This window comes from Ctenopharyngodon idella, chromosome 16 (genome assembly GCF_019924925.1).
Source record: "Ctenopharyngodon idella isolate HZGC_01 chromosome 16, HZGC01, whole genome shotgun sequence".
Lineage (NCBI taxonomy): Eukaryota > Metazoa > Chordata > Actinopteri > Cypriniformes > Xenocyprididae > Ctenopharyngodon > Ctenopharyngodon idella.
In genome coordinates this window covers 6,170,580-6,242,668 of record NC_067235.1, presented here as the reverse complement: position 1 = coordinate 6,242,668, position 72,089 = coordinate 6,170,580, and positions in this window count along the sequence as shown.

Below are 72,089 nucleotides of genomic sequence, written 5' to 3'. Positions count from 1 at the left end.
CTTTGGGATCTGCGGGACGGCACTGCTGTGTTTTCACAGCTCTCTCTCAGAGCTCTAACGGCTTTATTGGATCTTAACTGATGGAGGATCGTTGGGAAGTCGCTTGATGAGTGTCAGGATGTCAGCGAGACTGATTTACTGCTCTTCACTTGTGCGTCCCTGCCACTATCTCCCCTTCAGTGCTGTGTGTACACTGAGAAAAGGAGCGTCTGGTGCTGTGTTGGCCCTACTGTGCTTTCTCCAAGAGTGTTGGGTCTCTCTGAGAGCAGAGCTCTTGTGCAGCTCCATTTGACGGATCATTTTAACATTATATAAATGAAGCATCAGCGCTCAGGGACATCACCCAATTTTACGCTCAGTGTTGTGGAGTAACTGCCTAGCTAACAGGGAACGTTCCTTTAACTTTTTGCCATTGAGATGACTGAATTGACCCTATAAACATATTTTAATGCATTAATTATGCTTTGTAATGCACCTTATAATGCATTGTATGGTCTCATGAATAATTATAACCACTGTTAAAATTATAATCTATTCATTGAACACCCCATTAAGAACTTCATTAAAACACATGTAACAAGGAGTCTGCAAATATTATAATGCATTTTAACTTTGGTTACAATTATTTATGAAGAGATATAATGCATAATAATGTACATTGTGAATGCCTTTATAATGCATTATACAGTGTTTAAAACATTTAAAAAAAAACTGGATGTTTTGAATGTTCAGACAACAGTCTGAACCAGTCTGAAATAAAAATATTTGCCAATTCAGTTCGTCCCAGCAAAGCAATCAGTACTAAATATTGCAACAGAGTACACTACTGATTCATGATGTTTTCAACTGAGTGTTTGTCTAGTTGTATTTTGTCTAATGCTGTAACTCATATTGACATTGTCATTGTTTTTTGTGCCAGATTAATTTCTGTAGTTGTAGAATAAATGTGATGGATACATTCAGTATTCAGCTTCTTTAAAAGCGGGATGTTTGACTGTACTACTTTGCTTAGCTGATTAAAATGATTTTGTAGCTTGGCAAGTTATAGTTTCAAGTAAGCTGCCAAGTACGAGTTTAAACATGAAACGCAAGCAACCCCCTGAATTAGTTAACACAAATTATGTTTAGATCCCATGTTTAAGCGCAAGCAGCCATTCACACCTAGCGAAACAAAATTTCCATCAGGCCTGTAAAATGACACCCAAGCCGTAGCTCCCGAAATGCTGCCTAACCCTTGCAGCAGATTGCGTAATGTGGGACTAATTCTCTCCTTGAGCTTTCGTTACTTCGGTACTTTCAGTTCGAAGGATTCTCCACGGTAATCAGACTTTAATTGCTAACAGGGGAGACTGGAGCAGGCAGGCCTGGATGGATTGGAGGAAAAGTGAGCGGGAAATATAGCGCATGTCGCAGTGGAACCCAGAACAGCTCAATTATCCCCCCTGCCAGTCTCCCAGCCAACGTTTTGTGCTCATCCATTGATTGGACCGACTTTCAGCAACCCAGCGATGCATTTGCGGGCATGCTGCCGAAACCAACACAAAGGGGGCGGGTGTCAGCTTTTAATTGTAACTGTCTTGCAGAATGGTGTTGTTTTAATATCCTGTATAGATTTTTATGTAATACACTTACTTGCAGGGCAGCCCCGAGCAAGAATCAATTCGGCACAGGAATCTCCTTTTGTTAAAAGCCAATCTTGTTTTAATGATGCATGAAGAAATATTCAAGCATTGACATTTTCCTGTCAGATTCCTTTAGAAAAATCAATTAAGATGATTCTGCTTTGACCCAGTTATCCAGTTAATGCTTATTAGGAATGTAATATGATTTACTGTCAGCATAATATGTATTTTTTTGGATCTCATCTCATTAGCTTATGCATGTTTCAAAGAGCAGCGTTGCATCAGATCCTGTTTACAAGTGTCTGTATATGTAAAATGGAGAGGGGTGGAGTGTTTCTGTTGAATGGAGGTATGAGACAGGTCACATACACGGCCCTGGGGCATTCATCTGTCATCCCTTTCTTCCTTTCTTTCTTTCTTTCTTTCTTTCTTTCTTTCGAGATACCAAGTACTGATAAAACATGCTTTTTGCATGGTTAAACATGCTTTAAACATGCTTTTTGCATCTTAACGACTAGTTCATGACATGTTCCTGACATACTGCAAAATACCACTAATTAGTTTTACTAATAGTTTTTAACTAATTCTCACTTTTCTCACAAACATTTGGAAACATTCCACACTGTCATAATCAACTTTGCTTGTCAACACTGTTTTTGTTATAATTATTGTTATTACAATTAGGGATATATCGCCCACCCCTAATTGTAATAACAATAATTGTCATTGTGCTGAAACTAAACAAAGAAAACCCTTGCATTAAAACATTTAATATTTATCTATAAGGCGGTTTCATTGCAATGCTTATAAATGCTTATTATTATTATCAAATGTGATAGGTCTGCTACTACTTTGAAAACTGTTACAAACCATTGTCTTTTCAATAATTTCAATCATATTTCCATTAAAATGTGCATACCTTGATGTATGACCAAAATTAGGGCTGGACGATTATGGTCTAAAATCAAAACCTCGATTAATGACATATCATCTCACTATCAGCAGTTATTTTATCTATGGTTTGTAACATTTCTTACAGATTTCTGCTCGTTGTAAATCAGATACAGATAAATTAGCACAGTACCAGTACGTAATGAGAGCGATTGCCTGTGTCATAACATCTCTCTATTAATTGTGAAGCTGTGGGTTGTAAATAGTTCCTTCAAAAGTAGAAAAATATATGCTATAATAAGTTTTGAGTTTCTAAGCTACTTAAGTGATAAATCACAGGACAGCGCTGACAACTAGTTTCTGCGTTCCTCTCTGCGCGCAATCTTCACGTTTTGCGCAGCTACTGTTTGTATGAGTGTTTGTGCCACAATGCAGCTGCGCGAGCACGGTAGCTCGATATAATAATACACATCCGATCGTCTAAAATCGCTTGAATGTCCAAACTGGCAAACCTTAAAACAAATACAACTGACAAAGTTTAGTGAAGACGCAAGGCTAACCACTCGCGCGCCATCACTATGTGTTGAACCGGCGTTCACCTCCGTGTTGCTTTTATGCCACTGACTGGACGGGGCGGAGTCAGGTGGCTACACACACGGTAGTATGTTTTTAAGGGGGAAGTATTAACAGGATTAAAAAATTGAAATAACTGACATGGGAAAATTACGTCGGTTAAAGGTTCTGAATTTAAGTTTCGATTACTTTTTCGATTATTCGTCCAGCTCTAACCAAAATGTAAAACATGTTGTGAAATTTTTGCTTTTATCGCCCAAAAATTATGCTATACTGTACATTATTCATATTAGGTTCATACTGTTGTAGTATTGTTATAAGGATTCTTTAGTAATAATTATTGTATCATAAAAGGCAGTAAATAACACAATAGTTAAAAATATGTACTGAACAAAACCATGTCATTTTATGTATCCACCTGTGGTTTGGTTTAACCAGGTGCTAAACATGCCATGCCCTGAGTATTCAGCACAAACATGCCTTCTTTCTGTGTTAATGAGGCTTATTCTAGATAGGTTTGGGTATCATTTGAATTTTAGCAATTCTGATTCAAATTCTGCTTATCCAACTTGTTCTCACTCTTAACTCGTCACATACTGACGCTTGGTGTCACTTTTTAACGCACAGGCGTCATTTTTCGACGTACAGGGTACTCCTTTGCTTTCAATGAGAAACCTTTGGTGTCATACACAGACGAGATGGGCATATCGTCATGGTGAAATTATATATTGGGCTATAAGTTTGCCATTGTGACACATATGTCGGGGTGTGATTTATTTATTATTATTTTTTTTCAGTTGAATCAGCCAGCATCATTTTGTTTACATTTATTTTATTTACACTATTTATGTTTGAGGATGTAACCCAACCCCACCCCTAAACCTACACATTTGTATTTTATATAATATAAAGCCAAGGATGTAACAGGTAGATACAACTACAAACACTATTTATTCAAAAAGTACAAATATTCAAAGTGTTCCGAGGCCAAACGATTGATTTGTGTGAAGAACAGACCCAAAAGTGATCACTGTCTCCATCCACTGTAAAGCTCATATCCTGTGCACACATTCAAAAATTGCTGCCAGAAGAAGCTTTATGTCAGCTTTAATTGTGAAATGGCATTGGCTCTCGTGTGTCTCGTGACTGATTTTTACAAATGTGAAATAACACTGCATAGTTTTATTTTTATAAATAAAATATAGATTATTCCTCATTAAAGTTAAAAAAGTTATTCAGTCAAGATCAATGAAAGATTTTCTTTTTCTTCTGTTGTTTAATTAATATAAATGACAGACAGCAGCAGGTTTATTAAGCTGCTATCACTTTAAGAATTGCAGAATACAATATACTGTTACACATGCATTTTCTTTCTTAACTGTTTACGTTCACTTAAGACAAAGGCAACTGTCTACAAAGATATTTTGACATTTTTGTGTGTATTTGTCCTTTCAAGAGCAAGAAGATGCGAAAGAAAAGTTCACTTTCAACCTTTTAAAAATAAGATTCAGGCATCTGTATGTCATAAAAAGTACAACGCTGGTCAATCACTAAATATTCTATTTAAATTACTTTTTGTTGTTGTTGTTTTTGTTGAAAAGAAATTATCTATAATAATTTTAATGCTTACGAGTTCTTCAATGTTAACTTAGGGGCGAACTTAAGGACGAAATTGATAGAATTCCTAGAAGGGAAGTTATGAGAAAGAGACGTCACCATTAGATGTCATCCAACGATAAGAATCCCGATTGCCAACGAAGCAGAAACAGGCATTGAGGAATCAGTAGATGCAGCCTGTTGAAATTCTCTGACACGAAGAAAAGAAAAAGAAAGAGAGAGGGGAAAAAATGACAAAATTAGTCATCCCAAAGCATCACTCGAACAAAGTCCTCTGTCCCAGGGGCTTGAGGATCACTGGTGTCTTTATAATGGGAAATGTTAAACCTGTTTTACGCTGTTTAATGCCTTTTCTTTCTTAAGTCCTATGACAGTCTTTGTTTTACTCCTAATTATCTCGTCTGAATGTGAACAGTCAGCTAAGATGATATAAAGCTCTCTCTCTCTCTGTCTCTCGCTCTCTTTCTGCTGGCACAGCCTGAACCCATAGACATTCACTGGTATTTGATGCTGACAGTATTGTCCTTACAGATTGGGTGACTCAGACACCCAGAACGAAAAATATCGTGGAAATGGGAGACATAAAGACTGAGTTCTCAGTTTTCCTCGACTACACTTCCTTCTCCTAACACATGCACATAAATTTGCCAAATTCTATCAAAATAGTATCATATCTCAGCGTTTTTATCCTAAATCAGCGTAGGGCATTTTTAACTTTGATCGGTGAAGGTGTTTATGAAACCGATCTCCTCTCTTTGACACACAATCCAAGCTTTGCGTCATCTGCACAAAAGGAAATAGTGTCTCCATCATGGCAGAAGTCTATAATTTGGTCTTGCTTTGAAATCAGTGACGGAAAGCCACTCCACCCGAGGGTCAGGACATCCACCGAAAGAAGGATGTTCCACCTGGGGGGCAATATGCCCAGAGATTCTCCAGATCAGCTTTCAGGGAGGTCAAAGGTCAAATGCTACGGAACCTGACACCACTTTAGCCCTCTGAAATGTTGAGTAACATATTGAGTGAGATGATAGCTCATCTGGGAGCCATAGAGGTCATCCACAATAAGAAGAATATTATTTATGAAATGTGACTGCTGTCTAGCAATATGCAAAAGACAGACAGAATAAAAAAAAAATAAAAAATAATAATAATAGAGTAGGCATTTTCTTAACACAAAGCATCTCCCAAAAGGAAATACCCAAATTCTTGTATCCTTCGCAGAGGGTAATGCAACAAGCTATGTCTGCTAAATGGTTTAATGGAAATGGAAGTGGAAATCCAATCGATAAATTCACAATACTTGGAGTTACAGTTAATTTGAAACGCTCCTAATCACTTCCAAATTAGACACTTTTGAGGTTTGGTTTTGGTGTAGAAAGCAAGGCTAGTGTATACTACAGGGAAAGGATATCCAAAAACATGAGTTGCTCTGTTTCAATATAAAATATTTATGCCTAAGCATTGATTCAGTGTGTTTATGCTGATCCTTGCAAAAGATGAATGAAATTCAAAATATATTAATGAGATTCTAATATATTAATGAGGCGTAAACACACAAACAAGGAGAAAGGAAGAATTGAATTGATTAAAATAGCATCTACGTCTACACAAATAGATTGGCCAGTTGTTTCTGTCTCTGTCTATCTGTCTAGCTATCTAAGCAGCAGTTATTTTAGATTGTAAATCTCGGAGGGCTCATCGTGTGACCAGGGCCCATCTGTTCTACAGCAGGAGTTAGGCAGCTAAGCGGCATACTTTGATCCCAATGTAGATTTCTCCAAACCCACCAGGATTTGCCGTCCTCTCCAGCTATTGTATAGCTACCCTTGAGTAGCTTCATTATAAGTGTGGGCGGTAAAGCTTGTATTCCCTTAAGTGCATGTGTGTGCATCATATTGATATTTGGTAGCTTAAAAGCACTAGCATTGCGATATTGTCGTGAGCAAACAGATGAAATGGTAGGTCACAAATGTGTTGCTTTTTTAATAGATGTATATGCATTTTTAGGTTCAAAAACTAAACCCCCTGGACTCAAGTATAATTTCTTTGAAAAAACAGGCTTGTTTGATGATCGTCTGCACATGCACAAGCAATATATAATAGATTTGACTTAAATGTGAAGTCCTTTTTGCCACTGTGGAGTTTTAATTAATAAGCCAAATGAAGAATTAAGAAATATACTTTTACTACACGGTTTACTCATTATCCCGAAACGTACAGCGTCATGCTCAAGCGGCATCATCCCCGGTTCCTGACGCCATTCGTCTTTGTCAGTTGGCTGCGGTGGGCCGAGGGGGACTGACAGGCAAGAATTAATTCTCTAACACATAATTATGGAGCAAAATGTTGACTGGCTTGCAGAAAGTGTGCGCTGACACTTCTGCAGTTTCTGCGAGACATGGCAGCAACATTAGCATTGGTCATTAGCGGCAGACATTTCCGCGTCTGTGTCGGATACGGGCTCGTGTGCAGACCTATTTGGTTACCTGCATGACAGCCTTGTTCAGGACACAAGAAACAGCTGTCTTGGCCTGTGTGAGTCGAAATAATTAGGCCTGTCATCTTCTTGCTCTGATTTTCCCCTCAGCCCGCTCCACAAAATGCAAATATTTTGCTTTCATTGTCACATTCACCTTGACACGGATATTGCTCGGGTGCCTAACTGGATGAGATGACTTCTAAATTTGCATTGTTCGTTCTAATAAATTTGCTTCCCTCTATAGCCGCTGGCAGGGACCCATCAGATAAACTCTCTCCCAGCGTCATCAATCACAGGCGCTCTGACAGACGGCTTTCGCCTTCATTTGTTACATACGCGAACACGCTTAATTATTTGTACTGTAATTAGTTGGGAAAATGTCAGGAAATGTCAGCTCTCTGTTCGCCGTGGAAGGGCCCCTGCTTGAAAGCTGCGGTGACTGAAGTGTCATTAATGCCAGCGAACAAGATGAGGATCAGCTGGGGAGGAGAGCCGGGGCCTTTACGCTGTAATCATGGAGACTTAGAGGGGGAGCGCTGCAAATCAGCCCGCCGAGCATGATGGGCATCTTATTAGCGAGCAGCAGCATTTCTGCTACATGTCTTGTATTTTTTGTCTTTCTTTTCCTCGCCCTCTTCACTTTTCCTCCCATCGCTGAGAAATAAAGGCAGTGAGCAGCAAAAATAAAGTCGGGTAAACAATTGCTGCTCTCCACTCAGAGAGCTGCTGTCAAACTGGGCGCATTTTACCGGGCTGCGCGGCCTGTCACAAACAGACATTATGCTAAAAGCCAAGCGGAATGGGGAAGCTCTGTGTCAAAACTGTTCAAGTTTGCCTTTTTTAAATAGACTGCATTAAATCTGCAGCTCGAACGGGGCTGAAAAACAACGAGCGATCGCATCTACGTCGGAGCGGCATTGGCGAGAGCGCCGTCCTTCGTTGCTGGGCAGCGGTCACGAGCCCGACGGCTCTCGGGAGGTTTTGCTCGCTGCTCCTCTTCCAGAGAGCCGCTCTTACCCGGTGACGCCACTGATGGTCATCCAAGAGTGCCTTAATTAGCCTGCAATCTGGCAACGGTGCATGTAGCTGGGCTGTGGCAGGCCTGTTTGAATAGCACGCCAGATGCAAGACCACCTTCAGTGTGTCATTTCATTGTGTAGGCAGCAGGGACGAGGCATCAGCCGGCCGTCCGCCGCTCGGCCCGCCGCGCTCTTCTCTGGCACAACAGCTGAGAAAGAGGACAGCAGAGGTGACCCTGACCAACCTCGACCTTCAGTCGGCAGACTAATGGCTTGGCGGGGGACGTTAACCTCTTCCGTGCCGTGCAGAATAGATGTGCCTATTGTTTCAAGAGTTATTATCTATCGTATCATCATTGATCTGTTACGTCGGTGCAAGTCGGTGTTTGTCACTCACGTCGGAATTGTTCTCCCAGTGTTTTCATCCATAGACAGTTTGTCTAAGCGTCAGTGTGTTGTAGTCTTCCACCCGTCTGTTAGGATTTTCAGTTCATTAACGGAGAAGATGTCCGCGCTCTTGGCAGCTCGGCGCCGGAGAGCTTTGCTTGGCTACGTGAAGACGCTCACATTTTGCTAGAGAAAAATTCTCACTGCAAATAATGTCATTTTGAGGTTTTCATGCATCCAAGATTAAACTAAAGCCTAAACGCAATGACCACAGATTCCCAATCGAGTATCCATGTAAAATTAAATTCATGGAACCAGTTCGGGGCATACTCAAAAGACATATCATTCAACATTAAGCTAATCTGTGGTTCGATTTGCAGTCTTAAGCTACACAAGCATAAAAGCCTGTGTAAGCATTCTCAAATCTGCCCTGCGAAGCTTATAATAGTCTTATTTTTTGCTGTGTAGCTGTGGCCTGAGTGCAAAGAGTTTTCCAATGATGAGAACTCAGCTTAACGTTATTATACATTTTTTTTTTTTTTTTTGCAAGGGCTGAGGATTGTTGGTCCTCAAAAAATAGCAGAACAGCATTTACAGATGGTCAATTTCACCTCAACAAATACTTTTCTTGATTTATAATACTGAAAATCCTCATTTTTTTTTTTTTTTGTTTGTTTGTTTTCCCAGTGTTATTATAAATCAAAACTATTTAAAGGATTAGTTCACTTCAAGAATGAAAATGCCCTGATAATTCACTCTCCCCCATGACACCCAAGATGTTTGTCTTTCTTTCTTCAGTCAAAAAGTAATTAAGGTTTTTGAGGAAAACATTCCAGGATTTTTCTCCATATAGTGGACTTCAACAGCTACCAACGGGTTGAAGATCCAAATTGCAGTTTCAGTGCAGCTTCAAAGGGCTCTACACGATCCCAGCTGAGGAATAAGGGTCTTATCTAGCAAAACGATTGGCCATTTTCTAAAAAAAAAAAAAAAAAAAAAATGTTATATACTTTTTAACCACAAATGCTCGTCTTGCACTGCTCTACGATGTGCCACCCATTACGTAATCACATTGGAAAGCTCACGCGTGACGTAGGCGAAAGTACCGATCAAGTGTCTACAAAGCAAACGTGCAAAGACTAAGCTATTCGGCCATCGTAAAACAACTATGTCAGACGATTTTGAAGTTGGAGGAGAAAATGAGATGGAGTTTTTTGTCCTACTGCGGTACTTCGGCCTACGTGACCTTACATGCGTGACCTTTCCAACGTGATTACGTAATGCGTGGCGGATCGCAGAGCAGTGCAAGACAGGCATTTGTGGTTATAAAGTACATACATTTTTATTTATTTTTTTTTAAGAAAATAACTGATCGTTTCACTAGATAAGACCCTTATTCCTCGTCTGGGATCGTGTAGAGCCATTTGAAGCTGCACTGAAACTGCAATTTGGACCTTCAACCCGTTGTACCCTGGTGAAGTCCATTATATGGAGAAAAATCCTGGAATGTTTTCCTCAAAAACCTTAATTTCTTTTCGACTGGAGAAAGAAAAACATAAACATCTTTGATGACATGGGGTGAGTAAATTATCAGGAAATTTTAATTCTGAAGTGAACTAATCCTTTAAGAAGTTGTCTTATCGTTCATTAGCGGATAATATTGTATCTGCTGTTACTAAACATTTGTGGTTGTTTAGAGCAGAGGTCTTTATCCCTGCTTTTGGAGACCCACTGTCTTGCAAATTTAGTTCCTACCTGCTTTAGCACACTTGCCTGTGAATTTTCAAGTGATCCTGAAGACTTGATTAGCTGGTTCAGGTTTGTTATTAGGGTTGGAGCTAAACTCTAGAGGAGAGTGGCTTGAAAACCTCTGGTTTAGAGCTCTACAGTAGCACTCCAACTTAACCTGGATTCATGGACCATTTTATTTTATCATTAAAGGACATGTACTTAAAAAAAAGAAAAAAAAAAAAAAGGCGAATAACCTTTAGTTAGGCATTTGTGAACATGAATGCTACATGTTTTTTTTAGTCAGAAAAGGCATTCGAGGGAAGGACTTTGGACAAAATGAGCGAGTGCAAGATGAGTCATTTATTTTCCCATAATAGAGTCTGTACATTTCTAGTACATATACATATACTACTAGTTTATTTTGCCAACTGTTAGGAATACACTTAGCATATAGCGAACAAATCGCAAAACTACCTTCTGAATTAACCAGTGCAGTAAACATGAAGTAATGAACAAAGCCCAGTTTGTGGCTTTGAAGTAACGATAGTGTTTCTGCAATGAGGACGTTTTCATTCGGCCCTTTTGAGCACACATTTCAAGAATCCGCTATCAAACTCGTGCATAAAAGTCTCCCATGTATCTGCAAGAATCCGAGAGGGTTGAAAATCTAATGAAATAAAGGAACAGACACGGGATACAAAAGACAGAGGACTAATCGATTAGCACATTAAGGAGCTCTCAGAAATACCCAGCGACAAACGGCTGGAAACTCCACAGGCTCTCAGAACGTTGTGCATCATTATTCACAACAAAATTATCACGCACATTTCATTGTGAAGATGACTAAAACAGAATGGCGCGTGTCGTTTGTGTCATACGTCTTTATAATTACACCTTAAAGCCATAACTGGATTTCTCTTCTGTCGCCCCCCTCGCCCCCCTTCCCCCCCTCCCTGTACTACATATTCATGAAAAACAGAGTTGTAATTTGATAAAGGGACGCTTGTGTTCTGGTCTTCGGCGAGGCGTCAGCGTGGTGGAGGGGGTATTAGAGTGGGCATCTGTGTTCTCACAGCATTAATCTCCTAAAGCAGATTTCTGCCGCTATGATGTGCGGCAAGGAGATAAGTCTTAAACAGTCTAAAGCTAAGCAAACCCGACAACTCTATTATTGCCTTCATAATTGCTTAATTAAACTTTTGTCACTAATCATTATGGGGGCAATAGAGCTGTTATACAGGCCTCTGTTGAGCAAAAAAATCAATAAACCGGTGGAGTTAATTTCAGCATGTTTTTTCCCCCCCTGTTTTCTCTTTTCTCCCTTTAGTTTTTTTGTTTTTTTTGTTCTGCAAATGAAATTCATTGCTGGTGGTTAGTGATGTGTGGGGCTGCACTGAGGCTGATATGAGCTGCCATCACCATTTGAATTGAGGGTATTCAGTAGCACATGAATATGAACAAATGGCAAACATAAATCTCCTGCATGAAGTACACCTTCCATCCTTTTATTACAGAACAATTGACCCATCTAAAATGAATTCTAATGCCAGGAAAGCATTTAGATTTAAATTACACCGTGCTCTCCCAGACCTGAAAGATGACGGCATAAAAAAGATTAATATGCTAATTATTTTCCCCCCTTATTCCTCTTTTCGACATTTGCGGCGGGTTATTGTGGAGCGTGTAAATAAGATGACTGTTTTGTCAACGAATGACTGCAAGGCCCACGGCCCGTGCCTCAGATCAGCGAAATGCATCTACCCGGGACATTATCTTTATTATTTTTATTAGTGGCTTTTCAAAAGGCACTTCATAAAAGGGACATTTATATGCGTATAATTCTTCTTTCGCCTCTGTGACCCAGGAAGCACATCAGATGGAAGCGGAGGGAGGGAGGCAGAACGTTTTCCCCAGATGAAATAGACCGAGCACTGTGGACCACAGCAGGCCGTTCGGAGGAGCGAGCGGTTCAGCCACTTACTCAAAGAACAAATTAATCTGTTTAATGCTGTTTAATTAGCCAGGCTTTGAGATTAACGCTCCACTTTTGAGATATTACCAAACGTAGCCAACTGGCAAGCGCGCAAAGGCGGCGATAGAAGCGTTTTAGATTTTAAATGCACTTTATGCTTGGCTACGAATCAATATTAACTGAAAAATATCCAACATGCCAGGCCGACATGGCTTTCCCACATCAGATCTCTGTCAGGTTCGGCCATTTTTAACTAGAGATTTTTTGATGTTTCTGGTGTAACATGCATTTACTCAAGACAGGGTTATTGTATCAACAAAGCTGGAAGCATTGGGATCACCACTCATTTTCTTGCAGGGATTCCTCTAGTGATGATACGTATCGATACTGAAATATCTGAAACGATTCCAGTACTCCTTTTCTGCAGTATGGATACACCAATACCAGCTGTGCGTTCTCGCTCTCTCTTCTCTCCAATGGCAGGGCGCAGGGTTGTGGGTATTGCGCATAATTTTATCTATATAAGCTACGCGCACATAAAGCCACTTCTCTAATAGCTTGCGAGTACCAAATTGAGTTATTTTTTTGTGGCTTATTGCGCTTAAATGGTCAAATACACACAAAATTGTCAAAATGCCCATCTTGGCGAGTATTCAGGTGTAAACAATCAGTTTTGGAACGTAAATTGTTGAGAAAGTAAATAGTTGTGTAACAGTATATTGGATTTGTGCATTCACTTAAAGTGACAGCAGCATAATATACCTGCTGCTGTCTGTCATGTTAATAAAAGAAAAGACAAAGAAATTCACTACTCAACTGAATAACTTTTGTAACTTTAATTGTAAGCATTAATGTTTTTTTGTTTTTTTTATGATGAAGTCTGTCCAGTGTTTTACAGTTGATTACTATTAATTTCTGTATTATTGCTTTCCTGAATATACTGTTAGACCCACCTGAAAAACTTAAAGCCATGTTTATTTCTCTTTATTCTATTGGATTTATTTGTGCTATCTTTTGCAATTTGTTTATTTGTTCTTATTTTATTACGGACTGTTTACTTCTTCTTCTTTTTTTCTTTTTTGTAAATTTATTTCAGTGTTTCAAATAGCCTCCCTGTGCTGTGTAAGCTATTGCATTAAAATTACCCAAATAAAAAATAAATAAATAAAAATGAGATAATAAAAATATTAATATGGCAGTTTTGCAGTATATGACAGAGAAAATGGTGTCGAATATTGATATTTTTCAAGATACCGCATTGAAGTTATAGAAATTTCAGTATTGTGACAACACTAGATTCATCAATACACAGAGTTGAAAACCAATGAATGCCCCAGATCCCATTCAAGAGCTGGTCGATGCACTTCGTCGCACCTTCACCAGCACCTCCACGGCAACGACACCAGCGAACACTTCCGCATCCACCGCCGCAGCTCCTTCACCTCCCGTGGTCGCCAGTCCCATGGCCAAACCGGCGCCCTTCTCTGGTCTGGCGGAGGATTGCAACGGTTTCCTCCTGCAATGTTCGCTGGTCCTGGAGATGCAACCGCACTTATATCCAGACGATCGATCAAAGGTGGCTTTCATAATCTCTCAGCTTCACGGAAAAGCACTGCGATGGGCTGAACCTCTCTGGAACCTAAACAACCCCGTTGTATCGTCCTTGTCAAGTTTTACAACCCACTTCAAGGAAGTTTTTGGTAAACCCGCCTGGGACTCGTCGATTGGTGAGAGATTATGCAATTTAAAGCAAGGTGCACTAACTGTGTCTGATTATGCCCTCCAGTTTCGTACCCTCGCTGCTGCAAGTGGCTGGAATGAGCAGGCTTTGATCACTACATATCGTCAAGGCCTCGATCCACGTGTGCGGTTGCATCTCGCTGCATACGAGGATTCCATCGGGCTTGAGAAATTCATTCAGCTATCCATCAGATTCGCCACTCGTATGCAGCTGTGCTTAGAAGAGCACCAGGGCCAGCCGCTATTCCCCTCCATTCTCCGCCAGCCAGAGTCCGTCAGCTCCCCAGAACCAGCAAACGACAACATGCAAATTGAGCACTCACGCCTTTCAGCAGCTGAGCGACAGAGGAGGCTGACCCAGAATCTCTGTCTGTATTGTGGTGGTGCCGGGCATTATATCGCTGAATGCCCCCTGCGTCCTGCCCGGCCTTTGGTGAGTGCCATCCTGCCCACTTTGAATAAAATGAAACCACTCACAATTGTAGTAAAACTTACTGCCGCTGAACTTTGTCTTTCAGCCAGTGCGCTCCTCGATTCTGGGTCAGCTGGAAACTTCATCTCCGGAGCCCTCTGTCGCCAGCTGCATCTCAAGACCACCCCAACGCCGAAGATCTACCAGATCCACGCGATAACAGGAAAACCATTACGGAAAGTACGTTACAGCGTGGGACCCCTCCGTCTCCAAGTGGGAGTGCTCCACACCGAGGGGATCCAGCTGCTGGTTCTGGAGGAGTCTACATCTGACGTGATCCTAGGGCACCCATGGCTTGAGCAGCACAACCCCACCATCTCCTGGAGGACAGGAGAAATCCTGAAGTGGGGTAACCAATGTTTCCATGACTGTTTCCCCGAACTCCCCGCGTCCAGTTCTCCAAGTTCCCAAGAAATCCAAGTCGGGGCTACTACAGTGGAAAGCCCTCTCGAGAAGCGTTCCATGGACATCCCAGCCTGTTACTCCCACTTCAGAGATGTCTTCTGTCCTAAGCAAGCCTCCAAGCTGCCTCCCCACCGGCCATGGGACTGTGCCATTGACCTCATCCCAGGTGAGCCAGTGCCCAGAGGGAAGATATATTCCCTATCCGTTCCGGAGGAGAAAGCCATGGAGGAGTACATCGACGAGGCTCTCAAGCAAGGTTACATCTGACCGTCCACTTCCCCTGCTGCTTCTAGCTTTTTCTTCGTGGCTAAGAAGGACGGAGGCTTGCGGCCCTGCATTGATTACCGAGCACTCAACCAAATCACCGTGAAGTTCCGTTACCCCCTTCCTCTCGTCCCAGCAGCCCTGGAACATCTACGCGGCGCCACTGTGTTCACCAAGCTGGACCTCCGCAGCGCGTACAACCTCATCAGAATACGTGAGGGGGACGAGTGGAAAACGGCTTTCGTGACCCCTACTGGCCATTATGAGTACCTCGTCATGCCGTATGGACTGGTCAACGCCCCCTCCGTATTCCAAGACTTTATGCATGAGGTGCTCCGGGAGTTCCTGCACCGGTCTGTCCTGGTCTACATTGACGACATTTTGATCTACTCCCGGAGCCTGGCCGAACATCGCCGACACGTTGCGGAGGTCCTCCAACGCCGATTACCACCTCTTCCTGAAAGCCGAGAAGTGCACCTTCCATCAGCCTTCCGTGCAATTCCTTGGCTACAACATCGACCACAGTGGCGTCCGCATGGACGAGAGGAAGGTCACAGCAGTGAAAGAATGGCCCATTCCCTCCACTATCAAAGAGTTACAAAGGTTCCTAGGATTTGCCAACTACTACCGCCGTTTCATCCAGCACTATAGTTCCATCACCGGTCCACTCACCAACCTCCTCCGTGGTAAGCCCAAGTCTCTGTCCTGGACCCCAGCCGCCACCCAAGCCTTTGAGGCCCTCAAAACCGCCTTCACGACCGCTCCCCTCCTGGCTCACCCTGACCCAGAGCTCCCCTTCATCGTCGAGGTTGACGCCTCAACCACCGGAGTGGGAGCGGTATTATCCCAGCAGCAGGGGAATCCCAGCAGACTCCATCCATGCGCTTTCTTCTCCAGGAAACTCAACCCGGCGGAAGTTAATTATGACATCGGCAACCGCGAACTCCTCGCCATCAAGCTTGCCCTGGAAGAATGGAGGCATTGGCTTGAGGGAGCAAAACACCCTTTCGTCGTCTTAACAGACCACAAGAACCTGGGATACTTACGAGATGCCAAGAGACTAAACCCCCGCCAGGCCAGATGGGCTCTGTTCTTCACGAGATTTAATTTCACCATCTCCTACCGCCCCGGATCGAAGAATGTGAAAGCCGATGCCCTATCTCGTATCCACAGCCTCGATGAAAGCAACGAGGATCCAGAGCCCATCATCCCCGAAAGACTCGTAGTGAGTCCCATCTCCTGGTCGGAAGAGACGCTCCCCGAGTCCAATGCCTCCACCAGCATTCCGCCGGGTTGTCCCCCCGGATTGAAGTATGTACCCCGGTCACGAAGCACACCCCTCATCCACTCAACTCATACTTCACTGGGCACTGGCCACCCCGGGGTCAACGAAACCCTCTCGCTGTTAAAACAGCGCTTCTGGTGGCCCAACATGACATCCAACGTCAGGAGGTACGTACAAGGGTGCAGGGAATGTGCCGTCTCCAAGAGTCCACGCCATCTTCCCTCCGGAAAACTCCAGCCTCTGCCCGTTCCCACTCGTCCCTGGTCACACCTAGGAGTGGATTTCATTACCGACCTTCCCGTCTCCGATGGATGCACATGTGTGCTGGTAATCGTCGACCGCTTTTCCAAGTCCTGTCGTTTAATTCCCCTGCCTGGACTCCCCACTGCCATGGAAACGGCAGAGCTATTATTCAACCATGTAATTCGCTACTTTGGATTACCTGAAGACATTGTATCAGACCGTGGTTCCCAATTCACCTCCCGAGTCTGGAAGGCCTTCTTCAAACTCCTAGGTGTGACCATAAGTCTCTCCTCCGGATACCATCCACAGACGAACGGGCAGACGGAGAGGAAGATACAGGAGATCGGCCGTTTCCTACGTACCTTCTGTCACGGCCACCAGGACTCCTGGAACCAGTTCCTGGGCTGGGGCGAGTATGCCCAGAATTCGCTCCGTCAACCCACTACAGGCCTTACACCTTTCCAATGCGTGCTCGGCTACCAGCCCCCACTCTTCCCCTGGGATGGGGAATCATCAGACTAAGAACACACAGACAAGTATCAGTTCCAGTTCATCGGCTCATCGACCTTATCATCTGCCATCACTCACCTGCACTCTTCTCACGCTCTGCTTTACCTGAAATAAACCTGTTAACCCTTACCTGTGTCTCCGCTCCCTTCTGTATGTTACATAACCATTATTTTCTGTGTTATGGTGCTTTTCCACTGCATAGTACGGCTCGATATGTCTCACTTAAATAGTACCACCTTGGTTGAGGTTCCAAGCTAGTCGTACCGTTACTAAAATGTGACGTCTAAACACTGCAGATCACTGATTGGTCAGAGAGAATAATCACTACCAGCATCATTGGCAGTAGAGGTGGTGCAACTATAACGAACAGTCTATAATCCCACCCACTTTGAAGTGGTACTAACTGCAGTGGAAAAGAAAACCGAACCAAAGCGAGCTTAGCTGTGCCGAGTCATACCACGCAGTGGAAAAGCGCCATTAGCTGTCATTGCAGGTTCTAGAACTAATATTTATGAATTATTCTAATAGTTGATCAAAGATGTCTTCAGGAATTTGTCACTCTTTATAGGGTGCTAGTTAGTGACCTCCTTTGGGAGATTATTGAAAAAGAGTCCTGAACAATTCATCATTTTGCTGATTTCTGAAGAGAGACATTTTAACTTCAGTTCAATTATAGACCAAAGAGAATTCAAACATTCCCATTTCCAAACTTTCCCCTCCCAACTCTTCACCGCTATAGTGTGGTTGAGATGTGCTTTTGGTTTTGAAGCTCGGTCAGTTTTCTGACAAATTCTGTGAAATTAGGTTTCCTTGAGCTTCATTAAAAATAAAAACAAAAATGATCTGAGGCCTAGTAAACTTTTTGAAGAACACAGAGGCCCTGGGTTTGATTTTTTTAAAAAATGTTTATATATATATATATATATATATATATATATATTTTTTTTTTTTTTTTTTTTTTTTTTAAAGGCATAAGTACGAGATGCATCACATCATGAATATTCCAAGGTTTGTTTACTTCATCACTTTATATGACAACAAAATCAATCAGCACATTCTCAAGTTGGTCTAAAATTTGTAGAGAAATTTTGAAGACCCTCTAAAACCCTCTAGAAAGAATAAGTTCTGATAGAAATGAACCCTATAAAGCCTATACTGTATTATATTTGATGAGTAAATTATTGAGGCATCTAAATTATCAACACTATCAAAACTTTGCTGAAAACCTGTTGTACACCATCTACTACATGCCTTCTGATGTCTGATTGATAGTTTAGCTTGAGCTACCTTTTCGGCAAGTAAAAGGCCTCTTAGTATAATTGTAAAAGTGCCGACCTTCACGGTGTGGTTCACTTGTCTTTTTGCTGTGAAATCTTTACTGATTTTATAAAGTAAATGTAAGACTAACTTTTATATTGCTAGTAATATTTCAAGGTGAACTTACTGGACTGAAACAGCTTAGGTTTATTTGATTATCCATATATATATATATGTACATATTAGAAAAAGGATTTTGAGGAACATTTATTTAATCTCAGTCATCATTGTATTGCATTGCATTATATGTTTTGAAACTACAGAGCTTTAATCATAAAACTAAGGATTTAAATATTGTCGAAGACACACTATTGGGAGATAAAGTGACAAAATTTATACTATTTTATGCAAAACACAAAATCAGCATCTGCACCAAATTGTATATTTTTGCTCAGTTTGGGCCTCTGAATAAAATTTTAGTTTTTCTCCATATTCTCACCATATCATATTATATGATAACATAACATAACATAACATAACATAACATAACATAGCCATAAAGGCCTAAACATGATACTCAACAATAACCACATATGCAAACTTTTAATATTATATATATATATATATATATATATATTAGTCTAAAGAATCATTAAACTGTTACATAAAAATATGAAATAATAGTCTGATTATCAATAATAATAATAACAATATGATTATTATTATTAGTAATATTATGTCAGGCTTTACATGGGTAAGGTGAATTAAATGATTATAAATAATCATAAATAATATACTGTAATTTAAAAATATTGAAAGTGTGGAGAAATATTGTTGAAGGTACAAATAGAAGATATGTTTCATTTTTAGTATATTTGCTAATTATTGCTTTCATTAAAAACTTGGATTAATTTCCAAACAGTTTTATCCTCAATAATGCAGTCAATTTGTAGTGTGCTGGGTGACATTCATTAGGAATAGAAAAGCAGCAGTCAGTACTTCTTGAGACATCAGATAGTAGCAGAAGAGTGTTCATTTAAAACTATTGTTTCTAATGACTCTCAATAGTGAAGCAATTAAAGATCTTGCATTAGCAAGAGACTAATGAGAAAGCATAATTACACTGTAATTCGTAACAAAGTTCTTCAGGTTCCCTAAAAAAAAGTTGAGCTCTTTAATACACAAACTTCTTCAGTAATTACTGATCTGTTTTAACACATTTAGCAGGAGTGTGTTGAGTTAATGAATTGCTTGGAAAGCATCTGAAGACAGACTTAATTGCAAAGCTGACAGTTCTCGCAGCATCATTATGCCGCAGTCCCAGTTGAATAGCATTCTGCAGCTAGATAAACAATTTTCATGGCAGCTTCTATGCTGCTACTTTCTGGCCAGCCATTGATACCACTGTTTATTCTTTCAGATACATGGAGCGTGGCAAGCATGAAAATGCGACATTACGAGAGGAATTCTTTATTTTCATCTCATTAATAAAACCTGAGTGGAATGCAAAATAGCAATTTAGGACTGTATAATGCGCAACTCTAATCCCAAACCTGAGGTCCAAATATTACAAGAACAAACACAGAAATATTCAATAATCACATATTCAGGAGCTTGTAGATTAAGATTGTCACTTAAAGATGAAGTGTGTAATTTTGTTTTGAAAATACTTTTTTTTCCATCTTAGCTAAATATGGAGTGACATATAGTGAGATAGATGAAGGTTAATTACTGAAAAGTGTAACACTGTGACTCTGTGGTGCTTTCAGAACATTGATCTGCTTTTGTGAGCATCACGACACACTGATTCAACCAGTGGAGGGAGTTTGGGGCAGGACTATCTGTTTGTATTGCAAATGGTAGAAGGGAGTATTTGAGAAACCTGTTTAAAAACAGTCATTATTTTGCAGTTGCCTTTTGGTGGTACTTGTGGTGCAGAAATGACACTATTTAGCCTCAGAGGAAGAGTTCACCCCAAAATGAAAATTGTCATTTACCCTAATGCTATTCCAGTATTCTACAAAAATTATTTGAAATACGGCAACATGTCAGTAGCATCTAACCTCACTTGTTATTGCATGTGATTGCATCATGATGTTGATGGGTCACACAAGAAGCAGTGAAGTTTGATGCTATTGACCTGCTCTATATACAAACTGATTTGAGAGTGAATAACCACTCATTTCAATCTGTCCATCATACAAAGTGATATCGCTTCAGAAAACTTTTAAATTGCTTTTATGTCCTATTTACAGCTTTAAAATGACGGACCCCCTTGACTTACATTCCATGTGTAACCCCTCCGGTTCTACTTGCACCCCTACTAGCCGGGTTTGAACCGCCGTTTCCAGCATGGGAGGCTGGTGCACTATAACAAGGACGCTAAAGACACCAGCCTCTAGCGTACCTCTTGAGGCTAGGGGAGTGAGGTTTTACCTGCACAGCTCTCACTAGCTGGCCTCCGATACACTCACCCCCTTAAAACCTCACTCCCATCCGGGTCACAGCACCAACGTAACCTCTCCGTTTCTACTTGCACCGCTCCAAGTGGAATTTGAACCGGCATGGGAGGCGGGTGTGCAAACAAGGACGCTAAAGACTGCAGCCTCTAGCGTACCTCTTGAGGCTAGAGGAGTAAGGTTTTACCTGCACAGCTCTCACTAGCTGTCCTCCGTTACACTCACCTCCCTAAAACCCACTCCCATCCGGGTCACGGCACCAACATAACCCCTCCGTTTGTACTTGCGCCATTCTGAGTTGAATTCGAACTGGCATTTCCGGCATGGGAGGCAGTTGTGCTAACAAGGACGCTAAAGACTGCAGCCTCTAGCGTACCTCTAATTATTGCTTTCATTAAAAACTTGGATTAATTTCCAAACAGTTTTATGCTCAATAATGCAGTCAATTTGTAGTGTGCTGGGTGACATTCATTAGGAATAGAAAAGCAGCAGTCAGTACTTCTTGAGACATCAGATAGTAGCAGAAGAGTGTTCATTTAAAACTATTGTTTCTAATGACTCTCAATAGTGAAGCAATTAAAGATCTTGCATTAGCAAGAGACTAATGAGAAAGCATAATTACACTGTAATTCGTAACAAAGTTCTTCAGGTTCCCTAAAAAAAAGTTGAGCTCTTTAATACGCAAACTTCTTCAGTAATTACTGATCTGTTTTAACACATTTAGCAGGAGTGTGTTGAGTTAATGAATTGCTTGGAAAGCATCTGAAGACAGACTTAATTGCAAAGCTGACAGTTCTTGCAGCATCATAAGCAGTGAAGTTTGATGCTATTGACCTGCTCTATATACAAACTGATTTGAGAGTGAATAACCACTCATTTCAATCTGTCCATCATACAAAGTGATATCGCTTCAGAAAACTTTTACATTGCTTTTATGTCCTATTTACAGCTTTAAAATGACGGACCCCCTTGACTTACATTCCATGTGTAACCCCTCCGGTTCTACTTGCACCCCTACTAGCCGGATTTGAACCGCCGTTTCCAGCATGGGAGGCTGGTACACTATAACAAGGACGCTAAAGACACCAGCCTCTAGCGTACCTCTTGAGGCTAGGGGAGTGAGGTTTTACCTGCACAGCTCTCACTAGCTGTCCTCCGTTACACTCACCTCCCTAAAACCCACTCCCATCCGGGTCACGGCACCAACATAACCCCTCCGTTTGTACTTGCGCCATTCTGAGTTGAATTCGAACTGGCATTTCCGGCATGGGAGGCAGTTGTGCTAACAAGGACGCTAAAGACTGCAGCCTCTAGCGTACCTCTTGAGGCTAGAGGAGTTAGGTTTTACCTGCACAACTCTCACTAGCTGGCCTCCGTTACACTCACCCCCTAAACCTCACTACCATCCAGGTCATGGCACCAATGTAATCCCTCCATTTCTACATGCACTGCTCTGAGTGGAATTCGAACCGGTGTTCCCAGCATGGGAGGCAGTGGGTGTGCTAACAAGGACTCTAAAAACTGCAGCCTCTAGCATCAGACACTAGAGCGCCTCTTGAGGCCAGGGGAGTGAGGTTTACTTGCACAGCATTTCCGGCATTGGAGGGGGGGTGTGCTAACAAGGACGCTAAGGACTGCAGCCTCTAGCGTACCTCTTGAGGCTAAGGGAGTGAGGTTTTACCTGTACAGCTCTCACTAGCTGGCCTCCGTTACATTCACCCCCTAAACCTCACTACCATCCGGGTCACAGCACCAACATAACCCCTTGTTTCTACTTGCACCTCTCCAAGTGGAATTCGAACCGGTGTTCCCAGCATGGGAGGCAGTGGGTGTGCTAACAAGGACAGCCGCCTCTAGCATCAGACACTAAAGCGCCTCTTGAGGCCAGGGAAGTGAGGTTTACTTGCACAGCTCTTACTTGCTGGCCTCCGTTACATTTGGACAAAAACAGCTAAAAGATTCTTCAAATATTTTATTTTGTTTTTTGCAGAAGAAAGGACATTTTTGAACAGGAGGGTAAACAATGACAATTTTCATTTTTGGGTATCCCTTTAACTTTTTTGTAATCATAATAAAGTAAAGCATTATAGACAAAACATTGTTTATCCATTTTCCATAGAGAATATATGATTTATAGTATCTGCTTCAGCTGTAGACTGCAGTAAGTTACTGGACAGCAACGAAACAAGAAGCACTTACAGTATAGTGTGCATATGTATATGTGTGTCTCCATGTGTGTTTCTGTGAACTGGAATCAAGAGAGCAAAAGGCAAAGAGAGAACACCTGGCCCACAGTGCCCTTCACTGAGCAGTACTGAGCACTTCCTGTACAGGTTGCCCCCATTATGTGTCTGGTATGCATGTTTAGCAAGCTGCCAACATTTCCTTCCTCAGCTAAAGATACACTCTGAACCCTGACCGATACAAGGTCAAGAGGTCACGCTTTGCCCCCTCAACACCATGCGACCTCAGAGCAACACACATAAAATTTCAGAAAGCATTGACTTCACACTGCCATGAGATTGATATTTCATTTTATAACAAACTGATCAAGAAATAAAATATCTTCTAAATCTAAATATTTAGAATATTAAATTTAAAATATTTTCCAGTTTGTCTGGAAAAGTTGAACTCCACTCTGCAAGTTAAAGCCCTTCAACTATTTCTTTAAAAGCCATTGAAACCAAGGTATTATACATCATTATTCCTGTCATTGCTTTACTAATAAATAATTGTAGCTGCATATATTGTAGCCATCAGAATGCTCATGTCAGTGTGCCCTCATGTTATTTGACAGCTGGATATGCTAGCAGCGAAAGACTGAAGTCAGATGAAAGCTAGAAGCTGTTGTGTTCTTGTCTCATGACTGACCTCCTCACCAAACTGGCTCAATGTGAATATGCGTTCAGTGTCTGGTGACCCGCCTCCCTGCGTCCAATAATTCCTCTCCGGGCCACATCACATTCCATGACAGTGGCCCACAACGCGGCTCTTCCAGCCTCAGCCAGCAAGCAAATAGTTGGAGAGATAAAGCGGGACAGTTGCGGGTCAGCGGATCAACCGTATTGCTAAGATGATTGTTCTGCCAGCCTTCTGTTGGAGCTGATGTGGCTGGAGCATAAGGGCTGGGCGAAAGCCGCTTTGCTAGAGGCGGCTCTGGCTCCAAAAACCTCTATTGTCTCTGGGCTCGTCCCCCACTAGCCCTGCGCCTGCCTGGGTAGAGGGAAGCCTGATGGCTGATGGAGGAGCCAGCCAAACCGACAACCTGCCCACGTCTACGATTGTTCAGGCCTGGTCTTTGGCACAGACGCCTCCACTGCAACATTTTTACACAACAGTGAGGAAGTCTCCATGTTAAAGAGGACGTGTTTTCAGGGCATCTCTCCTGGCTCATTCTGATACGCTTGTCAAGGGGATTCATGGTTGTAGGCGCCAAACTGTTTCTGTTGATGTTCGGTGTGCTAATAAACACTTTTATGTATTTTCCTTATAGTGGATGAATATGATTTTTTTTTTTTTTTTGTACATTTAAGCATTTGGCAGATGCTTGTTTCCAGAGTGACTTACAGTGCATGAGGTCTATGTTTTATCTGTAAATGCATCTTGGCATTTCTATAACTGTCCTCTACCACAGGGGTTTACAAACTTAGGCACAGGGTAATCATTACCATGCAAACAATAAGAGTGAGAGAAATTAAAATTATATGCATTATATCATATAATTGTCCCTGCAACTCCATGCAGTAATCTTTCCTCGTAGTCTTTCAGCCTTGGTTTGTTGCACAGTGCACATGACAGTGTAGGTTGTTCTGCTTATATAAATGAGAAGATTTTACCATGAACAATATTTATAAATGAGGCATATATATATATACTACTTTTTAAAATAACTATTTTTTAAATGCAATTGAAACCAAGGTATTACACATCATTATTCCTGTCATTGCTTTACTAATAAATAATTGTAGCTGTATATATTGTAGCCATCAGAACACTCATGTCAGTGTGCCCTCGTGTTATTTGACAGCTGGATGTGCTAGCAGTGAAAGACTGCAGTCAGATGAAAGCTAGAAGCTGTTGTGATCTTGTCTCATGACTGACCTCCTCACCAAACTGGCTCAATGTGAATATGCATTCAGTCTCTGGGGGGCAAAATGGTACCTTTATGGATAGAACAGCTTTCACTGGGCAGAACCCTTAAAGGGACAACTTGTTACCTTATATACCCCTAAAAGGTGCATATTGGTACCTTAGAGTAGTAATATGTAACCTTTTAGGGGTAAAATGGCACACAATTGTCCCTTTAAGGCTTTACTGCCCTAGTTACAAGCTGCTGTACCCCTAAAATGTACATTTTGGACATTTTATCTGAGAGTGTTTTGTAATCATTACACTCACATCATGTTCAGTGTCTGCTAAACTAAATATTTGATGTTTACTAACCACAAAAGTTATCCACATATTATATTATAACTGTGTGTTACTGCCATAGACATACTTTGACACAGTCATCTGTGGCTGATAACAGAAGACTTCCTAATTGTAACATTGAAACATGCATATTCTGTAAAGCTGCTTTTGTGAACAATGCTATACAAATAAACTTGAATGTAACTAAACTTTTTTATTTATTTATTTATTTTTTGTAGTAGATCAGCTAGCTACGAATGTTTCCTTGACAAAACAGTTCTAAGCGAAGACCTCTGGCTGTGCGTTAAATATCCTGGAAGCGCAGGTTTCATCGTGACCCGGCGTGCTCTATTGTTCCGTCAGCGTTATTCCACAGACCCCGTGCTTAGATAAATCCATCCCTCCCCCTTTGTCAGGAAACGATATGATTCCCAGCCCAGGGTGGTTAACCCTTTCAAACAGCCCGAGTCTGAACACACCCCCGTCACCTCCCCCTCGTTCCGGCGCTCGTGGCAGCACAAAGGGGTTTTGATTGGCCAAATATTAGCTCGGAGAAGCCTCATTTAGGGCTCTCTTCCTCATCTGCTCCTGCTCTCCCCGGTAATTAGCCCAGTCGTGGCAGTCACCTCATGCAGCTCCAGCCTGAGAGAGACACTTGACACGGCAGACATCAGAGGGATTTGGAGGAGCCTCTCACAGCGGCCCAACAGTTCTTAATTAACCACTTAGGTATCCGTGCGCTCGCTGCCTTCCAAACGGTCGGTCGAGGGAGGGGGTTCTTCACCGCCGATCTAAACACCAGGGGAAGCGCACTATCAAAAGATCTTGTAAATGAAGGCTTGTGTAAATTATTTTTAATGATTCCCTCCTGGCACGTCATTATGTGTGTAGACGCGCGCAGGAGCTTCAGAGACGGCTCATCCTTGGCGAGGTCAGCCGCACAACCACTGTAACTAGCTGCTGCCTGTAAATGGCTTATTAATTAGTACTGTGGTTTTACATAGCTGTGAGCTCTGATGTATGGAGATGGAATTGTAATTGTGTGGGATCGGAAATGATAACCCATCTCAGGGCTACTTATGCAAATTGCCATATTAGAAAATCATTACCTATCCAAACACCGCAGCACAATGTGCATTACAATGATGGATTTTATGATAATTGCGGTTTAATTTCTTCTGTCTGGATTTTGGAAAATAATTTGGCCGTTTTGAGTGCGATTAATTCTGTATTAGTCGGAGCTCAGCATAGGGTCTGTAATTAATTCGTGCTGAACTCAGACCGTGGAGGTTATGATCATTTTAGGAAACGGGAGATGGACTTGTTGCGCTCGGCCGTAGAGTCCTATTCAGAATGGACAATGAGGCGTACGATCGTTTTCCTCCAGCGTGAGCCTTGCGCAGGTTCTGCTGATTGTGTGAAATAGCCTGCGGTGAAATGATCAGGAGCAGCTATGAGTTATGATAGCACATGCAGCACTGTGGTCAAATACAGCTGCTTTAAAATTCATTTGTGCTTAAAAATTATTCATGCAATGGTTTTGGGGACACAAGGTCAATACAGATGAGGATGCATAAGATTCACTTTTTCCTTTCCAATTTGTGAACCTACTTGAACCTGGCTTATGCGTAAAGAAACAAAACTCTACCTACATGTCACATCATTTTAATGTAGAGAAGACAGAAAAAAAAAAACAAAAAAACAAAGATAAGATGAAAAAGTGCCCTGTCAATCAATCAATCAATCAATCAATCAAAAATATTTCTGTTAACTAGATCAGGGTTTCCCAAATTGGGGTTTGTGAACTGGGGGTTCTTGAAGGAACTGTGTGGGGTTTGTAAAAAGATAATAATTAATTAAATCATAAAATGCATAAAGCTGAAACAAATCATTTTAAAATAAACAATCAAAATAAAACACTTACAAAAAAATATTAAGTATTTTATTTACCTGCATGCCATTAACTGACATCTGAACCGTGAACATAAGGATGTGTTCTTAAATTACTGAAATATTAACTTTAATAATTATTTTCAGGTAAAGGACAAGGGAGTTTGACTGAAAAATAATAATAATAATTGGGAATCCCTGAACTAAACTAGTGGATAATACAGTATTTATCAAAAAAAAAAAAAAAAAAAAAGTACTCACCTGCTTGTTATTGTATGTGTGTTGTTTTACGTTCTTTGTGGAACAAAATAAAATATTTGTGAATGTCCATTTAGTATGAGAAGATGGCATAGCTGTTAGAACTAAATAAATAATAAATGTAATAATAATAATAATCATAAAACACAATAAAGAAGTCACAAAAGTAAGGCACAAGGTATTTGCAGCGATTATAGCAATAAATACTTGGTGCATAGAGTGGCAGATACTATTTGCACATCAATGTATTGTAGTATGGCCTACTATAAAACAGTATGCTATATGTAATATTAACAACAAATTCAGTGTATATGGTTATATTTATTAAAATCATAAATGAACGCTGTCTTATTGGGACATTACTTGTCCCTGTCCCTAAAGCCCTCCCGTACACTGTACCCCAAACCTACCCAATAAACACTTTATTCCCACTATTAAATACCCATTAGGCACTTTATTTCCAATTTTTGATTATTTTCGTAATTTTTATTTAAAACAAACAATGGGAAACGACAGAACAATGAGTTTGGAAAAAGGCGGCTTTGAACTGTCAAAAGCTGACGCCACCCTCCTTACTCTATCTGCCAACAAGGCGGGCTATTTGCCCTTGGTGTATATAGAGACTCCATAAAAGTAGTACATACAACGCAAGCCTTTTCAAGTAATAATGCAAATAATTTTTAGATAATTCATGTAAATCATTATGCAACTCTTAAGTCACAGGTTTGTAACCAAACGCAGTAGTTGACATCCAACCTGTGCCATATTTGATTTGAGAACTGCATAATGAGTTCAAAATTTGATTTGGGGGTTAATTATTAACATAAATTCTTGTGAAAATTATATAGTGTACAGGTTGTATGGATAATTATTTAATTATAATGTTTTTGTCCTTTTTGAAACTTTACTGTTGCAATTTAGGTGCTAGATCAGTCCTTCCCTAAATATTGACAAACTACATCAATTCGTTTTTATATTGTGAGATGTATTCTTGATTTTAAATATCTGTTGATTTGTTACAAAGAGTAGATCACATCAAACCATTTCACAGATCAAGCCTTTCACTGTTAATTGCTATCAAAATGTGTCATTAACTTGGAAAAGTTTGTACTCTGTCTCAGCAACATTAATACAAATTTGTGTGAATGTAATTAGCTTCCAGCCCAGCGCTCAGACAAGTGCTTTGTAGTGCAAGTCTTCCGAGAATCATTACCAACTTTATATTCATGTGGAGAACAAATGGAACAGCTACCCGGCGTAGCCTTGATGAATTTCACCCGAGGCTAGAAGAGGATCATGAAAAAACTGTTGCACTCGACAGGTTGAAAGACAAGACGTTCGGTCCGACACTTTTGAAATAGTGGCATCCAAGATCAAAAGGGATGCATCTCTTGTACAAACTGCAGACAGTCTAACCATGCCACTTCATGGTGGGCATCCTCAAAAGAATGAAAATGAACGCTTGATACGCTAAAACAGAAGGAAGGCAGAACAGGGCTGTGTTTTTGTATATGCCAATGGTAATGTGTCCAGTCAGTGTTCACCTGCTCCTAGGCACATTTACTAAACAATTGCACAACTTTTGTGTGTGGGATTTCAGAACAAACCTGCATCTTATTCAGTAACTTCAGTTAAATACAAGATTGTTTATATAACACTTTTCACAATACATATATAGTTTCAAAGTAGCTTTACAGAATATTTATATTTCAGTCTTACAATTAAGGATGTATCAGTCAGAGATGTGTGTGTCAAAATAATGTTCATATGGCAGTAATATACAGTTATAATATAATACATGTCATGTGGATAGTTAACGCCATGCATTCAGTTAAGCAGACTCAATCAACATTTTAGGCAGTGATTACAACTTGGGCCTTGTAATGATTACCATATTAGGATAATATTACAATCTAGGGATAATATTTGACAGTTTTATATGTTGATCCAAAGTTACCATCTTCTGGATTTCTTTGCAACCAGTAACACAATCCAATTTTAGCTGTAATAGCACTATTTACACTAAGTAATATGCAAACACTCTCATTTCTGTGTAAATTAGGATCATTATAAATTTAATCAGTGCTGTTTGCCTGACATAATTAATATTGCACTTTTGCTGTCTGTTAAAAGCAGGAGCCGAATGAGTTTAAAGTGCCCCATAATGCTTTTTCAATATTAGCTGTTTGTGAATGTAAAAGGTATGCAAAGTTTTAAAGATCAAAGTGCACAACAAATAAAGTTATTGTCTCTAAAAGAAAGAATCGATTCTGAACTGCCGAAATGAGTCGTCAGCAATTCCAGTCTCACTTCCTGTTACAATGTAACAAATTTGAATAATGCCAGCCTATTGGCTGCCCGCAAACAACGTCTACTTTGACCCGCCCTCAAACACCGTATTTGTAGCTGAGGCCTGGAAGAGTTTGTTTGGTGTCGTCAACATGTCAAGGAGACTCTGCTTTTAGCACTGCAAATCTACTTTGCTTGCACTCCCAAATGGTGAGGATTCGTGCTTAAATTGATACAGAAAAACCGACACCACCCTTCGTATGACTGTGTATACTAGTGCTTTCAGCCTCCGGAGCTGAAATTCGGATACGATAATGCGATAATAAGATAAAGTTTAGTTTCGGAGCTGCACTGCTCTCTCGCAAAAAGCTCAACCCATGGGTTGTTACATCTGACCCAGGATCTGGGTAACACAAAAACTACCCAAACACTGGAAAAATAACCCCCCAAAGAATGACCCAAAAGGCTCAACCCAGGACTCGGGTAGAAAAAAAATAACCCAAGATTTTTTAGAGTGAATCTTCGAAATGAACAGTTTTCTCTTTGAGAAATGAGGTGCTGTGCAATGTATATTATGAGAAAATTAAAGTGTTTTTTGACCTTGGATGCATATAAATGTATTGTAGGAGACCTCCAAAACAAAAGTAGGAACCTTTAAAATAGCATAATAGGGGTGGTTTAATAAAAAAAAAGAAAAAAAAAAAAAAAAAATTAAAAGAGACGTACATTTTCTATTGATCATGGCAGCAGTTATTCATAAAATCATGGAGAAAAGCGATATGACTGAGTGCAGTCTCGGAATTTTCCGCATTTTAAGGAGTCGATTCAGATGCTGGAATTCTGTACAGTCGCAGTGAAGTATGTCAGACTGCATAAGTCTGCTGAATCTTCCACGATCGAGAACCAACCAGGAATTCTGCCTTTAGTGAATTGGACGATAAAGAAGTGCAGATTGCACATGCAAATAAACACTGTGAGGCAGAAGTCAGAAATGTAATGCAATCAGCACCTGTTGATTTCCTTGTAATGATAACACATGATCAATGTTTTATTTGCATGCTTGGACTGACCCTAATACATCATATTCCTGTCATAATTTTATGTGTTGTCTAAGCGTATTACAAGGCCTTGCCTAAGTTATTAAGCAGCTGCTCCTGTGCCCAGCTGAAGAGGTCATTGTGTGTTTTTTCTTGGACTTGCTCTGCCTCTCTGAAAATCACACTGTTGCACACTCATAGCCAAGCATAATACAAACCGTATGTCCCAAGAAGCTATCAGTTGCATTAAGCATGTCTGACTGTTTTAACAGGCTTCGCCCCATGAAACAAACACACACACACTTACACCCTCATACATTATTCGCCTCCGTAACACTTGGTGTTGTCATGCCCAGTGGATGAGACGTTTTATAGTTCTCGGCTATCAAACTGTTTCTGCTATATTTTATGCCCTGCATGACACATTACAGATTTCATCTGAAGCAAACAGTTGGCAAATATATGATGAATGTGTAGACAGCTGCTGGTCACAAATACCTGGGGATCAACAATAAACATGTTTATCTCGATTCCCGTTTTAATGTCTGTCAGGCTGCAGGGTGTTTCGTGCCAGAGTGGCGGGAACAAAAGAATAGGGCATCAGATTCTGTGCATTGTGTTTATTAAAATTAGGAAGTGCTACTTGCAATTATTCTTATTAGAATGTCGTAATCTTTTTGTTCGCAGTTGTCACTCATTGCAAAACGAATAACAGTGTTGTCAAAAGAGCTACGACTTAGCTTTGTCAAAACAAATGAAAAACTGTAGCGACCTTCCGAGGACAGTTACATGGAGATCATGCAGGAAGAGTTCCACTTCCCCCTCCAAGCCCTGTGCTGATGGACACACACTGCAGCCAGTGTTTTTTCAAGGGAAGGTCTGTTTATTCTACAGGTAACGATCCAAATCCGACAGACATTCGCCCCTCAGGAGGTGAGGTGCTCACTCACTTTTGTTATTTCATCTCCTCTGTGAAATCCATTAGGTCAGACGTACAGCTTTCTTAGCGCGCATGTTCTGTATTCGTTTCAGATTTTGAGCGATGGCATTTCCCACCGGTTCCGAAAGGAAAATGTGGCCACGTAGAGATTTGCAAGCCTGCTCTAATGTCTCTGTCAGGAAATTTGATGAGACCCTTAATAATGTGATTGGAGCAGTGTTGACGGTTTGCTTTTCTTTTGAGTTTTTTTTTTTTTTTTTTAATATGGACATTTTTGTGACGTTAATATTAGGGAGAAGAAAGGAAATTATTTGGCGAATGGTAGCAACAAGGAAATGTTGCAAGCCAGATTTAAAATACCACATGAGCACCATGGCTCAATGTGTATTCTGTTGCATATGTAGCAATTATTTATTTGTTATTTATTTGACAACAGAGAAAAGAAATGTTGCAAGCCGAATTTGAACTCGATTCGCCCACATGAGCAGCATAGCTCAATATGTCAGCACGTTTTACATTTTATTTCTGGTCTTTCTCTTATTCTTTCACTATTTCTTCATAATGACAGTAGAGAAATGAAAGGAAATTATTTGGGGAGTGGAATAAGGAAGTGTTGCAGGCTGGATTTAAACTCATCTTGACCACATGAGCACTACAGCTCAGAATATCAGAGCATGAACTATTATGTTTTTAAATTTTGCTTTTTGCTACTTTTATTGATAATAATAATTGATAGTGAAGAAAGGATTTGAACTTGCATCACCCACAGAAGCACGACAGCTCGATGTATTGTAGCATGAAAAATCAGGATTTCTTTTTTTCAATATTATTTTTGTCCTTTTTGCCACTTTTATTTATAGTGATGGTGAAGACAGAAAATTTTGCAAGGCGAATTTGAACTTGCATCATCCAGATGAGCACCACAGCTCAGTATGTCAGAGCATGAAAAATCTCTCACTCAAGACCCTGATATACTTCAAGTGAAATCGAACAACGAACTGAACAAAATCAGGCCAAAATGAAGTTCTTTTGGAGTTTGAAACAGCTTGACAAAACAAACTTTCCAGAAAAGTTCACTATGGCTGGTAAACACCTTTAAACTACCATTGGTCCATGGCGATTATGTAATATATAGGTGTGGCTCTTTGGCTCCGCCTTCTTTGATGTAGAAATCTCCGGTTCATTTCTTCTGTTCAGTCCATCGAGGTCAGACGTCTGTGAGTAAAAACACAAACACACTGGAGGGCTGCTTTATAGTAGAAAATTAAGTTGTAATTCTAATCGAAAGTGACACGATAATTTTTTTTTTTTTTTTTTTTTATGTTTAATACGGTAAAGCTGCTGCTTTATAGCAATCTATTCTATAAAGTGCAACATAAATAATGTAACTTGACTTGACTAGAGTGGCGAATTGCAGAGCTTGTTTAAACATATCCACATCGCTATTATCAGAAACTTTCTTAACTGCTGTTTTCTCACCGCTGTCATTTTTGTTGTGTTTATGTTGTTATTAAGAGGAAACGATGCAGCACATATTTACATATGAATCTAAATGCCACTTAGTTCGCTAACAGTATGGTCACGTATTTCAAACTTCTTTTTACCCCTAAATGAAGAACAAAAAAAGAACTTTGCCTTGAGAATATCAGGGCCTTCACTCACTCACTCACTCAGCCACTCACTCTCTCACTCACTCATTTACTTACTTTTAATAGCGATAGTACAGAGAGGAAATGTCTCACATTGCCCACAACGTATTATAGCATGATTTCCCCCCACCTCATTTGTTTTCAATATAATTTGTTGCTTGTTTGCCACTTTTTTATATAGTGGAGAGAGGATTACATATGTAAGCAAAGACTGTAGAGTGGTTCTCAATCAGGGGTCCAGGGGCCTTAGCCAACTTCCAAGACTATTATTTTATTTATTAAATTGTATTAACAATGCTAAAAAAAGTAATGAAAAAAAAAAAAAGCCAACTAAAAAACACAGTTCTTGAAACATCTGGAATCACAGTCCAAATTTATTGGGGTTAATTTATTTAATAGATTGAGACTCCCAGTTTGTGTTAATCAAACAGAGTGATAATGAGCAGCTTTGTCATAATTACAGAGAAAATTATTTTCGTCTACATGGGGTGCCTTCGAGTTGCATAGGTTGAGAACCAGAGGAGTGTACGCTGACGTAACCCTCCACGACTTCTGATTAAATTTGCTTCCTTTTCTGTTCTTTTCAATCAGCCGTCTAAAACACGAACCTCGGGAAAAACGGATCCGAACGGCACGGCCGGCCAGGTCTAGCAGCTGGTCATACTGGCACATGGCAGCTCTTCAGCGAGCCTTTGAGATAATAAGTTCTACATCTGCCAAAAGAAGGGCTCTGTCTGCCCAGCAAATTTACAACTCACTAGTGGGAAACAGAGACTCCCGCAGAATTTTTTATGCGAGCTCTTTGAATTTTATTAATGTAATGCAAACACAAGCCTTCCAACACATTAAATTGTTGATGTTATGCGAATACACTCTGGGACTGCAGATTCTCATTAACATTATTTGCATGTTAATCTGCATCTTTTTAATTAGTGATATTATTTATGCACATAATTTCTACAGCATGATGCCAGCTCATGGGCACATTAATTAATCTACCGAGATACCAAACTGTTCTCCCTCACTTTTATTTGTTTACACGCTGTTCGAATTCAGGGAAAGTGACAGGGAAAAAAAGATGCCCAAAGAATAAAAGTAAGAAGACAAGATTAACTAAAAGCTCTTTTTGTTTTTCATAATTCATATTGTAATATTAGCCAAATGTCGTGTCTCTTCCCTAAGAGATCGGTTATTCAGTTACACTACCTTGATGTATTATTAAAATTTATAATGGACTCCGGAGGCCTTGCTTCGTTCTCCTCTTCATTTACAGAATACACTCAATGTTATTTTAATCTTCCTACATCGCCTCCATGCATAGGCAATGAGGCCGTATTTCTGCCTCGGTGTCTCCAGAGAGATTGTGCTCACCCGCACCATAAACATTTAAATCAAACACTCACATAGCCCTAAGAACAAGAGGAATACACACATCCCCTCTCGCTCGCTCGCTCTCTGTGTGTGCGTGAACTGCCAGCAGTGTGTTACATGCAGATCCGCTAATGACAGCACATCAGTCAGTGTGTAAAGAGTGATAGTGTTGCCTAATCACTTGTACAGAGTGTGTGAGATTATAATGAGGTCATCGAAGAAGTGCAGTGTTGCTAAAACGCCTCGTAGTCTCTCCCTCTCTCTTGCTCAATTCCTCTAATTATTTGGCAGACTAATGATTCTAATAATGAGTAATTATTGACTCTATGAGAGGGGTTATCCACGGCAAACAAAACCCTCTTTACTATAGAACTGTGATCATAAGTTTTCTGTCACTGTTACAGTAATTACACTCTAAAAAATGCTGGGTTAAAAACAACCCAAGTTGGGTTGAAGTGGACAAACCCATCAATTGGGTCGTTTTAACCCAGCGGCTGGGTTAAATGTTTGCCCATCCTGCTGGGTAGTTTTACTTAACTATTGTTTCAAAATTACTGTATTGCTTGCTTAAAATGAACCCAAAATATGTTGGAAATACACATTTATTAATAAGTTTAATGAATAATTAAACAACAAACATATTTTGGGTTTATTTTAAACCAGTCATATAGTAATTTTTAAACAGTAGTTGGGTTAAATAAAACTGCCCAGCACGTTGGGCAAACATTTAACCCAACCGCTGGGTATGTCCATATATACATATACTGCGTGTGTGTGTGTGTGTGTGTGTGTGTGTGTGTGTATACCAAATGTTCCCACAAGGATAGTAATACCAGTACCATTTTGACCTTATGGGGACATTTTTTTTTGTTCCCCATGAGGAAAACATCTTATGAATCATAATAAATGAAGTATTTTGAAAATCTAAGAAGGTAGAAAGTTGTCTGTGATGGGTAGGATTGGTGTAGTGGGATAGAATATACAGTTTGTACAGTATAAAAATTATTATGTCTATGGGACGAATCAGAAAATCAGTGGTATTGTTTAATGGCAGGAATGCTGGGACACACGCTCTCGTCTTTGATTAATACAGCCTGTTAGTAATTGGAGACTTTCCAGCAAAGCACTTCAGTCATCGTAGTGTATTACATGCAACAATTAATATAAAATCCAATAAACCTGCACTGCCACAAGAGTCCTGCTACACTAAAAGAGCTATAAATACCTGCAACTTTTAAGGCTAAATTAAATGGCTCAGATGTGTATATGCAGTTTATTGTCCCAAGAGCAAAATAATCTATGCACACAAAAGAGTGAAAAACTTCTAGATAAATTACAGTTTGACATGAACGTTAATCTTAACAGCTTTCCTGAGACATTTAGGTCAACTTAAGTCACACTTATTACCTGTTCGGCGCGTTAAAACCTTCAAAGAGCTTCTTTAAAGCCTAAGACGTCTAAACAGCCATTCATCAAAAATTGCACAATAAACTAGAACAAAGACTGATAGTATTACAATCTGCTTTTGAATTCACTATCAATATTACTAAGTTTACCCAAAGACAATAAATTGCAACTTTATAAGCAAACACATTTGCAGTCAAATGATTATTATTGAACACCATATAACATTACAATTAACTTAGAAGAAAAATGGGGAGACCCCCTATTCATTTATCCATTTCAGTTTCATAAATCATTTTGTGCTTCATACTTGTTTTTTTGTTTTGTTTTTTCTGTTTTACATTTACATTGTCCTGAAAGCCACAAAATAGAATATTTTAATGGAGTAAAAAGTGTGACAACGAGCCCTGCTTTTAATCATATGTGTTTTTTAATAAATTTACATTAAGATACAGATAAATATATTGATATTTATATACCAGAGAAAATAGGCCAAATAACATTTAAAATTCAACATCAAAATGTCAAAATGCACTGTCCCAGATTTGTTTGTTGACCCGTGTTTTGAGTGTAACGCTGTGATCACATTTTCGTTTTTTATGTGCAAATGAACGTGCTTTGAAGCATCTCTGTAGCCGCGCAGCTTAAATGAAAGCTGCGATTGCTGGTTTCATCTCTGGCGCTCTGATTTTACAGCCACAAAGGAAGTCGAGCTGAGGTGAACGTTACATGTGCTACACTAATTACCGCTAATTTACAGCAAAGCGTCTTGATTCAAGACTGTTTCTCAGTTCTTCCTTAGTGAACCTGTTGTGGTGGAGTTTGTTGTTATGGCAAATCTCATTTTTTTGTCTTCAGATGACAGAGAGCCCTGATCTCACGGGCTCACAGAGCCTACAGGTCATTCAGCATATCATGTCCAGTAACCAGATCCATTGAGAGAATGAGGAACAAATTAAAAAAAGAAAGGGGGGAAAAAACTCTTGTGGGAAAGCGAGCGACTCAACCCAGCATTCCAGTGGCTGTTCACATGAAACTGATAAGTGTGCTGAAAGTCGTGTCCCCTCCTCTTCATCCTCTTCCACCGTGCGAGTGTGTGTGAATGTGTGTCAGCGTCTCAAATCTGCCCCTGAGTCCCCATGTTTTGGGACTTGGGATTTTGTCGACCAGAGGCAAACACGATCAAAGCATTGAGCGAGCCGTTTGAAGACTAATTTGAGATCACTTTATTCCATGGCAGACATGCCAGTTTGTTTTAGAAGTGCTTAAAATGTGCAAATGAAATCAATGCCAGTGCATCCTTTTTAATCAACCTGTTAAAAGCTGAATCGCCACTGAGGATCTCACTGCACTTCCTTTTAATAAGTTATGATTATGCTTTTGGTTTTCGACAGGCCTTTTGGATGAGAAGTACATGGAGTGCTATAGTCAGATCTGAAGTCCCAAAACAAAGCACCATAATGTATCATAAAAAGTCATTGGAGTATGTTTTACAAGATAAAACAATTTCGGTCTTTCTACTTTAAAACTTCGCATTTAATTCAGTGGGTTATTTAGTTTCTATTAAAACATTTGTGAAATTTACTAGCAATATGAATTGTTTCAAAGCCATTTTTTCTTTTTTTCAATGTAGCAATCTGGTTGGTCGACAGGACAGTTGCTTCCATCTGATTGGCTAGCTTGATCATGAGCCAGTCCTTGCACTGTGATGCAAATTTAAAATGCACTTGACCATCAAGTAGAGCTGTGACAAATTACGCCAGTCTACTTTGACAAGCTGAGGCATATCGCCCTCTCGAAAAGAATGTGTTCATAACAGAGGTGGAGCGTTCCATACATGATACCTCACAGTATGTCTCCCATGTCAACTGTTATTCCAATTCGGATGAACAGGTTTGGTTATGAGCCACGCGTCCGTGTCTCGGCCCGTCTTCTCCTGCTTCTGACACCCTGTGTTCCTCAGACCCACCTGCTGTGACAGCCAGCGCCCCCTCAGCCATCTGTCACGCTACACCTCTGCATGTGTACGCTCTCCTCCTGTCAGTCAGCCATGATAATCTCCACCTGGACCCGTGCGACCTGACATCTGTCTGTCTGCATCCAAATTACTTGGACAAACTACAGGACCGGCCCGAGCCATGGGCCCTGATTCTATCAGCCGATCTGCTGACCTGACCCAGTGCCGAGCACCGTAGGAGGTCGAGTCCCGCAGGTGTAGTGAAGACTTAATCATCCTATAGCTGGGTTAGCATAGAGGAGCAAGCAACAGAACCTGTTTTAAATACACCGGCTACTTACAGGTTGATGTTTGACTTTTTTTCCATGTTAAGATATGTTTCTCATATCCCACATTAATATTCAGAGTGAACTATAAGTTATTAAAGGGTTACTTAACTGCTGGCAAAATATGATTTTTTAATAAAACTTGGCTGCCTATACAATAGAAAGGTGAGAGAAAGAGAAAAAAAAAAGCTGCTAAAAAAAAAAAAAAAAAAAAAACCTTCAACACCCATAATGCACTGGGCATGTTGCCATCCAAAGCCACTTCCACAAGTCTGCTGTGGATACGCCTGCTCAGAGTCAAATACCGCCTTGCTTTAGTAGGAAAAACTTCTTAGCAAACTTTTAGTCATAATGGCGTCAACTGGTGTTGTTCCCAGGTGCAAGAATTGAAAGAATAAACGTTCAGCGGGAGTGAGTTATTTTCATTGGATCCAGCACGTTGTAGACAGTGGCTAACGTTTGCAAAGAATCTTAAATATGGAGAGAATGGAAAATTTGAAAAACCTCTTTTTGTAGTCAACATTTCCAACTGGATGACTACGAACACAGAGGGGAAAAACTGAAAAAAAAAAAAAAAAAACTGCCGTTCCGTCAGTTCCGCCCTAACTACCGAAGCAAAGCGCCGTCACGTACAGGTAAGAAAGCGGTTGCTACATAAGAGTAGATGAGGTGTGATACAATTTTCAGTGATAAACCTATTCCTACAATAACTGTTCTGTTAATAACCCTCTGTTGATCTGACTGCCCATTAGGGGTACAAAAAGCAGAAGTATAATCTCACAAAAGCCAATAAAAATGTGTCATCTGGCAGACTTTTGTGACAATTTAAAAAAAAAAAACTTGAATTTCTTGGTCCAGGTAATACAGAGAATGAGTAAACGTTGTTCATTTACATGCAATTGCTAGAAAAAGTATGTGAACCACTTGCAGAATCTGTGAAAATGTTAATAATTTAAAAAAAATAAGGGAGATAATACAAAATGCACGTTATTTTTTATTTAGTACTGTCCTGAGTAAGATATTTTACATAAAAGATGTTTACATATAATCCACAAGACAAAAAAAATAGCTGAATTTATTAAAAATAACCCCATTCATAAGTATGTGAACCATTGATTCTTAATACTGTGTGTGGTTACCTGGATGATCTACGACTGTTTTGTTGTTTTGTGATGGTTGTTCATGAGTCCCTTGTTTGTCCTGAGCAGTTAAACTGAGCTCTGTTCTTCAGAAACAATCTCCAGGTCCTGCAGATTCTTCAGTTTTCCAGCATTTTTTGCATATTTGAACCCTTTACAGCAGTGACCGAATGATTAGGAGATCCGTCTTTTCACACTGAGGACAACTGAGGGACTCAAACACAACTATTAAAAAAGGTTCAAACATTCACTGATGCTCCAGAAAAAAACTTGATGCATTAATAGATGGGGGGTGAAAACATTTGGAATTTGAAGATCAAGGTAAATTGTATTTAATTTGTCTCCGGGAAACATGAAAGTATCTTCTGTTGCTTCCGAAGGGCAGTACTAAATGAAAAAAAAAATGATATTCAAGCGAAATAAGAAAGAATTGGACCTCTTCATCCTGTTCAAAAGTTTGACTCTTAATGCATCGTGTTTCCTTCTGGAGCATCAGTGAATGTTTGAACCTTTTTTATTAGTTGTGTTTGACTCCCTCAGTTGTCCTCCATGTGAAAAGATGGATCTCAAAATCATTCAGTCACTGTTGTAAAGGGTTCAAATATGCAAAAGATGGTGGAAAACTGAAGAATTTTTGGGACCTGGAGATTTTTTCTGAAGAACAGAGCTCAGTTTAACTGCTCAGGACAAACAAGGGACTCATGAACAACCATCACACAACAACAAAAAAAAAAAAACAGTCGTAGATCATCCAGGTAACCACACACAGTATTAAGAATCAGTGGTTCACAAACTTTTGAACTGCGTCATTTTAATAAATGCAGCTATTTTTTTGTCTTATAGATTATATGTAAACATCTTTTATGTAAAATATCTTACTCAGGACAGTGCTAAATAAAAAATAACATGCATTTTGTATGATCTCTCTTATTTTGTTAAAATTTTGCACATTTTCACAGATTCTGCAAGTGGTTCACATACTTTTTCTTGCAACTGTATACAACCGACATTGTAACAATACAAAGTTGGTTGAAAATCGGCAAAGTTAAACTTTAAGTAATGACATTTTTTTCATCACCTCTGAAATGATGTACTGTGTACAAGATTATTCTGTCGCGTAAATGACAGTGGTGGAAATTACATTTCTGTCATTTCCTTTATCTTGTTAAGGCTAATTTCATAGCTGATTAATTTTAAATACATATAATTATATATTTTCACACTTTGAAAATGTCACAATATAAAATAATCTGCTCACACAAGTAATACTTCTCTTTATTTTTATTGTTTTATTTTATTTATTATTTTTAGTCATCACATATTTCATATTTCAGTGTACTGACTTTGCAATAAAACTTTATGGACCTTTTTCCACAGACTGTGACGACGTGTTTCCATTATTATTATTTTTTTTTTTTTTACATTGCCATTAAATTACAGACAAGTTAACACTGCTGTGTGAGTATTTCTAATACAACTGCTGAGGGAGTGACGACAAATTTGACATCTTTCTCTTTTACGACCAACGTCTCTTGTTTTGTTTTTTGTTTTTTTTGTTTTTTTTTTTCTCCCCTCTTCGGTAAAGTCATAGAAACTCTATAATTTACTGTTGGAGCAAATGAGAATGCAGAATTATATTTGTTGTAGTTTCCGTTCACCACTATAGAAGTTTACCCAACTGTGATGACTTCTGCTTCTGAGAACCCCAGAAATGTGAAAAGGCTCCACTGCGGGAACGTTGTTCAGTGTGGTGGAAATGTGGCACAGTAATAATTTTTTAAAACATTACAGCATTTTTATACAGTAAATACTGAAATGTTTTTATTTGTTTACTGTTTATTTAAATGATCATATTTTAAACATAAAATAATACTTCTATGCTGTATTTAATGTCTGGGACAAGGGTGGAACAATATAATCTAAACAGAGAAGGCATTTGGAAATCAATAAATGATGACGACATGGTAAAACGTTTCTAAGTCCATTTTCATAAAGAAAATGAATTCGCTGTAATAAAAATCAACCCCTGAGACATAAAAGTGCTGAAGTTGCAGAAACTCTTTAACTGTCTCTTTTTAGCTTTCAGAAACAATTTGTAATTATTTCGGACAATTATCAGAGGAAGTCGTCCCTCCCTGTGAATAAGTGCAGTATTTCAACGGCTCGTTTCGGTCTGATGGTCTCACGATGATGTACCTGTGACCTTTATGACGGCGCGGAGCCTCTCCTCATGAGCGCCATGGCTGGGTTTCCCACGTCGGTCCGCAGGAGGAGGCCGGGGAACCGTAATGACTTTTTAATCCCAAACTGACCAGGCTGCACATTGCATATAGTGTTCAGGTGAAAGTTCCACCTACCTCTCCATTATTCTGAGGCGAGTCGGCCTGTAACCTGAATCAGCGGAAAAATAACCATCCGAGCTCGTCTACTGTATAGGCGTTACACCGCAACAATGGCGGGCTTTCTCTTGGCTCAGGCCACTGACTGGCCTTTGATGCCGCACTGCAATAGTCCAGTGCCACAGGCGATCCCCCCTCCCCTGTGTTTCTCAGGGTTTCAATGCTGCCTCTGTCTGCCCTGTTTGTTTTCAACTAATTGCCTGGAGCTCTAATAAGTTGGTGATGATGTACGGGCAGCGCCGATGACCCCTGCCAAAAGAAATATTATGTCGCCCTAAACTTGCAAAGGGGCAGGTCTTTATCAGTTTAAACATTTCTGAGCCCCTCTGGTTTCAAATGTGTGGGTCAGTATGTGCTAAAGACGGGTCATGGGAGCCCTGTAATTACAATATTATGCAAGGCATTTAGGGCCAGAGTGGAGGAACTTAAGATCTGAGTGGACCTGTGAGAGTGGTGAGCCTCAGACGAGCCGTCGCTCTGACATCCACACTGTCGCCATGTTTGCTCCTGGAACAGGAGCTGCCTGCCGATTTTGTCTGTTTTTTGTTGTTTTTTTGGCCCTGCTGAATGGGTGAATTGAACCCTCTCCGAGTTATCAAACAGTCCGGATTATGGAGTCATTGAAGGCTAATTGTTTGTGTTCTCCAGCCATTTTCAGAGTCGCCGTGGTTTCGGTAACCGTGACTCATGTTCAGATATACTCTATGGAAACGTCTGTTTGCACATGGAGTAATGGTTCTGAACTAATCCAAAAAAATGGGTCTCGAACAGCAGGGGGGGAATGGTAAATGCAAATAATAAAATGCATCTATCTAAAAATAAATGTATATACACCATTAAAAATAAAGGTTCCAAATGGGTGTTTTCGCAGCAATGCAATAGAAGATTCCCTTTCAGTGACCAGTTTTTTAAAGAACCTTTTTTTTCCCCCCTTAGTGTGTCAAATTTAATAATCTAAAGATTATTCCACTATAAAGAACCTTGGACCTCTTAAAAGTTCTTCATGAAACCATTGATGCCAATAAAGAACCTTTATTTGTAAGAGTGTAATAGTAGCAAAATAAACATACTTACCTTTATTTTTTTTCAATAGGAGAAGATCTTGTATCTTGTGTTTTTGACATAAAAAAAAAAAAAAAAAATCACAAACTTTACTGATTCCAGATACAAATGCATCTGCTGCCATGGACAGATTTCTTGAATGATCACTTTCCACTAAAACCATTAAGTAAACTACAACACAAATGATATTAAATACAGTTTCATGTGTAGTGAGGATAAACCAACTGATAAATATAATAAAAGCACACAAAAGTAATTTATGTAATTTTTGTTAATCTTGGTACCGTGTTTGGGCACCACATGATGTTAAATCTGAGTGAAAGCAGTTGAGAAGCACCTCTGTTCTGTTGTTTTTAGAGACATGCCAAGTTAACAGTTAAAACACTCGACTGGCCGCCTGCGGCTCATACATTTTTATTGCATGTGTTCTTGCAGGGTATTTATTTTTTCACACTGAAGTATGTGTGATTTCTCTGTCTTTTATTTTGTTGAACGACAGACAGCACTCTGAGCCACAAAGTCATTTCACCTGCATTAGTACACAATGAATAATGTATAAATCCCAATTATTTGGTATCATATATGCAAAGACTGTGACAGAAGGCATACAGAACGCATTAAAGGTTGTTAACCCATAAAAGGAAGTAGAAGGTCACATCTGACAGTCAAAATGCATTTTTCCTTTCCTCTGTCTTCTGACATATCAGCTGTTATGAATTGTTGTGTTGCTGTTTTCTTTGTTTTATATACCCTAATCTAAAGTGTGACCACATATATATATATATATATATAGTTTTAATAGCTATAATAATACAGTATTATGGTATCAGACTGGATTGCCATCATATACACAAATCCGTATGTCTGTTTTCACTCAACTATGCTGCAAAATGTATTCCCCAGTTCCAGTCATATTTCAAATGTAGTCTAAAGCTGATTTTATGATTATTCCTCCTTTTGAACCCCAGTAAGTGAGGTTGGCGTTTGTGTGGTGTCCTCGGGGACGGACTGTCCGTCGTGCTAGTCACCATCTCGCTGCTAATCCTGTCTTAGAAGGTTTTCTGTTAACATGGATAAGCATTGGCTTGCTATCGCAGGCTAGTAAGCTAAGCTTATGTACAGAATGCCATTGAGAAAGGCGCAGCCTGAAGCTATTGGCTGCTGCAAATGTCCATATAATTTAGCAGGCTAAATACTGAGGAATTTGCAGTGGTTAAATCTGGTGACTGACATGGCCGTGTGTCCTGATAAGAGAAGCCGAACTGTGGAGTCTTATTTGGATCAAAATTGATGCATTATTGGTGTGGAACTGTGATCTGGTTTTGCCTCTGATAAATCCATCAACCAGCAACTAATACACTACCCTGGATTACAGGCCTGAGAACAGCACAGCTTTTGGTTTTTTATATCTATGTATACTTCAAAACTCAGACTATTCAGACTTAAAGAGATACATATTTAGTAATTTCTAATAAAAACAATGATGCTAAGGAAATATCAGTATACTGTCATCAAAGTATTTTTTATTATTGTTATTGTTTATTTATTTATTTTTTTCCAAAATGGGGCAGATTTTTATTAAAGATTTACATTGTTCTTTTATTATATGAAGGTCACATTAAACTTTTACTATTACTTTCTGGAAACCTTTATTATTTAATTTTGTTATTTTCAAATGCTTATATATTATTAGACGTTAGACGTTAGATCTTACAATGTTAAAATCCACCATAAAAAAGGGTTACATTTTTTAAATGACTATATTCTTTGATAAAAAAAAAAAAAAAAAAATACTGTATACATGATCATACTAGCCCTAACCCTATCACAGCAAACGATTTTGTTTAACATTATTAGTGTACTTGTTTACCAAGTAGAAAATAAAGTGTGAGAAAAGCTTGAGATGAAATGAGAAAAATGGCAAAATATCAATTTAAAGTGCATAAGTGTGAAAGTATTTCGTATTTGTATTTTCAACATAGAATGCTAGTGAACCAAATACATAATTTGAATTATTGTGGAAATGTTCAAGATTTTTCAAAAATGAAACAAACAAAACACAAATTACAAGTCATGCACTGTTAGTAGACAAGTTAAATAAACTAGTGAGAAAGTGTGTTTTAAGAGTTTATTTTCTAAAAGTCCACAGAGCCAGAAATGTCCTGTAGCTGAAGAAACCCCCATATGGATATGAAATGTGTCTCCTCTTATTCAATGTTCATCTAGCAGAAGAGGAGAAGCTTTCTGACATGGTAAAGGTTAAGGAGGCGGACATGGTCTGTAGATTTATGAAGTGTGTGTTGTCCTCCTTTACTTGTCAACTCTCAGCAGTACTCTGTGTGTGTGTGTGTGTGTGTGTGTGTGTGTGTGTGTGTGTGTGTGTGTGTGTGTGTGTTTAAGTACTTCACACCCGCCGCTGTGCCATTTAACCCTGATGGTGTGAACAAATTTCATCAGGACTTCACACATGCAGGTGAAGCTTTTATCACTTTGTGGTTTTCTCTAGCACCCAGTTTCCTCACAGAGAGTTTTACGGACATTTACTTCAGTAGTGAGAGAGTACAAACTGTTTAAAAACTGTTGAAGTGCTTTTATTGGAGAGAGAGGAATTTCAAAACTGTGCAGTGTTTTGTGAAAAAAAAAAAAAAAAAAAAAATAAGGATGGAAGTTATTAAATTATTAGATCACAAGAGTTTTTTTTTTTTTTTTTTTTTTTTTTTTTGAGGTTTACTTTACCTGAACACAATGTTTTAAAACGCATAAATCTGCCAGTGCTGTCAGACATTTTGTTATTTATTTTTTTCATAATTTGTATGCTCAAATTTCTTGAACATCCGTAATTTCTACATTTTTTTCTCAATATGACACCTTTTCCACCGTATAATTTGGATACTGTCAAATTAATTGTAAAACTAGTCTGACAAAACATGGCCAATTATAGCAAAGGTTAGCGGTCTTAAATGACTTTCATAATATTGGACGCACTCACATAATCCTATTGCTTTTAAATGATAAACACGCATGTAGGAGTGCAGGAACACACTCAATCACAGCGTGTCTGCGGATGGTCTAATCTACTCACTGCACTTTGGCTGACACTGCGCTCACATCTCCAAGATATCTGCGAATGTTTTGTCTGTGGTTCATTTTAGTCTTCAGACCCGGGGCCACCCGACTGGTAAATCACTGGAGTCTTGATGAAATGGCTATACATAAAAACCTCTCACTTCCCTTTGCCATGTCCAGCTCTATTTTTCATTATTATTATTATTATTATTATTTTTTTTTTTTCAATTAATTATTTATTTGATAAACAATTAAGACCTGTTAACATAATATCATATGATGGCTGTAAAGGACACAGAAACAAGTTATTATTATATACTCATAATACAGGTGAATTTGGACAGCTGGTAATGTGAGGCACTTAAAGGGGTCATGACATGGATTTTTATTTATTTGTTTATTTATTTTTTAAAATTATTTTAACACTTATAATGTTAATATATATTATGCAAAGACATTATTTTCAACCTCCATTCTGTTCCTCTGTCTGAATGATCCATTTTTTTTTTTTTTTAAGGAGCGGCTCCTTTAAGGCTTGTCAGTAAAGGCCACTGTTATGATTGGCTAATGTCATTGCAAAGGAAACGGTATCAACGCCCATTCACTATTGCACATGAGTAAGTATTTTGAAAATGTTATCCAAATAAAACCGTCATTTACAGACAAAGAATTATGAAACCATTTACTTAAGGTTTGTGATGTAGCTGCTGTCAGATCCCATACAGTTGGCTGCTTTATCTTTCAACAAGTTTCTTTGCGAACTCTCCATTACACTGTGCCTCACTGATAGAACACAATGCTCCGAACAAACATATAATCCTCCGATGCGATCCGGGACGGCATTAAAATAAACCATCCACTTGTTTCCGACACTGGGATCCTCCTGAAGTCTGAAGAGAGACATAAGCAAGCTGTTTAAACTGGACGCATCAAAGCAAACGTTCTTTCACTCTTCCATTTGACTCAAGCGGAGTATATCAGAAACTGAACGCACATCTGTATACTGTAGACGGCGTCAGTGATTATAATGGGTTCTGTTTGCTTTTGACGCAACACGATGCTCACATCTAGTGTAGGCAAGTGTCAGCCATTAAGAGACTGAATGTCAGTGGGCGGGACCTATGGTGCGATTCGTCGATGTCTTGCTCTGGTGGCAGGCATATGCTAATATATTTGCCCGTGTGACATCACAGGTCACCCAATATCAGACCGAGCTGTTTTTGGAGCTAAATAAATGTTTTGTTTACAATGAGGAGGACGTTTTAAGCTGTGAAACTTGCAAGATGTTTTGACGGTACAAAGACCTCTTACATGTCAAAAGATTAAGGCAAATTTGGGGTCATTACCCCTTTAAGTTTTTGTATTTGAAGTGAAATCAAAATGGACAATTCCCTTTTTTATGGAATATTGCAGTGTTTATTTAATTTATTTATTTTGTGGACATTTTTTTTTTTTTTTTTTTTTCATGGGCCTCATAATTTTTAATCGAAATATCTTTCCCTCCCTCTTGTAATGACATTGTTTCTCTGATGACAGCCTGTCACTCACATGAGATCGACCAATACCAAACCACAACAATCCAATCAATTCCCCATGGACAAAATCAAGTCTCGCCCTATATTTTTTTCTTGTTTGATAAGACTTTCACTCAGATACAAAAGTCACAAAAGGGAAGAAAAGAGGATCACAAGTTTTGTTTCATGCTGACTTTAAAGACTTGTTAAATCTTAATTAGGCATTTAGTTCATGTCTATAGGTTTGAGATCACCTATAGAATGTGCACTAAATTGACAAAATCACCTCTTGGCAAAACAGACCAAAAAATATTAGTAGTCGGTGTTACCGGTGTTCAGTCGCAACACCGGTTTCATCACTTGCCCACCGCGGCACCGAGGTTAATTTTTTTCCCACTTTAACGCGTTAAAAATATTTGCATTTAATGCAGTTAACGCGCGCGCCCGCACGAGTATCGAGTTCTCTTCTGCTCTTAACGAACCATAACACACACAAATTATGCCAAAATGTCCGTTTTGTAGAGAGTTTTTCAGTAAGAGTAACCCACCATTCAAGCAATTGCCGTTAAAAAAATTTGAAAGTGAAAGTCGGCCTTTCCGTAACAAAACATCGAAAGCTCAGCCGAACAGCTGATCATAGCTATACAGGGCGGGTTTTTTATTTTTCATGTCAAAAACATTCCTCGTCGCGGAGAGCGCAGTTCATGCAAAGACTATAGTCTTAAAATGACTTTGGTTCATGGTTGCATAGCAATGATAGATGCCACAGGAGCGCAAGCGCTTTGGAAACAAGGAGAAAGCGACGTGGCCGCGCTTTCCACGCGTTTTTAGACGCGATATGTGAACGGCTCCATATATATCGTACTACATTATTGAATTTAATTGATTAACTTTATTGTCCCCAGGGGGAAATTCTTTTCCACAGCACTGCACTTCTTTAACACACACAACATAACCAACATAATACAAAAAACATAATACAAACGTAAATATGTAATGTAACATATATCAACAATCAACATAATGTAAATGTTGATATATTGACTGCTTACTGTTTACATTTTCATACAACAAAATATTCTGGAGGCCATTAAAGTTTTGAGAATATGATAAAAAAAAATGCTGCTGGCTGGCAACTTTTTTAGTAAACACTGATGGGGAAAGTGTTAAGGGTCCTGTCATGTGTCCCACACCAACATCCTTTTTCAATAGGAAATACATCCTGGATACCCATTTCATTGATTGTTTAATGTTTATTATAATAATGTATTTTATATAATGTAGATTTAAGTCACATTTTAATGAACATTTAAAATGTCATTACTTTATTGTGTCATTTGGTTTCATATTTTAACACAATGGCAAATTATTAAGTGTACTATATTAACTCTATTCATCTTAAAATTTGTTTTGAACGGAATCAAACTTCTATCCTAAATCAAACTTTGAATTTCAATAGATTATGAGTGCAAAGGTGTAGATAGTAATTATGTCTAGGGTTTATTGACAGGACTCTTCCTCTAAACTGAAATTGTGTGGTTCTCTCTCACATAAGCACTCTTTGTTGGTTCAAAGCTCAAACATCTGGATAGCTTGTTACACACACTATTAGGAAGGAAAAGTGTGTAAAAACAGCTTCTGACCGGATACACATGCTGAGCTGCTTTCAGGTAACAGAAAGCAGCTTTTTGCAATCATACTATATAGCTACATACAGTGACCCCAAAATATATTCTGACATTTATGCCACACTTAAAAATGTTGTTGCATTAGACACAGTCTAAATATCATCTGCAAATAAATTGTGCCAGACCTTTTCACAACCACTTTTTTTTTCTCCATTTTTGAACTAACTGGGTTCCCCACCAGTGGGTCTTCACAAACCAATGCTTTCTACCAAGTCACTGACTTTTGAACAGTATATCTATTGTTTTGTCATTTAAAAGCTAACAAAACTTTATGCCTCAAAAGTGTGATATTTCTTTACTGTAAATGGCACTTGCTTTGATATGCTGTTTTTAATGCAGTGACAATCAGACATTTGTAGGTGTGACTTCAGTGCCTGAATACATTTTGGGACTAGTGTATTTGGGGAAGAGAAAAAAAAAAAAAAAGTTCAAGGACAGTCTTTTGTCTGGGTTTGATTTTCCTCTCATAAATAGTTCTGTGACTTAATTTTTATGCGTTGCCGTTCTGTTGGCTGCTCTCTCCTGCAAGCTCCCTTCAAAATACAAATAAATACAAAAAGATGCTATTTGCATTGCGTTGCCGGCTTGCAGCTTGCCAAAACATTTCACATTAGTTTCAGCTGACTGTGTAAATTATTTCTCAAATTGATGAGCTCGGTAATATAAATAAAGGTCAAATCACAATTTCCAGATGTGCGGCGAGCTTGGATGCAGCCAGCTCATTTGGAAATGAAAATAACACTCCCAGCGCTGTTGATTCAGGCAACACGCTCAAAGACATGAGAGCTAATTCAACCTTCAGCTGCCCATGCAGTGCCACAAAAGCGCTCACTTTCACTCAGGCCAACAATGACACCGCATGACTTCTGTTAGCCGCATACACAGAGTTCAACGATGCAAAAGTCGAAAGCGTTTGAACGGAAAAGAGCTGCTGCTTTTTATTTCATTGCAGCCACTGCTTGAGGGCCTGAGGAGGAGGCACAAAAATCTGCATTTGGGAAGAAACAAGATGGACATGAAAGATGGTCTAAATCGCAGTGAGGAATGTTCTTGTCGTGGGGCTAATGGAAACGTTTGCACGCGTAGCTGTGAGAGGGAGGGCGGCTGCATTATCAGAGCCCAGCAGATGTGGCCGGCAGCCATACGGCTCCGAGAGAGAGCGATGAGCTCGGCCGTCCCAGCGTCAGCCACCAGCGCGCCCTCCGGGGAGATCCACCTGCATAATCTGTGTCAACAGGTTCCAAATGCCCCAAAGAATGAAGGAGGGAGAGAAGAAAGAAGAGAGAAAACACTTACAAAGTAATTGTCTCTGCGGTTTTAACTCACAGCTCCAATTAACAGAAGTCTAGGCCGACCTCCGCCACCTCCTCATTCCTGCAGTGCAGGATAATTTGTTGTGCCTGCGAGGATCAGAGCGTTCAATCAAAAAAAAATAAATAAAAATACTGGCAAAAGAAACAGGGAAAGAAAAATAGGAGTGTGTCTCTGTCTCACCTTCTGGTAGAGGCAAGAGTGGGCTGCTTTGGTCAGAAGCATATGATGTAAGGAGATGGTCTTGTTTGTTTCTTTTTCTTTCTTTTTGACTCACACATCTATAGCTATCTGTTACCTGTTAATAATCAGAATAACACATCAAAATAAAAAATCTTCATATACACAATTCAACTGAAAAAAACAAACAAAAAAAACTCGATCTGAATATATTTTAGATTCATTCATTCACTTACTTTCAAATGTCATGTTTAAATGGCTATGAACTTCTGACCATTAAATCACAAACATATATTATATTATATTATATTATATTATATTATATTATATTATTTTATATTATTTTATATAATATATCATATTATATTATAAATTTAAGTAAATTCACATGTTCAGAGGTTTTGTTTTATAGTTTCGGGCACATTTAAAAGAGCACATTTATAGAATCTGTAGTCGATCTGTTGCTCTCGATTGAGCTGTAAACAGAATATTCTGATATTAATCTGAATTTGGTCTTTTTCTGATGAAGTGCCATGTAAACAATCTAACTGCCATAAGGAGTTTTAGCCAGTATTATGGTTTTTAAAAACCTGAATTAGACAGCTGGTATATGCCTGTATTAAATAGAAATAATTTTAATAGGAATAAAAACTAACATTTAACAAACGTTAAAAGAAACATCATAGATTTGTGAGAGTATAGTTGTATTTTGCAGTGTACCTGTGCTGACAAAAATGAGTCACAATGAGCAAATTTTCAAAAATTAGTTGTTATTATTTTCATCAATAGTCAGCAAAGTCAATTTTGAGAAAAATCGAGATAAAGTTTTCTGAAGGTTCCAAAACAAAATCACCTAGCAACCAAACCTTAAAATCCCTGGTAATGCCACCAAATTTGGCACAAACCAAGTCAAAACCCATATTTATAGCAAAAAATCTATATTCAACTTTTTTTTTTTTTTCATGATTTCACAATTGTTTGATTAACATTAATGAAACAGCCTATATTAAGACCTACTGTATCGCATGCATCTAATATAATGTTACACATCAGATGTTTTTCCCCAACAGTTAACCAAACGTTCACTGAAGACATAACATATAATGTTTGCGTGAATACTCGCCAAGACAGATTTTTTTTAAATGGCCTACTGTAACTCTGTATATGTGTATATCGGGAACGCGGTGTCTTTGTGAGTGCGCTTCAGATCTGTCAGTCAGGGCGAGTAAGATCGTTTTGTTTATATCGGCATGAGTTTGAAAATCACATTTCATTGGTTCAGACTCTTGCCATCGAGAATTCGCTATAAATATTCACAAAGTTGGAATGCTGCTCTTTACAACAATACCAAACTTGTGCTGAGGGGAAGCATCAGACATCCGGAAGTGAGCAGAAAAAAAAATGGCATTTTTTCTCAAAGGAAAGGTACTCCTCCCAGAAAACGTACAAATAAAAATACTTTTAGATGTTTAATTGCTATTTGGAGCATTTAGATCGTAAGACGAGGGCTTAATGAACTCGTTGTGAAAAACTCAAATTCGACTTTGTTGACAAATTTGACGTTTCACTTGTTTTGCCTGTAGCTCAAAAATGTATTTTGTAATGTATCGTTAACTACATGCATAAGCTGATTGCTTCCTTTTGCATCTGTAGCCAATGAGCTTGCTACACAACATTTAAATAGCTGGTTAGCGTTCACTATAGCAGTTTGCAGCAGAGCTTTCAGAGTTTCCTCCTAAACCCTCCACCTTCCCCAGCTCCACCTGTATGGATCTGCTACGGGTAATTTTAGATATAGTATTACATGCTCACAGCAGCATACCGGTGTATGTATGCAGCAGCATTAATCTACAATAATCAACAGCAATATCATAAGCAGCAGCAGCGTAGCAGATCTGTTTTGCCAGACCAAATACATTAACATTGTCATATCCATTACCATGCTAAAAACATCTTCTGAGAGTTGTCACGTCTTTTCAGAATGAAGGCTTAACCAGAATATGGATCTTAAGGAGGAAGTCATGTTCATGTAAAGATGCTTACAGTCACTGCTGAGTTCTGTTCATTTGCCATCAAATTTCTCAGGTGTAATATTAAGCCAGCGAGGACGGTTGTGATCTATCGCTGAGTTTTTGAAGCTGATCTTTTTCTGTTCTCAATGACTGTGAGGGTTTGCATCTGACGTCTTCAGCCCTGCAAGCTTTCCAGTGTCTATGCTGGATCAATTCGTTGGTAGATGTTTCCACTGACACCTCCTGCGGGCAGATGTCTAAGTATGCGCATGTGCTAGCGTGCTGTAATGCCTAAAGCATGACAAAGCAAAGCCAAGCACATTTTCATACGTCAGACTGTGAGAAAAGTCGATCGAAAGACACGCGCATGCTTGTGGAGCAAAATCGCCCCGCATTTTTCGTTTGATCCAAAAGCAGGCAGGATTAAACAAGGCAGGTCTTGTTGAGGTTCATTGAAAGGCATAAACAACAAACTTGGACCAATAAAGCAAGTGGGGAAGCAAATAAACTGACCTATTCATCTGCACCCGCTGTCTTAACTGAAGTCATCTATTTATAATAAGTCTGGCTGATAAATGTTTTAATAAATGTGCTGCATAATTCATCGTCGTCAGCCTAGTTTTAATTGACTTATACGAGTGTTGTAGAGAAGATCAAAGCACTGATTAAAGCGATGTATACATCGCTGTCCGATGCTCTTACTCAGACGCCAACTTCTTAGAGATCAGAGAGGAAGTCTGGACTGAGACCTTCAATTATTCACCAGACTAATTAATTAACTGATTGATTATTTGATTATTCCAAACATTGTTGATGCTGAGATCTCACTTCTCCAAGGGCACAACTGGAAATCACTTCCTGTTTGGCTGCATTAAAGGAATCATTCACCTAAAACTGAAAATGTTTTCATCATTTACTCATGTTATTCAGATTATTTTCATTACCCTGTTAACCAAAAAATTTTAAGCCAAATTACACAGCTTCTGTTTTTCTTTCAACCAAAGTAGATGATTTACTCTGCCAAAAAATAAAAATATGTTCATAGCAGGACACAATGCCTTCCATGTCTTCTGAAGTCAAATTATAGTTTTGTGTGATGAACAGACTCAAATATAAGACATTTATTCACTGAAAATCTGCTTTGTTGCTTTTTTGTCCTATTTAGAGCTTTGCATTGTAAATCACCTTGCAATTTCAATGTATGGAAAACAGAAGACTTGCATTCTGTCTGGCATCATCCACAATAATAATAATAATAATAAATATAGCTGCAAGCAGCAATTAAGGGGCCAAGCACAAAGAAGCAAGAAGTAAAATCATCAGTAAAATATAGCATTTTTTTCATATACTTTATTGTAGTTAGTGACAATTTAATATTTTGTTCAGTTATAGCACCACCAACAGTTGCAATCCCACCACTTTTTTTTTTTTTAATGTTTCCTCAGAGTGTGCCCATAAATATATCAAATTTGGTGAAAATATCTCATTTCATTTAGGAGTTATAGACATGTACATGTATAAGTACATTAAAAATGACCCATGCACGGCTTTTTTATTGCATTTTTTTGCCACTTACTATAAAAAATTTTGGTGTTTCTGAATTTCCTACGATTTCTAATGGTTTAAAAGATATTCGCGAACGTTTTTTTTAACGCTAAATCGCAACGTTGCACAAACCATAAGGCGAAACTTAGCATGTTAGATATCGTTGGACTCAGCAAGTATTCAGGAATCTAAGAAGACTTATCGAAAATAAGTCAACCACATCAAAAGTAATGAGCATATGAATATTTGATTTCACCACTAGGTGGTGCTGTCTTGAAACTTCTCAGGCTCCTTCAGGGCATCGTCCAGATGACCCATACCGAGTTATACCGGAATGATACGCTAATGCGTTCAAAAAATACAGCATTTTGCTACAAAATGCAAAATGGCTGATGCCCAAAATGGCCGATATGGTAAACTTGGACATCGTTCAACTCGGCATGCTGAATCTTTTTTTTATTTATTTATTTATTTATTTTTATTATGCAAACAGACAATTACAACATTTACAGATGAGAAATTAAATGCAAAATACAAAAACAAAGATCAACAAAACATACATAACAGCCGATAAGATTGATACAGCTATTAATGATAAGGTATTATATACTGCCTCTGATCCCTCCATGGCCACGGCATAGGTTAGACCCCCGTCAGCGTCATGTTGCAACGGGCCATCAAGGTGAGGTGCTGCGGGGCCCAGGGTCCCAAAATCCACAGCCACCTCCGGCTGCCACACACATGCCACGCTTACCCTGTCTTTGCATTTTTTATTTTTTTTTTATAAATATGGCTGCATTCATTGTTATACTCATGATAGGCGTATGTGTATGTCAACTAGTGTATAATGCATTAAAAAAGCATGGCGTGCAGCGTGGAACCAGCCCAGTGCAAAGCCCAGGCTGAATCTGAGAAATCTGAATCTGCGGAATCCCTGAATCTAACAAGACAAGTTTTATCATTTTTGGCCAAACCATTTGGAAGTTATAAGCAAAAATGTCCCATTTTTGCTATATCCGGACCAGTAGGTGGTGCTGTGCTGAAACGCAGAATGTAGAGTCAGGTCATGCTTGTGATGACGTACCAAGTTTGGTCAGAATACGCTAAAGCGTTCCGGAGATATAGCCTCGCATCCAATTTGGTATGCTCTTCTTCAAATTTGTTTGCGCGTTATTCGAGAATGTTTGGGTTTATCAAAAAGCTTTTAATAACTTTTTGCCAGCATAGCCTGAAGATGATCTGATTTCATTTTCTGATTTTCATGAAAAAAGTTTGAAAAAGTTTCATGATGGAAAATTAGACTTCATGCAATCCAATCGTATTGAGCCAAGGAATCAGAGGAAGAAATTTTGAACCCTTATGGTTCAAAAGTTACTAGCATAAACATGAGTGAAAATTTGGACAAGTGGTTGCACTAGAGAGTTTGATCTAGAGACACCAAATTTGCTGTAATTAATGTTGGGGCTGTCCTCTATCAGTATGCCAAATTTTATAACTTTCCTGCAAGCGGTTCTATGTGCTGCCATAGACTCCCAGAGCGGAAGATGAATAATAATACAGATACTGATACAATAGGTGCCATTGCACCTTCGATGCTTGGCCCCTAATAATAATAATAATAATAACAATAATATAGGTTTTTGGAACTAAATCAAGTCAATGCTAGTAAAAATTTTATTTTTGGGAAAACTGTTCCTCTGGAGTTTTTTTTTTTTTTTTTTCCCTTCATGATTCGAAATATTGTCTCTAAGTGCTAAACCGGAGGGATGTAGATGAGAGATTTATAGTCAAGAACTGAGACAGGAACAATGATCGTTTTCTAGAGGAGTCTTAATGAGGAAAAGGATTCCTGAAGTTAACAACGGGTCTCATTATTCGACAGCCCATTAGTGAACCTAAATAAAAGCTGTTCTCACTCCACTATGTGTTCATTCTGTCAAAGACCTTTAATTATCTTGTCTTATAATGTGCCGGTATCTCGTAAGGCTCATTTCTGCTGGAATTTCAGTGGAAGTGTCACCAGCAGCAGCTTCTGTAAGGAAGCACAGTCGTTGCCCCAGAGAGTTAGGGAACGGCATTCTTTTCACTGGGATTCTTCTTTCACACGACAGTTTGATGTTTAACACACTGTATTGTGTGAAGCCTGATGTCTTCCATCAACAGTGACAGGGGTTGATTATTGAACGCCAGCTTCCTGGAATTAAGAAAAGATCACTGTGGAAATGTTTATCTTAGTCGTAAATCAATTTGCTCAGGTTGTTTAACACCTTAAGATATTTGCACAGGAACAATAAACATATATAGAAGCTGCAATACTTTGACTCACGCAGGACAACAGCCTCAGATATGGGGATAGCTTGATTAAATGATCCTTTTGTCAAACAAAATAGGTCAAACAAAGATACAGTTTAATGCGCCTTTACGGGGATATATTTAAATTGAGCATCTGAGAAGAAAACAATACTTTTCTTTGTATGAACATGCACCAATTATGAATTGTTCCTTGTAATGTTGGTTCAGGTTGACTTGTTGCCTGAGGCTCACATCAAAGACTTTATTGCTGTTTCGTGTCGCTGCTTGCCCACATCATTTCAGTCTGTGTGCGTCCACATGCATCACAAGGATTTTATTGCTTGTATGACTTAATAAAGAGTTTTAAGCAAGGGGGAGGAGCTGTGGTTGCCAGAAGTTCAGTATAACAGATATGAGCACAGCATATAGTCATCATGAAAGTTTATTAAAAGTTCTCTTAAGCATATAAAGACACACAACACAATATTTACCATCAGGTTAACATAAATAATCCACCCAAATAATGCAGCAAATAAAACAAAAAACAAATGTAATTCCAATTTGCATAACTGCTAACAAGCATAAGATGAGGCTATTTAAATATGATCGGTCACGCAGTCCTTTTACTGTTTTCATCATCAACTATCATCAACCTTTTGCTTACTAAAAACATGAAAAATATTTACATTTTATTTTAATGAGATGTATTAATATTGTAATACATTTTATTATTTAATACATTTTAGTATTATTTTATTGTAAAAGTATATGCATTCTCTTGTTAAATACAGTATGGATTTTCACCACAAATTCTAAAACTTTTTTTTTTTTTTTTTTTTTTTTTTTTACAGTATTTTACCGATTGTATTGTCCTTTTACGCTAACAGACATTTACTATTCTTTTATCCCATCTCATTTAAGCAAACATGTCTGTTTAATGATTACACACAAACATTTTTATTTCTCTGGGAATAATGCCACTCACGAGTGGTTAATGTTTAATATGTAATCAGTAAGTAAGTACATCGTGGGTACACAGTAAATGTTCATTGTGGTTTTGTAAATGTGGCATAGTACTAGCAGCTGTTTATTTCATACAGTTTCACTATACAGTTAAAAATGTGCTGACTTATATTACAGATGTAACCATGTACAGGGTGTGTTCATTCAAATGATATAACTAATAGTAAATAAGTAAACTGAGTATTGTAGCATTGCTCTTTGGCTTCTTTTTGGCCTGTTTTGGCCTTTTGATCCAGAGTCAGTTGTCAACCTCAGTGGGTGTGGGATCGACAACGGCCTGTTCCCGCCTCTATGTTCATCCCAGGAGAGCCATTCCAAAGCTGCATTAATTATTACACACCTGAACAATACCAGTGGCTTCCAGGGCCAGTCGCCTATACATCAGAGGAAGTCAGGAACATTTCATTCAGACGATGTAATGGTTTGACCTTTCTGCCTTTAGAAGACAGAAAGAAAGATGGGGAAAGAGAGAGGGGGTGAGAGAAAAGGAAAAGGGCGAGAAGTGCTGAGTCTTGGACAAATGTATGTGGAAGTAGGATACTCTGTTCCGCCACCTCTGGCTGGTAATTGCCATGTAATGAAGTTATTAATGTTTGGTGGAATTTACAGGCCCGATATCCCCTCGCTCTCAAGCCTCACATCCTCTCGAACCTGCTTCTCTTTTGTTGGCCTTCACAAAAGAAACACAGGCAATATGTGAAGACTCATTAATTTCCTTTTCCTCTTGCTGTCCTTTTTTGTGTAGGTTTTCCCTCCCTTCTTTACTGTCTCTTTCACCAACTCCTCCTCAGTGGGAGTCGTGATTTTGCACCCCATTCTGCCGGTTTAAGGTTGTAACAGTGTTTGTGGTAGATTGACACAGTTGAGGTAAATGAATGGACAGGCCTGCCTCTTTTTCCCTTTCAAAACCTTTTAAGCAGCCATGCTTTTTTATGGCCAAGCACAATTGCTTAGTTACAGATCTGGAAACAATGCAAATGCATAATCAACAAGGGGCCCAAGACCCAGCCCTGAGGTGTCTCGCATCAGCGGGGCAGAGTCTGGCTTAATTGGTGATACGTGGATGGTTCTGGTCCTCAGGTCCTTAATCCACAAACACTCTGCCCACTCTCAGGCTCTCCTGCTGGGGCCGTGTGACCCCGAGCAGACCCCTATGGTACCTTAGCTGACCCCGGAGCACCAGGAGGAGCAGCCTCTGCCCTCTGCATCTCAAACCCCAATGCTGAATGTCAGGAGGCACTGTGGGTGAAATCAATAGTTATAAACAGCAAGGTAATAAATTATTGTTCGTGGGGGCTTCAGACAAATTGGAAGCCAGCAGGAAATCCTTGAAAACGGTCTTCATGTTTTTACCCTTGTTTCCCATTAGCTGCTCCAGGGCAGTAAATCGTCTTGAGTGAATTCATTTGCACATGCAAAAAACACCGGTTCTGAAGCTCTGCATAAGTCATTGCCACTGTAGCTGAAATAAAGACACTCAGGAGCAGCAAATAGGGGGGGATTTTCAACATTTTAGGGTCCTCAAAGTCCACAAGACTACAGAATGAGCACAGAAATAAGTTTATACAGTCATAATAGTAAGGCCATGCCACTGGCATGTTGAGTGCAGTGTAGTAAATTCTATAGGTTGAAATTAATTAAACTTATCCAAGTTGCAAAAAACAATTTAAGTCAAGTCGTCTTTTTGTATAGAGCTTTATACAATATGTATTGTTTCAAAGCAGCTTCACAGTAGTAGGAAAATAATTATTTATTATTTAGCTCAGATCAGTTCAATTTAATAACTATGTGAAGCTGAATTATGAAAAGTTCAATTCAGCTATAAGCAGCTGAGAAGACATTAGTGTTGTTATTCAATGTCATTTCAATGTTGATTCAATTCAATCAGTAATAGTGCCGATGTTGCAAAAAAGGTCAATTATGAAATGAATTTGATTCAGCTATAAGCAGCTCAACAGAAGTCAATAGTGTCATTATTCAGCTCAATTCATTTCAAGTTTTGTTCTTATCTGATAGCGTCAGTGCAGTAAAAACAATAATATCAATGGATTAATTCATGCAAAAATTAAAATTCTGTCATTAATTACCTAACCTCATATCATTCCAAACTTCAAACAAATTAAGATCTTTTTTAATGAAATCCACGAGTTTTCTGTTCCTTCATTGACAGCCTAAGCAGCAACCACTTTCAAGCCCCAGAAAGGTAGTAAAGACATCATTAAAGTAATTCATGTGACTCCAGTGGTTTAACCGACTTGATGAAGTGGTAAACATAATTTACCACTTTATTTACAAAATATTAATCTCCAACGTGTTCAAGCAACAACGTCTCCTCTCGTGCTACTCTCGTGAACGCGCATCGGAGATTAATATTTTGTAAATAAAGTGGTAAATTGTGTTTTTTTCCGCTAACAAATTCCCTTCATAAAATTTAAGTTAAACCACTGGAGTCACATGGATTACTTTTATGTTGTCTTTACTACCTTTCTAGGGCTTGAAAGTGGTAGTTGTTTAGGCTGTCAATGAAGAGACGGAAAGCTCTCAGATTTCATTAAAAATATCTTCCGAAGATAAACAAAAGTCTTACAGGTTTGGAATAACATAAGGTGAGTAATTAATGACAGAATTTTCATTTTTATCTTTTACATTTACAACATCCTGTAAATACACATTTGTGGAATTCTGTAGCCAACCGTATTGGCTTGTTTTCTGAAAATCCATACGATATTCTAGGATTGTACATCCAGATACAGGGTGAGACCGAATCATCAATAATACTTCAGTGTTGGTATAATGCAGTCTTCTGTTTGGTGCTCCTGTCTGTCCATCTTTCTCCTTCTCCCAGAACCCCTCCCAAATCTGACCATAATTCAGCCATGCGGAGAGAGTCCGTGATGGAGTTGGGTCAGCTGCACTGGGGTGAGTAATTAACTAGAATTAAGTCATTAAACTGTCCCAGCTGTGTCCATGAATATGTGTGAGCCCAAGCCGGTAACCCAGCCACTACAGTCTGGCTGATAGGAAGAGGGGTGATGTGGGATCAGTACACGTCACTGGAAGCCCTGATCACTCTTCCTCCTGCCAGTCCAATTCAAGAGCTAATCTAGCGGTATGTAGACTATTGCTAGCACACTTTAAGAGGCTAATTGTTTCGTGCTCTCTTGGAAATAAAATTAACCATCAACACATGTTCACCCTCAATCTATAATGATTGTTAAAAGCAGGGCAATGAATCCTGCTGTGCTGTTAATTGATGAGAGGCTGTTTTGGGCCCTACGGTACTGCTGGCAAGTGACCACGCAAAATGTGTTGGTATGAGGAAAAGTAACATGCCAAGAACGGTTTGGATTTGTTAATTATATAACATTTAGGCCTGGGCGATATGCTGAATATTCACAATATATTCATGATGCTTTAATGGTGATATAAAATTGTGATCATTTTATCAATTTAGACATGAAATTTCCTTAAAAACATTGTCATTAGACTAATCTCACAACTCATCAGTTTGAGAACACAGGTGCTTTAATATTGCTTCTGTTTCAACTGTCTGTTTCAAGCGGTTCAAAGATTTCCAATCACATTGCAATTTCTCATATATTTTTAACATTTTTAGATTTTAACAGTATCAATATTGATGTTGTCTATGAGAATAAAACTGTTTAAATCATAATTCATTCTTGAGGGACCTTTTCCTGGATGTTCAATGTCCTGCAGAGTTTAGCTTCAGCTTGCCTCAACACACCTGTCTGGAAGTTTCTAGTAATCCTCAAGAATCCTGGTTCTACTTTACTGCAAAGGTTGTTACAGTTGACAGATAAAGAATAATAATACAAACTTTTTTTTTTGCCATTCTAGAGCAAATACATAACTATTGAGATATATATTGAATATTTATAGGCATAAAAACATATAACTAATATTAGAATGAATACTGAAACAAATAATCAAGGTTCTGTTAAGAAAAATAATGTTTTAATGAGTGTTTAAAAAGCACATTCACTGAAACATTTGTCAATATTCAATAGATCTATCAATATACAATATTTATTTTAGTATTAATTGATAATTTTTAACCATGAATCTTCCATGATCATGTAAATCAGTTACTGTAGAAAAGCTTTTGATGGTTGTCAGCCCAACATAAAAGCTGCAAAGATCAAATAGTAAGTTAAAAATATAGAAAAAGGTTTATTACGACCAGTTTTTTTTTTTTTTTTTTTATTATTGTTTTGAATAAACAAACTGTTATTTTTCTCATAAAACATTTAAAACATGCATGCTGCATGAATGGATGGGCTCAAATCTACATGAATTATGTAACTTATTCATCTCCCTTTTAAAACGATACATATTTACATTGCAAGACAAACAAGTGTCTGTTAGACACACCACAAAAAAATATGTAAAACATGTGCAGGTGTGGGAGGACGAGAGGCTTTTGAAATATGAGATGTGGGCTTGATGAATTGTCTGAAAATGAGTGCTTGACTGCGGGTTCATGTCTATGAACACCTTGCCTCTTCTCTCACTGCACTGGAATGCAGTGTGTCTGTCTCTCTCCAGGCACTTGGTAATCTCCTCCCAAGTAGGACAAGAGTAATCGCTAATAATACCTATTAGCTAATCAGCTGATTCCCATGAACCATTTTTATCTTTCTCTGAGAGCTCGCATTTCAAAATAAATAAATCCTGTCGAACCCATTGGACTCGGTTCAGTACCATCCACGGTTTTGATTATCCTTAATAACGATGATATGCATGAATAGATCCTAGCATGGGGTGTGTTAACTTCAACAAGCATGCGGCTAGCAACAATTAAAGCTCTTTTTAATGCTCCTGTCTTCGAGTATCTGAGTGAGTGAACAATGAGGTATTGACAGAGTGGAACTTAGATAAGGACAATTTTTCCTCACGAGTGGAGATACAACAGCAATTCTAGTCATTCGCACTTAGTGAGGGTCTCATAGGGTGGACAGGGAAGATGCAGTGAGGTTAGGGTCATAATATTACCAGTTAGCCTCAAATGCTGAATGATACAGAGAGTGAGGTCTTGCTGGAGGAGGTGTCTGAGCAAAACATTTATTAAAGTCTCACTTACGCTCGAGCTTCCCTCAGAGTCTGGCCTTGGGCTGACTAGATATTAATCAACCTGATAATTACAGCATTCCTAGACCCGTGTCACTGAGGTGTTTAGGGATAACTGCAATTTTGTTGAGCTTTTACAGCTCGACATCATCTAAAGCCTATTCATACTGGAATTCACTAAAAAAATCAATTTGCTTAAAATGAGTTACTCCAACACCGGTTTTTCAAGATGTCACAACTTAAATTCATCATGTTCAACCAATGTACTTAATCCACTCAAGTTGAGATACTGTACATCCTAAATAGTAGAAATTAGTGTGTTTAAATAAATGCAGGTGTCAAAGTGCAGATCCGTGCGCACTCTAACAGCTAATATTGCCCACAACTAATTGCGCATTGGGCAAGGATTAGAACTAGAAACACGAATTAAGTATATATATATATATATATATATATATATATATATATATATATGTATATTAAAAATATACATATATATATATAAACATGGCAGACGTGCAAGACCGACAGTCGAGTGGACAGGTGATTAATAGGGTTGGAGTGATTAATAATTAGTATCTAATCTGACAAAAATATTTATTCAGTCCTGTCCACATTATATTTAATTTGCAACAACATTGTGAACTTTTATAAAGATACGTTTAGTCACTAACTTTTCAATGCATCATAATGCAAACACAGGAGAGTTCTCCCCATGAAAGTCCTACAACTGGCAGATCTCCGATACGGTAGGAAATTAAATTGAATGTGGAGGATTTTAACTGTGACGAGATGATTGACGGCAGTTTAAACGGTGACAGGATGCACATAACTAAGTAACAGAGCAGCCCTTTAAAGACGCAATTTTGATGAAGTAGTATGTCAAAGCTTGCATACTCTTCTGCTACACACTCAAAAGTATGTACTTTTTCTTCACAAAAACAGTAAACTTTTAGGACATAGTATAAGTAGGCGAATTGGGAGGCAGCATAGGAACAGGATTTCCACTTCCCATCATGCTTTGCACAGGGCTGGAGAGTAAATGTTGAAATAAAGTGTTATTTTATGCAGAAAAGAAGGAGACTTGTTTATGTTTAATGTTCTATTTTGTTGGTATATTTTTCTTTTATGTTGGAGTTCAGTTTAGTTCATTCTACAAAAAGTATTTGCATAGAGATAACATGTTTCATTTGTGTGGAACCACTATCCATTATTGAATTAAGTTGAGCATTTTTTGAGTGTTGTTTTTCAGTGTGATGATCATGGGGCAATGAGGGAGTTTTTGCTTCATTTATATACTGTATGCTATGACACGCTCACTCTTCTTCTAAGTGGTTAATTCCGGACTCTATAAACAAGAGTTATTTACGGTGTCAGGCACATTATGGACTTATGGGAAAAAAGTAGAACATTGCCAGCCATCATAGTTGTTTGCTATAAAACACTAAGTGATTTGACACAGCAATAAACACACCCGTAAATGTTGAAATTATAGTTGAATAGGATTCATTATTGGCCAGATATCCTGGACTTCATACTGGAGATGGCTAAAGAACAGGCCAGCAAACAAATGTGAAGCTCTTTTTGGCTCCATATCATCTAAGATTCATCATCGGTGAAATAGCCAACTTTATATGTTGGAGAACGGGCCAACTTTGATGCCGATACTGCTGAACTGTCCTGTCTTACAGCACTAGTGGTTGTTGAACTGTGACTTGAGCTGCTTAAAGTGTCTATCTGCTCTTCGCCTCCATCACTCGCCTATTTTAAGATATCGCGCCATTCCCGTTGCCTCTCTCCCATCCACTAGATGAACGATGACAAGAACTATCTCTCCTTTTAACCTTTGCCGCCCTGCTCTGAAATTCTTATCGCGAGCCCCTTGAAGCATTTGAAACAGATAATGGTCATTCACCGTCTGAGACGGATCCTCTGGTGACTTAGCTCATATAAAGGGCTCGTGGGAATGAGGGACCAGCCATATTATCCATATTGGGAACACAATCACATCCTCAATGATGTGAGTACTGTGGATTGGTTAACATCATTTTGGTATTAATGCTTGATGTTGTGGCAAGTTTTTGCAATTGCAAAGGAAAAGTACTATATGTACACTGTGCTGTACTCTTAACAACTGTGTATTAAGCAAAAAGTCATTTTAATCAATTAATATTTTATTTTTAAATGTTGTATTTTTACGTAGTGTTGTTGTTATTGATTTGGGGGTGGCAGGCTATATGTATTAAAGGAATATTTTACTGAAAAATGTAATTTGTCCCATCATTTACTCACCCTCATATTGTTCCAAACTTTGTTTTTATAAGGCAGTATTCCTTTAAAATATGCAATGCAAATAGAACAAAAATAAATATTGTCATTGATTTTAACTTACTATATGCGCATCACTGTATGTAAGCTGTACACTCATTGCACATCTGTGTTTCAGATGGGAGGTTAATCAGCGCACAGTTGTGCACTGTGGAGGAGCTTCTGTTCTTTTCCAGATAAACCAAAAAAACTGAGCTCATCCTGCCAGCTTTGCATCTCTTAAATTAAGGTTGTGTTGTTACTGCAATGAAAGCTATGAAAAACTATGAGACACTAGAAGTTTGTGGACGGAGCAGAGAAGAATTTATGGTCTGATGTCACCGTGCCAATGATTCATTTGCAGATTTCCCCATGTGCTGTCTGATAAAAAAATAGCGCGTCGGTAATTTTGAGGCCAACATTTTGGTGTCTGGAACAAACAGTAGTGGATATGACTCACTGCTACACTCTCATCCAAGAAGTACACGGGAAAACACGCATGCACGGGTGGATACTCTCTTACCCACCTATTTAATTTCCTTCGGCCTTGTCTGTTTTGGCAGGCCGGTGACTCGATTGGTCAGCTGCGAGGTTTTCCCGTCTCCAGGCAGGATTTCAGACGTGCGAGCAAAGGAGAAGTCAGATTAGGTTGACACGAGCTGTTTTTCCAAGGTCTCCCCACGCTCTGCGCCATTGTTATTGTAGGAAAGCGATAATACTTCTCACTTGAAACATAGCCCCCGCTATAGCCACGCTTAACTCCAGCGTGCACACAGATGTATCAGATTAAATCGTATCTCCGAGTCCTCGCAGCACTCCGACTCCAGGACTGCCAGAAGGCCCGTAGGCAACGACTAAATTGCTTTGGTTTCAGTACACAAGGAGGCTGGCCCAGACAAGCTGGATCAGCACATTAGATGTGAATCCCTCCCAGATTTGAAGGCAGCCTTTAGCACAATTATTGATTTAGAGGGATGATTAGATTTAATTGAAGAAGACTGTTCCTACCTGTAGCTCCGCTGGAGGCTTCGGGAGCAGCGGATAGACGCCGCACCTAAATTCATGGTGACAGGACAGACGAAGCCAGTTATTTTCTACAGAGAGGTTTTTACATGGCCAATAAACTTTAATAAAACCTCATAGCAGACACATCGCTCGCTCGATTGTATGAAAGTACTAAAGCGGTTACCACTGTATTTGTCAACTATAAGAGAGAATCAAAAATAATAGATGAAAATGTTGGAAACCTTGCAAAATGCTCTCTCGCTAACATTTCCACATTACAGTTATCATGAATAGCAATTACTAATACAAACTATTATGACTTAAATCATTTATGTGCTAAATCATTATTTAATAAAATGTTGCTATTCCTTGAAGATTCTTCGAAACATCTCAGCCTCAGTAGAGATGTTTGTTGCCTGATTTTACTCATTGCTGCGTGGTGAATGTGCAAGCATACACTGTCAGCATTGCACAAACCTTAATTCTTAAACTGTAACTTCACCGATTTTTAACCTGCTTTGTATTGTTACAATGCCGGTGGTAAATGTAAATGTAAATAAACAATGTTTACTCATTCTTTTTGTTACCTGGACTGAGAAATTCATATTTATTTGTCAGCCAAAGTCCGCCAGATACATGAAAACTACAGATTATACTTCCGCATTTTTATATCCCCACCTATGGACAGTCGGATCGCCGAAGATTATTAACAAAACAGTTATTGTAAGAGTAGGTTTATTACTGAAAATTAAATCGTATCATACTTTGTCTACTCATTAAACAGCATTATGGTAAAAATGGAACACTATGGCAATACCTTTCATACCTCTACGCAACAGCGTTTTGCTTTGGGGGGTTGACCGGAACTGATAAAATTTCTTTCAGTTTTTCCCCTCAGTTTTGTTCATTGTCATCCAATTTGAAATGTTGACTACAAACACAGAGGTTTTTCAGATTTTCTATCGCAGAGTTTTCTCCATATTTACGATTCTTTGCAACCGTTAGCCACTGCCTACAAGAGCTGGATCCTTAACTGGAAACCGAAAATAACTCTTTGAATTCTTGCACCTGGGAGCAATAAAAGTCGACACCATTATGACTAAAAGTTTTCTAAGAAGTATTTCCTACTAAAACTAGACTGCATTTACACTGGTTAAGCGTATCCATAGCTGGTGGGAGTAGCTTTGGACGGCAACATGCCCAGTGCATTATGGGTGTTGAAATTTTCAACAACAAACAAACATTTTCTCTAATCAGGTTGCACCGATTTCAATTTTTTCGCCATTCTACTGCATATGCAGCCAAGTTTTATTGAAATCCCATTTTGCCAGTGGTGAAGTACCCCTTTAACATGGCCAATGAATATTATATGCTAAGGCTAAAGGCCTAAAACAATAGCTAGCCTCTCTGCCAGTTTAATCATTTTTTGACATTATGCTCAATTTGGAAGCTACACTGAACCACACAAATGTCAAATATTCGTGCATAGAATCCACCTAAGAGAACAACCATATAATCACAAATAGGCTCTAATAGGTCTCCCAGGATGTGGATAAAAGCCTGGGCGCTGAGACGCCAAACGCTATGGGCATCACAATGCACTGATTTGGGCCAAACACTCAGTTAATGAACTGCCTCAATGCCAGGTAGTATGGCGGCCATAACCACCCAATACCCCGCACAGCTGATCTGGATCCCCTCAGATCAGCTCTCTGCCAGAGAACCCAGCGCCACGTGTCTTTTGGAGAGCTTCTGCAACCATTTGGTTGGCATTCACACTCCCTGACGTTTTATCATGTCCATTCCTGCACTGCCATCTCTGTTGGTGAATGCCACCATAGTAAACATCAGGGGATCTGTTAGTCCATATGGAAATGGTTCATTTGGTCCGAAGAATTTAGATAGGCAAAATGTTCATATAGGACAAAAATTGACAACATTGAGCAACACTCACTCTGGTTCCAATCATCAAAGTGGCAAATAAAGGAAACACAAAGACTATAGTTACAGTGCAAAATGGCATAATGTACACTCAACTGACTAACGTATAAATTTTCCAAGGTTATTTTGTCATCCAGCATACAGAATCTGATAAGGAAATGAATGCTGCAACAGTTAAGTGCATGAAGTGTCCAAAATTCCACACTTAGTTTTTTCAGTTAATAAAATTGCAAAGAATAGCACGTAAGTATGTTGTCACAAACTGCTCTGACACACACAGGTTGAGGATCAAAATGCAGCTTTATTAGGGTAATCCAGGATCATAGTCCAAAATACAAACAAAACCAAGGGGCAAACAATCTAAACAATAATAGAGCAGAAAACACAGGCAAATCAAGGCAGAAAGTCAGAACCATTACACGGGAAACCAGAGAGCAAGTGCTCAGAAATGCAGCGTGACACTTACAAGACTTCGCAATGAGTGAGTGAAAGTACGGAGCTTATAAAGGCAAACACAAACAAGTTAATCACACACAGGTGGATTAACCAGATTATAATGAGTCCAGGCAATGGGTTATGGGAAATGTAGTTCATGATGGGAAAGACGGAGTGCCCTCTGGTGGAGATCATGGGGACTCCAGCTGGCGGATGTAACATATGCGAATTGGGAAGCACCTTATGTGTTTGTCATTTTGCGTTCAACTGAAACAAAGTCCATTGTTGTCCTTCAGCCGTGACCTTGTACATTTGAGGCTTATGGCGTGAAGTGTCTTTGGGTTGTGAAACACGTGTTTTAACGTTGCCCCTGTGAGAACAGCCCACTGTGAACAGAGCCGAGAGGCTAAAGTATCAGCATTGCAAGTGCAACTCGGTTCTGCCAGGCAAATAACACACTTATTGAGCACATTCAGGGGACATTTAAGAGATAGGCTGTGGAAAATATCCTCATCCTATTTTTATGTCCCACCACGGCACGGCCAACTCAAAGTGCAGCTAGCTCCGAAAGGTCTTCCCCATGTTGCTTTCAGGACTCACATGGCGCGCATTCACCATCCCGGTTTGCGCCGGCTGCCACAACCCACTCAATATAGACAGTATATTTCAGCAGTCAACTTTTGGCTCTCGTAGGCAAGACAGATGAAAACGCAGCGGTGGCAGTATGAGATTTCAGCGCGGGTCCAGATTAAACTGGACTCTCCCAAATGAGAGCTGACAGGCTCAACGAGCGGCAGATCATTTCTGGTGAGCGCTGCAGTCTGTGGAGCCGCCCCCACGGAGCAGAGGTGAGCCGGTAAGGATGATAACTCATACCCTTAATTGAATCGTGGCTTTAAATTTCATAATACAAGATGCCCATGTGACAGCTGCCGAAAAAAATGAGGCGATGGAGCCAAGGGTATAGCATAATAAGAGGAAGGGAGGAGGGGGAAACGTCTCGGGCACATCGAGCGAGGTACGGGGGATATTCTTCTTTGATAACGGATAGCCTCCAGTTGTATGGACCATTATTCCAAGCACACCTTACAAAGCAAATGAACTTGACAGATGGTTGTGTCACCCAAACCCTTGACTACCGGGCCGATTATGCAGAAAACAATACAATAGAAAAGGGAATCATTACCAAAGGAACTCGGTTAGTCCGCCGAGGACAATGCCATGCAGAGGAACAAAATTACACTTGTGAAATTGGACAGTGAGAATGAGTTTAACATAAAGTGGGTTACAGCCAGGCAATCTGTCATAGCTAAAGCTATTGTCTGGGCCTGCTTGCATGGCATATGAAGTCATCTGTCATCTTTCTGGCTCTATTAATGGCCGCCGCTCAATTCTTAAACGATAGCTTTCACCGGGGCAGACCTGCCAGTCCGTGCATGCTGATGAGATCCCGAGCTTCTCACGCACGTACCAAACATCGGCGTGCCACGAGCGGGAAGTTGGCTTTGTTGACACGGCATCTTTGGGCTTTCAGGGTGAGCTGAAAGCTGCATTTTTTTAATTGCATCTGGTGTCAAACATTGAGCAAAGCAGAGTGTCTGTGTGAGTCATGTTTGACAGCAGACTTTGGACACTTTCTCTACGACAATTCTTCCGGAGGTAATCACACATGGGATTTAAAAACTCTACCATCATAATATGTGGGCCATTAAGGGAGTTGGCTGTGCTGCTTCATAGACGTGATGTGTTTCCAGTCACTGCTTTTGAAATGATGTATGTGGATAGCATAATCATAATTTCTTCCATCTGACTCGCATTCATTATGATGCAACCCTTACTGAGAAATTAAACAGAAGGTAAAAAAGTCAAAATCCATGAGGATTAACCCTAGAACACTTAAAACTTGTTTTATCAATGAAAATAAAATGCTATTAACACACATACTAAATGTAATTCTGAACATGGCTGCCCATAATTAGCTACATAAAAAGTTGCATTGATATCCATTATAGGTAACACATATGGAAACTAGAGGTATTAATACTAATTATTTCAATATAAAAAATTAGTTACTTTAAATGTGGAAAAAAAATCTAGTAAAAGACCTCTTGGTGTGATTTTTTATTTTTTTTTCTCTCTCTCTCTCCACATATAGGGCTAAAAATACATTGACCCTGTACGTTAAAATAATGAAGGTAGAAGGATAGTTTATCACTGTCTCTTTAATGTGAACAAAACAATGTGGACTAAAATGAACTCTCAGCATGCACAAGCGCTATAAATGCAACTTGGCTGAACATTGAGTTTATTAGAGCCCAGATTTCCTTTTAATTGCCTGAAATATTTGTTGAGTGTGCAGAGAAAACACAGATCGAGGACTCAACTGCAGTTCGGCAGCCATGTGTTTGTTAAAGCCCCAGCAAACATTTCTCTTTCTTAATGAACTCTCCTCCTCGTCTCATTACTCCGCCAATTCACAAGTCAAACCCAGAGCAGCCAATATGGAGCTTGCAGCCCAGCGTTAGGTGCGTAAACATGAACGAATCAAAGGCCCTGTTTGTGTCGCAGCACACTGCAACTTTTCAGGAAGAGAAATAGGCCTTAAAATAGGAAATGTCACACTAGCTTGTAAGGGACTAACAGAGCTATATCTTGAAAAGAGGGCAAGAGCGGGAGAGCGAGTCAAAATCGTCTCTTTAAATGACTTCGATCTCTTGTGCGATGAATCACAGAGAGTTGCAAATCCTTTTTAGCTAATTGCTACCAGCTCGTGAGATTCTCCCCCCGTGTTCAATATCAATTTTCAGGGCCAAAGGAGATAGTGCATCTCCCTGGAGTCCTCAAGCTACTCTGATAAAACTGCACAACAGCACTTAGCGAGTTCAGCTGGGGGAAAAAAGAGAGCGGGGCCATCTTATTCACAGCTGCTAGTGGTAATGAAGGAGAAAATATCAGACAATCGAAGTGAGGCAGCGAGCATCCTGGTGCCATGCGCTCCGTGACCTTCTAGGGGAGAAACGTCCACGTTTACTGCACTGATTTCAGCCAGAAACGCAATACCTGCTCCGCACATAAAGATGTGCATGACATCTGCATATGTTCTGATTATGAAATGGATAGTTTCAGACATGAAATCTGCTGATGAGCCACATTCAAAGTTGTTGTAAAATAGCACATATACAGTAGGTATACAGTGTCCCTGTATAGACACTGGGCACTTAAGTAACACTTAGTAATGTCAGGGTGCCATTAAATAAATAACAAATAGCATCTTCAAACAAATCAATGTAGTACTTCTTACAGAACTTAATTGCTATTTTCCCCCAATGCCTTTTAATCAACATTTTTTGTGGATATATGAATCAGTTCTCCTTAAGTTCACACAGGAACCACTTGTGTAGAGAACACAAGCAAAGACAATCACATAGTAACTTTTTGCCATTGCTTTATCATTTAAAAGCTAATGATTTTCTTAATATATTTTGCATAAATAGTGTTTATACATATTTCTTTAAAATGTATGCTACTTTGCTTGATGTTCCATCATCAAATACAATGATATTCAATGAATTTAAGTAGGGCTTAGCAGTCTAAATACTTTTTTATGACCACTGCGTCATTC